The 72,089-nt window shown below is 35.7% G+C and overlaps 1 pseudogene; it reads left to right on the top strand.

The window, feature by feature from the left end:
- The first annotated feature begins 31,512 nt into the window (after nucleotides 1-31,512).
- Nucleotides 31,513-31,612, top strand: LOC114687656 (annotated as a pseudogene).
- Nucleotides 31,613-72,089: the final 40,477 nt, after the last annotated feature.

Here is a 72,089-nt window from a genome sequence, read left to right as displayed (position 1 = left end):
TGGTGAAAGTGGGGTGTTGAGATCTCCCACTATTAATGTGTGGGGTTTTATATGTGGTTTAAGCTTTAGTAATGTTTCTTTTACATATGTGGGTGCCCTTGTGTTTGGGGCATAAATGTTCAGAATTGAAACTTCATCTTGGTGGATCTTTCCTGTGATGAGTATGTAATGTCCTTCTTGATCTCTTTTGATTGATTTTAGTTTGAAGTCTATTTTGTTGGATATCAGGATGTCTACCCCGCTTGTTTCTTAAGACCATTTGATTGGAAAGTCTTTTCCCAGCCTTTTATTCTTAGGTAGTGTCTGTCTTTGAATTTGAGATGTGTTTCTTGTATGCAGCAGAAAGATGGGTTCTGCTTTCGTATCCATTCTGTAAGTCTATGTCTTTTTATAGGTGAATTAAGTCCGTTGATATTAAGGGATATTAACGACCAGTGATTGTTCATCCCTGTTATTTTTGGTGGCAGTGTGTGTGTACTTCCCTTCTTTGGGGTTTACTGTTGTGGCTTTATCTATTGCCTGTGTTTTCGAGTGTGTATCTGACTTCTTTTGGTTGGAATTTTCCTTCTAGTGCTTTCTGTAGGGCTGGGTTTGTGGATAGGTATTGTTTAAATCTGGCTTTGTCTTCGAATGTCTTGTTCCTTCCGTCTATGATGATTGAAAGTTTTGCTGGGTATATTAGTCTGGGCTGATATCCATGGTTTCTTAGTGTCTGCATTACATCTGTCCAGGTCCTTCTGGCTTTCAAAGTCTCCATTGAGAAATCGGGTGTTATTCTGATGGGTTTACCTTTATAGGTCACTTGGCCTTTTTCCTTGGCTGCTCTTAATATTCTCTCTTTATTCTGTACATTTAGTTGTTTAATTATTATGTGTCGAGGGGACTTTTTTTGGGGGTCTAGTCTGTTTGGTGTTCTATAGGCTTCTTGTATCTTCATAGGCATTTCCTTCTTTAAGTTGGGAAAGTTTTCTTCTATAATTTTGTTGAATATATTTTCTGTGCCTTTGAGTTGGTATTCTTCACCTTCTTCTATCCCTATAATTCGTAGGTTTGGTCTTTTCATGGTGTCCCAGATTTCTTGGACATTTTGGTTCATGACTTTGTTGGCTTTAGTGTTTCCTTCGACTGATGAAACTATTTCTTCTACTGTATCTTCAATGCCAGAAATCCTCTCTTCCACCTCTTGCATTCTGTTGGTTATACTTGCATCCGAAGTTCCTGATCTTTTACTCAGGTTTTCTATTTCCAGCATTCCCTCTGTTTGTGTCTTCTTTATTTTTTCAATTTCCCTTTTCAGTTCTTGGACTGTTTCCTTTGTTTATTTCATTGCTTTTTCATGATTTTCTTCCAGGACTTTATTGTTTTCTTCCAGGACTTTATTGTTTTCTTCCAGGACTTTATTGTTTTCTTGGAGGGCTTTATTGTTTTCTTCTAATTTGTTTGCCCTTTCCTCTAGTTGTTTACAGCGTTCTTCCAATTTTCTTGTCTTTTCCTCTACACAAGCCTCTACCTTCTTCATGAAGTTACTCATAAGGCTACTTTCTTCTGCTTCTTCCAATTTTTGGTGTTCAGGTCTAGATGTTGGAGGCGGGCTAGGTTCTGGTGATGCTGTATTGCTCTTCATTTTGCTGTATGTACTTCTGCCTTGACGTCTGCCCATCTCCTTGTGGTTCCTTCTTCGTCTTATCAGTGTGCTTGTTTCAGAAAGAGCTGACAGATTCAGGAAGACTCTCTCTCTTGTCCAAAAGGGAGTTCTCTTGTCCAACTCTCTGGTCCAGAAGGGAAGTCGGGGGCAGGCTCTGGTCCAGAATGGCAATCGGGGGCAGGCTGGGAGCTAGGGGCCGGTCTCTAAGTCTCAGGAAGTGGCTGGAGTCTCGGGCAGATGGGCGTGGGGGCAGGGTGCGGAGATTGCAGGGGCTGTCGGGGGGCTTGGAAAAGGGGATCCCTCCCGGTGGGGCTAGAAAGGGAGCTGTCCGGTGGCCAGAACCTGGTGCCAAGTTGGGCAGGTCTTCCCGGAGTGGCTGGTGCCCAGGGATGGGGTCCGGGTTGGACCCAGGTACTCACCTCTGGTCCAGAATGGAAGTCGGGGGCAGGCTGGCAGCTGGGGGCTGGTCTCTAAGTCTCAGGAAGTGGCTGGAGTCTCGGGCAGATGGGCGTGGGAGCAGGGCGCGGACATTGCAGGGGCTGCCGGGGGGCTTGGAAAAGGGTATCCCTCCCGGTGGGACTAGAAGGGGAGCTGTCCGGTGGCCAGAACCTGGTGCCAAGTTGGGCAGGTCTTCCCGGAGTGGCTGGTGCCCAGGGATGGGGTCCGGGTTGGACCCGGGTACTCACCTCTGGACCAGAAGGGAAGTCCTCAAGTGATCAAATCTTATCTGGATTCCTCTATGTGAGTCTGAAAAAAGTTTAAATTCCTTAGGATTTCATGGCTAATTGTGTAACAATAAACTTAAAACATTATAGGTAACTTTGAACAGAGAAGTGAAAACTACTCTTCTTGAATGATGACGCTTCTTGAATAGTGGACAGATGTGTGAGGAATACAAAGTGATAACTTTTAATATGGGAATATAACCCATCCATTGTTATTTTTATTGTAGGTTATTCAGATACACACAGACAGACATTGACAAAGAGCTGTAATATCTTAAGTTTTATTGTTTATCAGTAAATATCTTATTTTTTATTGTTCCATTGTTTAGTATTTTATTCTATTTTATCATGAATAGGAATATTTTAACTATTTTTCTCTTTATTCTTGAAGAAACTATACCTTAGAAAGAGCCCTCCAAGTGGATCTACAATGAAGATTTTGTTAATTATTAAATGTAAGGTAATCCCTGAATATGATTGACAAGCATAACACATACAAACCAGAAAAAAGATAAATGTCACTACATTCTAACAGTGACTATAATATCTATTATCATGTAATATAATTTTTGAACATTTCTGTTAAAATATTTTTATACAGTAGTTAATGATTTATCTAATAAATATTGAAAAGAAATAGCAATAATAAGTAGCTTTTAACAGATTGACCTGAGGTTTGTCAAATTCAGTGGCTTATTTATTTGAATAATATTTTAGGAAATTTAGATATAAATTCAGAAATAAATCAATGTTTATATTCTTATTAAAAACTGAAGATATGCCGAGCAGTGGTGGCATACGCCTTTAATCCCAGCACTCAGGAGGCAGAACCTGGTGGATCTCTGTGAGTTCGAGGCCAGCCTGGACTACCAAGTGAGTTTTAGGAAAAGGCGCAAAGCTACACAGGGAAACCCTGTCTCGAAAAACCAAAAAAAAAAAAAAAAAAAAAAAAAAAAAAAAAAAAAAAAAAAAAAAAAAAAAAAACTGAAGATATCTAAGATATCTATAACATGCTGTTCCTCAAAATCCTATTGTATGAGGCTGTGCACTAATATGGTGATATCCCTAATGTAACCATTCAAGAAGGATGCCTCCCTGTGGTATAGATTAGTAAATAATTATATCTTTTGTTCTTCATAGAAGTCAGCATCTAGATACATTTTAAAGGGGGTCTGTGGTTAACTAATTCATATATATATATGTATATATATGTATATAAAGATTTAATAATGTAGTTTCCTTCATTGCAGAAGTTTGTTTTTAATGTCATTCTTGTTGAAGATAGAAAATTATCCAAGTTAGCATTGTAAATTTTGGTTAGAATTTTTATTTATAAAAGGAGATTTTTATATGTGTCAAAAAAACTCATTAAATGTGTCAAACTCAATTTTAAGATCATATGAGAATAGGTGAAACAAAAATGTTGCTGGAGAAGAGAAAATTATCCATCTTTAATTTCTGTTCCCTCTATAAACATCTAATTTAGTCTTCAATCCTGTAGACAGTAGTTCTCTGTTTTTAAATCAGCATCACCCACTTATTATGAAGTCACATATCTTCACATTAGAATTCAAGACATAAAACAGAAACAGTCACAGTTTCAAATCCTGAAGAATATAATAGTAAAGAAGTAAATTATCTTTAACTTACCATAATAAAATATCTGAGTCTGAGTAATGTATAAATAAAAGAGGCTTAGCAAGAGATAACTTTATATTAATTAATTAATTAGTTAAATAATTAATTTAGTATTCTAGAAAATAAAGGTTATGGTGATACTATAAGCCCAGTTCTTGTGAGAAACTAAAAGCCAACACTGTTCTAGAAGGCAGCATATGTAACTAGACATCATGTTTGACTACAAGATTACAAACTTTTTAGGACATGAAAAAGTAAATTTTTTTCTGACTGGTTGCACTTCTTTACCAATATAATTCCCACAAGCCATGCATTTTAAGTATGACCAGCAAATATATTGAATCTCCACAGGCAAAAATTCAACAGCTAAATGAAAATCAAACTTCATGATAGGAATGGGTGCTTCCAAAATCATGTACTGAAACTTGGTTACAGTGAAATAGTATTAAGAAGTTTGAATATTATGAGATGATTAAGTTATAAGGGCAGAACACACATTAAGAACAATAACCCATAAAGGGGCTTGAAGGAATGTCTTCTCTCTCATCAGCTCTTCTAACTTATAGGTACAGTGTTGTCCCTTTTTGGAAGTTGTCCTGTTCTGCTGTGTTGATACAAAAGAACAGTCTCTCCAGAAGTCAAGTACCATTGCCTTGATATCATACTTAGCCTCTAAAACTAGGAAAGATAAGCTTCTATTGTCTATAACTTACCCAGACACATACATGGATTTACTAAAACAAATTAGAAGAATAACAGAGTGTTGCCATAGTAAATATGTGAAAATGTGCAGTATTCTTGACACTGGTTAATTGGTAGAAATTTGGAGAGTTTAAAACATGAAATAGTTCATTTCTGTCATGTCCAGGGTAAAAAGAGCAATGTAAGTCCAAGGCAGAAAGAACAATGTAAGTGGGGCCTCTACAGAATAGGAGAAACACAGAGAATCTTAGCTTTCTTAATAGTTATCTGAGTCCTCATAAGATGGTGTGGGACATTGGACAGCAAAAGCCTTTCCCAGAAGAGCAGATGAAACTGAAGAATCTTTGTTATAAACTTGGGTGAGGACCATTCCTGTTACAAAGTAGAAAAGAACTCAATTTGATTATGTTTATGTATGTGCTAGGCAATTTTCTTCTTTGAACAAAACACCAGTGAGAAGCTGTGAAAGGGCAGGTATTTATTTTCACTGCTATAATATGGGGATGTTAATCTGTCCTAGGGTTAAATATAGAGTGGAATGGCTCCAACCATGCTTGACAGAGTTTGAGTCTGCTTCTGCTGCTTTGTCTTAATTAAAAAAAATTATTTATTGAGTTTTTAATACATACATATAATACCTACATCATTTCTATTCCTTGATCTTGCCACTCAAACTTCTCCCTTGTTCTATAAACTTCTTCTCACTTTCACTACCTCTTCTTTAATTATTCATGTTAAATATAAATATACATTCATGTATATATATACATATATATACACACACATATGTGTATATATAAAACCTACTGATTTCATTTCATGTTGCTCGTGGCTATAATTAAATGTAAATATAATAAAAGGGCTGACAATTTGGGATTGAATAATCTATGAAGGTAATCACCCTTGGAGAAACCAGATTCTTCCTTTTTAAGCAGGTACTGATGGCCTGTAGCTCTCTATACAAGGCTAAAGTCTTCTGAACCACCACACTCTCCTCTATCCACTTTGGCCTGTCAACTGGTGTGGTCATTCTGCAGATCTTGTTTAGGCAGCCATGTTGCTGAGATTCCAAAAATGTAGCTTCACTGCCATAGCTATAAGACACTGTATTGTAGGAGGTACCCTGGTCACTCACTATTAAAATATCTCCATATCTTCTTTGGAATTTTCTCTGAGCCTTAGTGGTAGGGTTTTCATTACAGTTCTGATCTATCATGCGAGGCTGTTCATACCACAACAATATATTCTCTGCATTTTTAAAATTTTATAATATGAAGGTAAAAGATCAGAATTCATTTCATTCTGTGTATGAGTGTGTGTGTGTGTGTGTGTGTGTGTGTGTGTGTGTGTGTGTGTGTACGCGCGCATGTATGTGTGTGAAAAATTGTGAGTCTAAAGGGAAAGACCATTTGCTAAGGCAACATCAAAATTAGTGGTACACCTGAGTCTGTCATGGAAACCTCTTACTTGTATTTGAATATTTCAGAAAACCTCAAAAAGTATCTTTCTCTTATTCTCTCACAGGTGACTCCAGGTGATCTGTTTGTTTCCATAAATTAATCAATGATGTGGTTGCCAAGAAATCACATGATTTGCCGCAACTTATTTGGCAATTGATGATATGTCAGCATCAATATTTATGTCACTGTATCCTGGATATTGTCAAATTGAAACAATTGATTGAAAACAGACTGATTGACATGAAGCTTTAGTTTAAGAAACATCAGAGAATTCTAAAGTATCCCATTCTTGGATATGTAAGGCTTTTTAAAAAGCCTCTGTTATTAAGTATTTAGCTCTTTACCTTTATCTATGTCAATCTTTGGAAAGTAGAAGCAGGAAAATAAAAAAAATTATTTTTAAAAAATAAATGAAAATGCTGAGATACTCATCAATATTGGTAGTGTGGCCTCATGCTGATTATCAGTCCACAAAGATCTGTGTATTGTATACCAGAGCCTATTTCAACAATGGTGCATGGATATGGACTATTCATTTCTTTTCACTAGCTACTGTGCACAATAATACATATTAAGTCTTTGGGATAAAAACACACATTTCCTCTATTTATGAAGTCATTTCATGTCTGTGAAGAAGCTGTGATCCTACATTAATAAGCAAGCCATGTGCTCAGTGAAGTGTTTGCTGACAAAAAGAAAAAGAATACACAATTACTTCCAAGCCAATAATGATTCTCTTAGTTCAGGCTGTACAGTGTGAAAACTGAAAGTATTTGATACATTTTAAGAATGGTAGATGTGTTCTTTATCACTAAAATAGATAAATATCTTTTTTCCAATGATAGGGAAGGATTTGCTAAAGAGGAAATTCTTTTTGAAACCCCAGGAGTGTTATCAATTTTCCACCTGAAATACTTCTCCTATTTCTTTCATTGAAATTCCATAGATCTTGGAAAGTAGAAAAAAAAAAAGAAACAAAAAATAAAATAAAATAATGGCTTTAAACCATTGCTTCTCTGGGGTTTTATGAGAGCCCCTTCTATCTTTTTAGAAAATGAGTTTAACCTTCAGACATTCCAATATTTTATCTATATTTTATGACAAACTGCTTCAAGAAATGTTTAAGATGTATTCCTAGTACTGTGGTCAGTCACCATGGGATCACATGCTTACTGAGTACCAGTGATATAGGTAGAGCTCCTCTGGGCCTTGGCTTCATAGGACAATTTAAATTTTAAAGCCATACTTAAACTAGTTATTAAGACTCTACCTTAAATTACTTAGAAATAGCAATGCCATTATAGTTGCACATGACCATGCATTTAATGAGATTGATGATAATACTGATGTTTATAAAAAAATATTATTTTTGACACTTAAGGTTGATGGCATTCCTTCTAAATTTTACTAGTAATTCAGGTCTCAGGAACATCTTAGTGAGGTAAGTAGCTAGTTGCTTAGTGATAAATGTGTGCTAACCGTTTTTGAATCTTTTTTTTTTTTCGAATTTTTTTCGAAGTGGCATTTAACTTTCCAATAAAAAGTTCTATAAATTTAAAATTCAGCAAAAATACTTTATAAAAAGTTTATCTCTAATTTTACCCTTCAGAGGTTTAAACAGAATTTTCTCTTGAAGGAAACAGCCCATCCCCGGTGATGACCTTAAAAGTTCTATAAGAGAGCAGACAGAAGATTTATAAGCAAACCCTGATTCCTACATGCCTCCTTAGCAAGGAAGGAATGTGCATGCCATAAACACATTTGGGCCTCATCTGCAACACTACATTAAGCAGCGTATACAATTTGCACCTTTATGGACTGATATGCTTAGAATTTGTGAAGACTCATTTTTCTATTGCTTGAAAAGAAACAATACTAATAGTGTGTGCAATTAAGAGCTCTCAAGAATAATGGAAAAACTCTTGACCTGTAACCACTTTAGTACTATGAGCTGCCTTGAAAGCATAATGAATTCCTCTTTATTATCTTCGTAGAACATCGATGCAGCTAAATAACCTAAAACACTTCAGGGTAACCCAGGAAGTGATGAAAGGACAGTGACTGAAGTAGTCGCCAGTGATGCAGATCTGCTTCCTTGTGAATCTCCTGGTCCCATTGCTCATGCCTATGGAGAGTCCAATAAAGTCGAAAAACAATCATTACAAATTGTCCCCTTTTTTTTTTGGCTTATATAAATAAACTAAAATCCGTTGTCTCCAGGATTAAAAAACACAAAGGAGGAAAAGGACATGTGACTGGTAAATTTCATTACATTTAAGAAGTGTAGAGTTTGTTTGTTTGGTTTTGTTTTGTGGAGACAGGGTTTCTCTGTGTAACAACCCTGGCTGTCTTGGAACTTGCTTTATAGACCAGGCTGGGCTCAAACTTACAGAGATCCACCTGCCTCTGCCTCCTGAGTACTGGGATGTAAGGTGTGCACCACCATGCCTGGCTTAAGAAATAGAGAGTTAAGAAAGAAAATTAGTGGTAGAAATAATACAGAATTTCAAGAAATATGTGATCAAAGCACATTTAGAAAATGAGGAGTCAATAGAATGGGGTAAAATATTAGAGAAATCTATACATATCAATATAGAGTTCCCGAGTGATAAAAGAAATGAAAATGACTTAATAAAATGAACTTCAGGTTTTTGTATGACTTGGAAATAGTTATTGATCTCAGTTAGATATTGTTTCAAGAAAAACAGAATATAACCAGAGAAATATGGGGGGGAGGGGATTAAAAAACACAATAAAAATAAACACATGTCTCAACATAATAGGTATTATCCCTGAGTGCACAGTAGGTGTAGACCCTGAAAGTGAGTACTCAGGGTGAATTTTGCCAATTTTCATTTCAGAATAACTTCACCTGGCAATATTCTTCTTCATAGATTAAGGAAAATAATTATCCAAGAAAATATGTAGGGTTGATATCTCAGATATCACAAGAAAATAATGTATTTGTTTTATAATAATCTTCACGGTGAACCAAAGCTTATTTATGTATTGGAGAAACAATACTTGAAAAACTGTTATTCTTATTTGATTTCTGCTTTAAACTTCAGTTTACTTTAAATGATTCTTTACTTCATGAGAAATTTTAAATATTCAATATCATGTGTATATGTGGGCCAACTTCTCACTTCACATATATTATGCAATTTATTCAGCTAATTCACACTGTAACAAAAAATGCTACTATTGTGAATTTGTCTATACAAATTGCATATATGTATGCAAAAATACACAATTATATTGTAAAATAAATATGTGATGTTGAATGGCATTCTTGTGCTGGCTAACATACCAATCAAGTGGAGACATAAACATAACCTCATGCTGTATTCTGGCCTAGTTTTTGCTTATGTGCCATTTTATGAATCATCATGCTGGAGTATTTGAGCTTTATCTTAAATCTACCTTAAAAGATAGTTGAATTTTTGGGGGAAGTCAGGTTTCTTATTCAAATCTTACTAAATAAAATTTTGGATAAATTAGAAAATAATATGTTCTATATAGTCTCAAGGCATTTTTAAGGATAACTCAAACATCAGGCATAAATAAAATGTAAATGAATTAAGGAAGTATATAGTATGTATCTAGTAGCCTACTCATAGAATGAGAGAAGAAAATGAATCTGCATTAGCTATTCAAAGATATTATTGTTTTTTATTCTAGTATGTAGAATGATTTTCATGGCTCATAATATGCAAAACACAGATGCATGTTATATTTATTATATAGTCTACATATTTCTTACTATACATAGAATTTCTACAGACCAATTCATATGAGTTAACTTACAGATATTCTTGGACTTAATAATTATTTGAAAATATGTTTTTTTTAACTATTTCAACATTAAAGCTGGGAATTCACTGGAAATAATCATGACAATTCCATCTACCAAATTAATCTCCTTTAAATAAACAGAAAAAAAATCAAGATCAATTTGTGAATATGCCAGATTCCATGAGACTCTTGTTGACTTTCAAAAGGCTACACTCTTAGAAAAAACTGACTTTCCCTCTCTTATAACCTGAAAATTGTCATAGCTCTATAGATATGGGCAGAATTGTATGTTCAGTTCCCATTTCTGTACTGGGATTTGTCTGATATGAGCTTAAACAGGTCATGTGCATGGTTTTGCAACCAATATGTGCTGCTCCCCAACTGCATCCCAATACACTATTTCCTTGTAGTTATGTTGTACCTCTGGCTCTTAATCTATAGTAGAAAAATTATATGCCCTAGGGAAGAATCTCCAACTATTATTCTTATAAATGAATATAGTATCAATCTTACTCCTAATGGCTTTCTTTTATACTCATTGATCAGTACATCTTTCCTCCTCACCTGAAAAATAGACCATGATTAACAAAAGGACCCAAATTGGCCAAAATGCAGAAAATAAGATATTATAGAATGTTCAACCCTAAGTATAACATAATATTAATTTCTGTGAAATAACAGGACTAGCATGGTTCCTAAAATATGAGACCACATATTTACTTTCAGAAACTTTAACACCAATGAGTTTGTTGCCAAGTAGGTGTAATCTAACCTTCAGAGTCCCTGATTCCACTGAAGTCAGGTCAGGGTCTGTCAGCATGTTCTCTGTCCAGCTGAGAAAAGAAGAATTGAAACATCCCTAATACACTGGAAATAAAGGCAATGTCCTGATTTTACCTGCTGGCAGCCAAAGACATTCAGTAGATTGGTGTTTGTCTTCTCTTGGGAAATCACAAGAAGACTGCTGCCTTCATCAGTGCTCTTTTCCTACACCTCTCTCTTCCTGCCATGGCTCAGTGACAGGCCTCCTGAAGGATGGTAATGCAACAGGACTGCTGTGGAATTAAAGTCCAGGCTACTTCAGCAAAGCAATGTATTCAGTTAGATGTCCTGCCTGCTTCAGTAAGTGAACTGAGAAAGAAAGCCTTGATGCTACAGGAAGCCATCTCAAAATTGACAGGTCAAGAGCTTACTTTCTGTTCACATGATAATTCCTTTAAAGAATAAGCATGAAAGTATCTCAATATGCCTTTATAATATAATGTAAATGGAATATTATTAATTTTGCAAAAATATTAATTTTTCTTTAAAAAACCCAATTTACCTTGCAAACATCGTAATAGAAATAATGCAATGTGTACTTTGGGGATTTTGTTTTCTGAAACAGGGTTTCTCTGTGTAACAATCCTAGCTGTCCAGGAACTCATTTTGTAGACCAGGCTGGCCTTGAACTCACAGAGATATACCTCCATCTGTATCCCGAGTGCTGGGATTAAAGACTTGTGCCACTCTGCCCAGATTGCCTTAGTGATTTCAACACAGAATATTATTTTGATGTGTGGCCATCATTTACTATGTGTACTTGTCATAGGAGAGTAGAAGAGCAACATAAAAACATTCTTTCTTTAAGAGAATTTCCTTACCTGAAGGTACAGTTCTGTAAATCAGGATCCAAAATACTGGGTCTACTCTGAATTTTACATTTATTCAAACTTACACTCTTTAGACTCTTAAGAGAAAAATATGTAAAGCATACACACAGCTTCGAAAATATAATCTGCTTGGTTTTGCTTGTTTCAAATCTTTGCAGAAATCATATGCACTGGTCGCCAGCCATTTCTGCTGCATGTATGCCCTTTCTACATTAATATGGTTAATATTTAATAGAAGGAATATGTAAAAGTAAAACAGAGAGTTGGGTAACCCAACAGCTTCAAATACTTCTCTCAAACTTTACATTCATATTGAACATTTGCAGCAAAATGTTAAATTTTATGCAAGTATCACCTCTTTTTACTGGACTTTCGTCAGTTCTTAGAGAATTACAAATAGCATCCTCTCAATACTTACAAATGAAAAATATTGGAAGTATGTACATCTTCTAAAAGAAGAGACATAAAATTCCTTATCAATAATCAAGCAAAATCAGTCCCAATGAAACTATTCCTCAAGCTATGAGAATGGACTCTTCTTTTTAACATGTTAAGAGAGACAGTAGTAGTAATGAGAGAGTTTATGTGGATTAATTAGACATGAAATTTGAAGAAGGAAAATAAGTAAAATGAAAATAATTTGTTTTCCCAAGTCTTGTGATATAGAGAAGGAGTTGAGCAAGTGGAGAGCAAAGGCTAGAGGCACCAGGGAATATGGGATATGTTTTATTAGTGAGGAGTTATGGGTGAATGGATTGCCATTCTGAGCAGTTCCAGTCTGTTTCCTTAGAGAAATACATTGTGACATAGTTTTTAAACTTTGACCATTTCTTTTTACTTGTTCAGATAATATCCCCATCTTAATATAGATAATACTAGATTTGGGGCAATATTTTGACACTGACAGAAATCCATATTTACCTCCATATCCTCAAATATTTTCATTCATAAATCAAAGCAAAACTATAGGCTGAGATAATCAATTGAGATATAACAGAAAGACTTCATAGTTTTTGTTTTCTGTTAGTGCCACTATTTATAACTTTACTCAATTTAAATAATTAATTTTCAAATTTGGGTCAAAATCATGTAATATAATGATGGCATGGAAAATGGTAAAATAAAATAAATTCTTAAAATTTTATTGCAATGGAGAAAGTCAAAGGGAAATATGTGTGAATGTATATACATATATATCATGTAAGATTTTGCTAAAGTATTAACTATCCATTTATTCATAATATTTATGTGCTGAAAAAGCAGTTCAGTTGATAGATATTCAGGATTCTGTCTCTGTAAGCAAGTTAGGTTTAGTGTCTCATACCTTTAATAGTAAAACTAGATAGATAGTTGGAAGCAGGAAGGTAAAAGCTACAGGTTATTCTTGCCTATACCTCAAGTTTGAAACAATTTGGGCTCTGTGAGACCCTTTCTGCAAATAGATAAATAGATAGACAAATAGGTACATGAATAACTAAATGTTAATATTTTATTTTATAAGTTTGATAAATTATATAAAATAACAGATACTAGCACCAATATATTTTATCATTTTTTCAAAATCTTCCAATTTACAGAGATATGCTAAAATTATAGCCTAAATTTTAACTATGTACTAAGATAACTTTCAAGTTATTTATTTTAATGAAAAACTAATTGTACCTTAAAGAGTATGTTCTTGGTCTGTGGTATTATAAAAAATGATATGCTCCTGTTTTTTATTTCATTACATAGGATATGGAAAATATATGTCTTTAAATTAAACACACATACCAACAACAATAACAATAAAAACAATGCAGATGATGTCATGGATCTAACTGTTAAATGTGTCAGTATTAAGAAGCACCTGTTCTTGGTACTCAGAGGAATCCCAGGAGACAGACACTATGAGATTGTATTATACAAAAGTTCACTGGATTGTGTGTAGTCCAGAAAGTTTGTGTAGTGCTTTATCAAATTCAGGATTCTTCATGAAATAAAAGAATTTACTATCAATTATTCAATAACAAAACCAAAATATTGTCAGCATAACTGATGTTTACACACTGATACCACACTGCCCATTCATGAGAAAATGTGAAGGACTACTGGAAATGTGTGGCTTTGTGTCCTATTTTAGCAGTTTAGAAGAGTAGAGAAAGGACTGGGGGAGTTGAAACTACATATACTTATTTGTTTAAGGTCCATTAAATCTGCAGATATGGAGTATACAGATACAAATAAAGGAAGCTGATTGCTGATTTATCAAGATATTAGACACAGATGAAAGGCCTAAGGAGAACACAATAAAAGGACAAAAAGGGAATGGATAAGGCAGGTGAGATCTCTAAATATAGGTGAATGATACAAGAGGAGTAAAATCTCTAGTGAAGTGTCCATCATAACTACAAGTAGAATTCCACATGGAAAATATGCCTGAGCCAGTAAAAATGGTCATCATGTTAAGTCACTTGCCAGGAAGCCTACTAAACTGAATTTGATCTCATGGTCTACAGGCTGAAGGAGAAAACGAATCCCCTAACCAAGTGGCCCTTTGACCTCCACACAAGTGACTTAGCATGTGTCCTTCCAAAATAAAAATACAGTAAAAAATGTTTTAAAGTGTTCAATAATAGTACTGCACTTATATTAGCTAAAACACATAGAATACAAATATGTCTCCTTACTAGAATAAACTGTCACTTGATATTAGCCATTCTGACAGGTGTAAGATTAAATCTCAAAGTAGTTTGGAATTGTATTTCCATGGTGACTAGTGATGTTGGACATTTCTTATTATTATTTCTGATTAGGTGTTTCTCAGTTTCTTGAGTTTCCTCTTTTAGAAATTCTCTTTTCAGGTCTTCTTACTGGATTATTTCCTTGTTATGTTTTTTGAGTTCTTTATAAATTTTGAAAATTCACCCTCCCTCAGATGTGTAGTTGGTTTAAACCTCTTCCCACTCTGTAGGTTTCTGCTTTGTCTGATGACAAGGTCTTTTGGCATTCAGAAGCCTCTCAGTTTCATGAGGTTCCATTTACTAATGGATGGTCTTAGTGCCTGTGCTAAACACATTCTGTTCAGAAAGTCTTCTCCTGTGCAAAGGAGTACAATAATTTTTCAAACTTTCTCTTCTAGTAAGTTCATTGTCTCTAGTTTTCCTAGATGTGAAATAAGGGGAATACTTATCCATTACTGGTGGGTGTACAAACTTATAGTGCCTCTATGGAAATCAGTTTGGCAGTTCCTTAGAAAAATGAATCAATATACCTCAAGATCCAACTATTCCACTATTGGAATTTACGTAAAGATATTTCATCCTAATACAGAGATATGTGTTGCTCTGTGTATAATATCCAGAATCTGATAACAGCCTAGATAACCCTCAACTAAAGAATGGATAAAGAAAATATGGTACATTTATACAATGAAGTATTATATTATTCAGCTTTTTAAAAGTGGAATTGTGAAATTGTAAGTACATGGATGGATTCAGAAAAAAATCATCCTGAGTGAGATAACTCAAATACAGAAAGACAAATACGGTATATATTCGTGTGTGTGTGTGTGTGTGTGTGTGTGTGTGTGTGTGTGTGTGTGTACACGCACGTGTGTGCACGCTTACACATGCATGCACATGTGTGTGTATGTGTGTGTGATAACCAAGCTATAATCCATAGAAACACAAAGGTAAGATATAGAGTAATCGATTAGGGGAAGGTAGTAATATCTCTCTAGACAAGGGAGATACAGTAGGTATTTTTGGATGAATAAGGGGCTTTTAATGGGAGGATAATTTGAGGAGGCAAGGGAGACAAGAAAGAAAGAAAGGAGGGACTATGAGGACACACAGTTTAAATTAAGGACAATTTGAGTGGTAGTGTGGAAACCTAATGTAGAAGATGCTTCCTAAACAAATCCCCAGTTGATCTAGTCACCAAATGAAGCTGCTAGTACTGAAACTAGGTTACATCTTGTTCAGTTATTGGTCAACAACAGCAAAAAATTATAACCTATTGTAACATTTTTGTTTATGGCATCAGGAATCAGATAGAGAATCTTGTCAGTGCTAGACAAGTACAGAACCACTTGTGGAGATTACACTTACATAACTAAGAAGTCATCATTGTGTAATGACTTTCAGTGGTTTTTATGCATTTGAATGGCCATGTCCACTTGACTTCAGCTATTGTCTCAGAAATTCAGAAAGAATATAGTCATGTTTATGGCTTAAAATTGCTTAAATTTTCAAAAATGTATTCTTCTTTGGAAGGTGTTGGCAGTAAGAGGCTTTATTGCAGAACATATCTTACTGAGTTTATTGTCGTTGACGTTTTTTAATTGCTCTTGAAACTGTGTGAAAATTCTTTTGATTTTCAACATAAGTCAAGATTATTTTTAGAGATTTTGTTCTTCATGTGTTGTCCAAATGTTCAGTACTCCTGTGGAAGTATACCAATCAAGACCTTTTCATTGACATAATTTAAACATCATCTGAAAAGCTAATGGAGTTCTTTGTTTTTCTTAAAATACATGTATCACTTCCATAAGTAATTAATCATTAAAAATTCTAAATTTTAATAAGTAAAAATTATACATTTTAATATTTTTACAAAGAATGATGACCTTTATTAAATAACCAAAACTCTGGACAATTGGCACAGCCATATCTGGATGGAATGGCAAAAATCATAAAGCCAGCACAGCTGCTTGACAAATATTCAGCAAAGCTGACCTGCATGATGGCTGCCATTCCAATTTGGTTTTCATCTCCACCTGTTGCATACTTGGGGTACTTTTAGTATTTGTACAATTTGAGGATATTGGACTGATAGAAAATTTCTTATGAATCATTTATGCCTTCTCCCAGGAATGCTGCTTCTAAGCTTCCCCAGGACAGTACTGAACACCACATGCCCCTGCTTTTAGGGAGATATTCTTATCTACTTGAAGGTCTTCCTTACACCTTGGAGGTTGTGACACATAAAGATATGGTGATATTGTGTCCCCAAATATATTGTACACCCTAATAAACTTATCTGGGATCAGAGAACAGAACAGCCACTAGATAGACATAAAGGCAAGAAAATGGTGGCACACACACTTTTAATCCTAACATTCTAGAGGCAGACAGAGATCCATCTGGATCTCAGTGAGTTCAAAGCCACACTGGAAACAGGCAGGCATGGTGACACATGCCTTTAATCCCAGGAAGTGATGGCAGGACTGTGAAAGGTAAATAAGGCATGAGGAACAGAAACTAGTGTCCTTTAAAGCTTTTAGCAGCAGTACAGCTGAGATCCATTCGGATGAAGACTCAGAAGCTTTCAGTTTGAGGAAACAAGATCAGATGAGAAGTTGGCCAGGTGATGTTGGGTGTGGCTTGTTCTATTTCTTTGATCTTTCAGTGTTCACCCCAATACCTGGCTCTGGGTTTGTTTGTTTGTTTTAATAAGAACTTTTAAGATTCCTATTACATAAAGAAGCCAGAGGTCTCTTCATGAGGCTATGAGACATTCTTGAAACATCTGTCTCCATACTTACATGGGAATAAGATATTCAAAACAAAGTAAACTTTAAAAGGTCAACAAGATTTGGTGGGCTAGAGGAGTTTGTCACAGTTCAGATTGCATGCCTTTGCCCACTGTATACTCAGACAATTAAGTGGCATATACCTCTGCCCTGCAAAGAGACACATTGTTGAGCAAAGTATGGAGTGGAAAGATGACAAAATAATGAGATGTCAGAACCTCTCTCTCTCTTAGAAAAGTTAGCTAATGCAGCTACTATAATGTCACAGGATGAAGGAACAACTAAATGGCAGGGTTAGACATATAGACAAATTCTATACAGATATAAATGTAAACATTGATTGTATTATGCCGGAATTTGAATAATAAACTACAGTAGCTTTAGCCTGAGAATTTTTTCTGGGCACTCTGACCACAAACAGTTAATAATACACTGCTTGGGACATGACAAAATGCCCAGGGTGGCTTGAAGATTTTGTTTTGGTCTAGTGTCCTGGAAGCAATCAAAGCTACCAGCCTGAGAACAGGCTGTCACATGCCTCTAGATTCTCAAAAATTGGATTATGGGGTTAATGAGTGAGAATGATAACTCTGTTTATTAATGTTGTCAAAACTTGAGGAAAAACAATTGGAAATGACAACATACAAAATGTGTCAATGTAATACACCATATAAACTAACTGAAAGAAAAAAAGAACATATGCTTTTCTCATTAGATGCTGGAAAAGCCTTTGACAAAATTCCAAAACTCTTCATGAAAAAGGTCCTAGAGATATCAGGAATACACGGAACATGGCTAAACATAATAAAGGCAATTTACAGTTAGCCAACAGCCAACATCAAATTAAATGGAGAGAAACTCTAAACGATTCCACTAAAATCAGGAACAAGACAAGGCTGTCCACTCTCCACCTACTTATTCAATATACTACTTGAAGTTCTAGATAGAGCAATAAGACAACAATAAGAGATCAAAGGGATAAAAATTAGAAAAGAAGTCAAACTTTCAGTATTTGCAGATGATATATATGTTAGTGTACATAAGTGACCCCAAAAATTTTACCAGGGAACTCCTACAGCTGATAAACTTTTCCAGCAATGTGGTGGGATAGAAGATTAACTCAAAAAATCAGTAGCCCTCCTATATACAAATGATAAAAGGCCTGACAAAGAAATCAGAGAAACATCACACTTTACAATAGCCCACAAATATTATAAAAATACCTTGGGGTAACTCTAACTAAGCAAGTGAAGGACCTGTATAATAAGAACTTTAAGTCTTTGAAGAAAGAAATTGAAAGTTATCAGAAAATGGAAAGATCTCCCATGCTCATGGATAGGTAGGATTAACATAGTAAAAGTGGCAATCTTACCAAAAGCAATGTACAGATTCAATGCAATTCCCATCAAAATTCCAACACAATTCTTCACAGACTTGGAAAGAACAATATTCAACCTGATATGAAAAAACAAAAACCTAAGATAGCTAAAAGAATCCTATGCAATAAAGTAACCTCTGGAGGCATCACAATCCATGACTTCTAGCTCTACTATAGAGTTTTAGTAATAAAAACAGCTTGGTACTGGCATAAAAACCAACATATGGACCAATGGAATCAAATTGAAGACCCTGACATTAATCAGCACACATATGAACACTTGATTTTTGACAAAGAAGCCAAAACTGTACAATGGAAAAAAAGAAAGCATCTTCAACAAATGGTGCTGGCATAACTGGATGTCAACGTGTAGAAGACTGAAAATGAGGTTGAGGCAGGGGAAAGGGCTTGGACTTGCCTCTACTGGATGTGCCTCCCCATTGGAAGCCCTTGACTTCTTGTGTGGGACAGTGGGGGTGGGGTGGGAGGGGGAAGCTGGGGGCTGGGGAGAGGGAAGAGGGGGATCTTTGGTGTGTAAAATGAATGAAAAAATTCTTAATAAAAAATAATAATTCAGGGAAAATTGTGGTGGTATTGTGTATTCTAATAAATTTATCTGGGGTCAGAGAACAGACAGCCACTAGATACAAAGGCTAGAAAATGGTGGCACTCACACCTTTAATCCTAGCATTCCAGAGATAGAAATCCCTCTGGATCTCTGTGAGTTCAAGGCCACATTGGAAATAGCCAAGCATGGTGACACGCTTTAATCCAGAAAGCCAGCTTTAATCCAAGGGAGTGGTGGTAGAAAGCAGGAAGATATATAAGGCGTGAGAACCAGAAACTAGAAGCTTTTGGCTGTTTAAGCATTTGGGCTGGTTAAGCATGTGGCTGGTTAAGCATTCAGGCTTTTGAGCAGCAATTCAGCTGAGACCCATTCGGATGAAGACTCAGAGGCCTCAGTCTGAGGAGACAAGACCAGCTGATGAACTGGCGAGGTGAGATAGCTGTGGCTTGTTCTGTCTCTCTGATCTACCAGCATCGACCCCAATAACTGGCCTCAGGTTTGATTTTATTAATAAGAACTTTTAAGATTCCTGCAACATCTGGCGCCCAACGTTCGTGGTACGAATTCATCAAAAAGCTGTTTGCCTGTGGCCTTGTGAGCCCCAGCTCAGGCCCAAGCTACACTCAGCCGGTTGTGGTGGCACACGCCGGTTGGATTTGCTGAAGGAGACAGAGGCAGGAGGATCCCGAGTTTGAGCCAGCCTAGGAGGCTTGGGAGAAGCTTTGGCCCGGACTGAGCCACAAACAGTGGTGGGACCATGAAAGCAGTGGCTACTGCTCCACATTGCCAGCTCCTTCTCATCATGTTGGTGACTGCGGTGATGCTGCTACCTGGAACAAAGGGTTTACTGCTGCTGGTTCAGAGAAAAATTGCCAGGACCATCGTGTTACAAGAAAGCATCGGCAAAGGTCAGTTTAGAAAAGTTTGGCAAGACAAATGGTGGGGAGAAATTGTTGTGAAGATTTTCTGTTCTAGGGAAGAATGTTCATGGTTCCGAGAGACAGACATTTATCAGACTATGATTGCTCCAAACCACAGAGGAGGCCAAAAAAAAAAAAAAAAAAAAAAAAAAAAAAAAGTCCGCAGGAAACCATGACCACGCCTAACAGTGACTTTGAAATCTTCAAAAAGATGACAGGATCCTACAATGATGATTCCACATGGACTATGATAAAGCCATTAAGCCGATTAACACCATGGAAAATCGACTTTGGACTACAAACTGGTCAGAACAATTTTGAGAGGACTAGTTGAGATGATCCAGCCTGACAGACTACTCGAACAAGGACTTGAAACAAGCCCTGAACTTTCCTATTATGCAGAGATTGGACAAATGATACAGGACTTGACGATTAACCCAAAAATTTTCTTTTCAAGATTCCCTAAAGATATCTTCACCCCTAGAAAGCAAAAGGAAAGAGAATATAGATATGAGATAGATCATTGAATCTACTCTGAGAAAAAAGATAAAAAGAGAATATAGATATGAGATAGATCATCGAATCTACTCTGAGAAAAAGATAAAGAAATAATAGGATAAATAGGTAGATCATTGAATCTACACTGAAGAAAAAGGGGAAGATATAAAAATAACAAAAGATAGACTACTGAATCTATTATGAAAAGAAAAAAGAGAGAATATGGATATGATAAGATAAAAAGGGAGATTATGGAATTTACTTTTAAAAAGGAACTACTTGTTTTAAATAAGATAAGTAATGAAAATTTTTTGGTCTGAGTTTATCAGATGTTACTGGACTGGACATTGTTAATATATATAATGGAGTTTTTTGTCTGGATCTGTCCAATGTTAATGGACTAGACATTGTTAATGTAATCTTGACTGTATATTGCATATACTTATTGAAGATAGTTTTTCTTGTATTAGTTATAAGCTTTCTTTAATTTAGACAAAAAGAGAGAAATGTGGTGGTATTGTGTATTCTAATAAATTTATCTGGGGTCAGAGAACAGACAGCCACTAGATACAAAGGCTAGAAAATGGTGGCACTCACACCTTTAATCCTAGCATTCCAGAGATAGAAATCCCTCTGGATCTCTGTGAGTTCAAGGCCACATTGGAAATAGCCAAGCATGGTGACACGCCTTTAATCCAGAAAGCCAGCCTTTAATCCCAGGGAGTGGTGGTAGAAAGCAGGAAGATATATAAGGCGTGAGGGCAAGAAACTAGAGGCTTTTGGCTGTTTAAGCATTTGGCTGGTTAAGCATGTGGCTGGTTAAGCATTCAGGCTTTGGAGCAACACAGTTCAGCTAGGACCCATTTGTATGAGGACTCAGAGGCCTCCAGTCTGAGGAGACAAGACCAGCTGAGGATCCGGCAAGGTGAGATAGCTGTGGCTTGTTTTGTCTCTCTGATCTACCAGCATGGACCCCAATAACTCGCCTCGGGTTTGATTTTATTAATAAGAACTTTTAAGATTCCTGCTACAGAAAATGGCTTTGTTTTGCTTTGCATTCTATTTGAAATATTTTTATAAATTTGAGATTATTTCCTTTCCAAAGTTTAAAATATATAATCCAATTCCATATGTTGCATATACAAAGTCTTACTACTGACAAGTGTTTTTATCATTTTCTTTATTCAAGTTGAATTAAATTAAAAAAGAAGATTGCAAATAGATCCATATATGTCACCATGCACAAAACTCAAGTCCAAGTGGATCAAAGACCTCAACCTAAATCCAGGTATACTGAATCTGATAGAAGAGAAAGTAGGAAGTAGTCTTGAATGCACTGGCACAGGAGATTATTTCCTAGGTATAACACCAGTATCACAGACACTGAGAGCAACAATTAATAAATGGGACCTCTTAAAACTGAGAAGCTTTTTAGGGCAAAGGACAAAGTCAATAAGACAAAACAGCAGCCTATAGAATGGGAAAAGATCTTTACCAACCCCACATCTGACAGAGGGCTGATCTCCAAAATATATAAAGAACTCAAGAAACTAGATATCAAAATACCCAACAATCCAATTAAAAAATGGGCTACAGAGTTAAACAGAGAATTCTCAACAGAAGCTCAAATGACTGAAAGACATTTAAGAAATTGCTCAGCATCTTTAGTCATCAGGGAAATGCAAATCAAAATGACTCTGAGATACCATCTTATACCTATCAGAATGGCTAAATTCAAAAACACTGAAGACAGCTTATGTTGGAGAGGATGTGGAGCAAGGGGAACATTCCTCCACTGCTGGTGGGAATGCAAACTTGTATAGCCACTTTGGAAATCAATGTGGCGCTTTCTTAGAAAATTGGGAATTAACCTCCCTCAAGACCCAGCTATACCACTCTTGGGCATATACCCAAGGAATGCTCAATCATACCACAAGGGCACTTGCTTAGCTATGTTCATATCAGCATTGCTTGTAATAGCCAGAACCTGGAAACAACCTAGATGTCCTTCAACTGAAGAATGGATAAAGAAAATATGGTGTATATATACACAATGGAGTATTACTCAGCAGAGAAAAATAATAACATCATGAAATTTGCAGGCAAATGGACGGAACTAGAAAATACCATCCTGAGTGAGGTAACCCAGTCTCAGAATAACAAACATTGTATATACCCACTCATAAGTGGATACTATATATAAAGCAAAGGATAACCAGACTGAAACCCACAGCTTCAGAGAGGCTAACTAGCAGGGAGGACCCTAGGAAGGATGTATGAATCACCCAGCAAAGGAGAAATAGATGAGATCTACATGAGCAAACTGGGGGTGATGTGGGGTAATGGAAGGCAGGGATGGGGCATAAGAACATAGGGAAACAGGAGGTTGGAGCTGGAACAGGGATAGAGTGGGAGAGCAATGAAAGAGATACCATGATAAATGAAGTTATCATGGGGATAGGGACAAACAGAGTACTATGAAAGTTCCCAGGAATCCAAAAGGATGATATTAGACTACTGCTAATAGTTGGGAGGGTGCCTGAACTGGCCTGCTCTGGTGATCAGATGGCTGAATACCCTATGTGTCATTATAGAGCCCTCCTTCAATGACTTATGGAAGCAGATGCAGAGATCCACAGCTGGTGCCAGGCAGAACTCAAGGAGTCCCGTTGATGAGAGAGGAGGGATTCTATGAACAAGAGACATCAAGATCATGATGGGAAAAATTACAGAGAAAGCCAGCCAAAGTAGTGGAAACACATGAACTGTGGACCAATAGATGAGAAGCCCCCATGGCAGCAGACTTGGCCCTCTGGATAGGTGAGACAGTTGTTTAGCTTGAACTGTTTAGGGGGCCCCCAGGCAGTGGGTTTGGGACCCATCCCTGGTGCATGAGCAGGCTTTTTGGAGCCTAGTGCCTATAGTGGGACACTTTAAGCAGTCTTGGTGCAGGGAGAAGAGGACTGGATCTGCCTCAACAGAGTATACCAGGCTCTGCTGAATCCCGATGGGAGACCTTGCCTTGGAGGAGATGGGAATGGGAGGGGAGGCTGGCTGGGGGGTTGGAGGAGGAAGGGCAAGGGAATCTGTAGTTGTTATATAAAATGAATAGGAAATCTTTTAATAATAAAAAATGCAAAAAAAGAGAGAGAGAGAAAAAAAGAGCAAAAGGAAGTAAAACACATGTCCAAAACCAAAAATGATATGATCTTGATCTGTATTTTGGAACATCATATACATATCCCTGCTTGCTAAATTCTGTGTACATAAAGAAGCACTCTGGCTACTAGTCAGTCAGGCTGCAAGATTCTCCCAATCACCATGGCCAGCCTCACTTCCTTCCCATGCCGACCCTTTATATCCTATGCTAGGACCTGTCCTACTGACAATGACTCCCTTAGGCTTCCTCATTGTCCATCTTTCCTAAAATGAAACTAAGTATCTATCCCACGTTGGATTCTTCCCTTGCCACTCTTGTATCCATGCATCTTCAGACTCTGCCCTTATCTGGAGCTGAACTCTGGCAGACAATGCCAGTGAGATTTATGAAAAAGAATACAAATTAGGATCTCCTACAAAATTGAACAGCAAAGAATCATATAAAAACTGTGAAATTAATGCATTATTATTATTCAAAGTATTGTTTTTATTTATTTATTGGAAGATCAAGAATAGGATTTATATAAAGCACTGTGATGATCCACATTAATTTTATTTGCTAGCCTGATTCACCCTTACCAGTAATTTTTTTTTTTTGGAACTGTGTGTCTGATTTTTGCCATTATTTCAAAATTTGTATACATCATTTAAGAAATTATTTAATCTCAACTCGCAGGATTTAGGTAGCATTTGGCAGGAAAATTCAGCTGGCTGTCTAAAGAATGTGTTTCTGAACCTGAGTTACCACATTATAAAGTTTAATGGGGTCAGTCTTGAGACAATGTCTGTTAAACGACATTGAGGGAAGTCAAAAATAGCAGAGGAAATAATGACTTTCTCAAGTATGTAAACCAGTATGTGTCTCTGCTCATCATACTTTCTAAGAAGGAGGCTCACTCCTATTACTAATAGCTTCAATTTCAGGAAACTTAAAATGTTTTACCAATAGAAAACAGTTCTGGAAGGCTGGTGTCTGTATTCCTGTTATTTAATATATGTTCTTGCCTTAGTCTTGTGAGGCCATTTTCCCATTTCCTGGTACTGCCATTGAGGAATGAAAGTCATGAATTCACCTTAAATTCATGAGCTTTGTAAATTAGCCTTTGAACATTGCTCTCAATACCCACTTAATGAGAGCAATTTTCACTTGAGTTTACCAGTGACCATTTTATTAATTAAACAAAGGAGTATTATATTTGGTCACTTTGGGCTTTCTGGTTGGTGGTGTTATCCTTTCAACTCACAGCTGAGGAACACAACTGAGAACTTTCACAACTAGAAGTGGAAACATAGACAATGTCCTAATAACAATGGGCACTCTGAAGCATACTAATGTAAATTTAAAATAATATAATATTACAATTAAATAAAAATTATTCATAGCAATTAAAAATAAAAAGTATATGGTATCTTCTTTTGATTCTCATTCTTATATAAATTTAAGTACTTTAATCATAGGTTCCATAACAACAATAATTTATTTTATTTTTGATTTTGGTATACTGACATCCCAAAATAAGTAAAAATAATAAAATTTCTTTTTTCTCTTTTATTGAAAATAGATTTTTTTCTCATATGGTATATCATGATCATGGTATTACCTCTCTCTACTCTATTCCTATCAGTTCCTTACACCTCCCCTCACATCAGGATCCACCATTTTCTGAGTTTCTATCTCTTATTAAAAAATAAACAAGATTCTAGGGAACAACAATAAAAGAAAATAAAACAATATACAATAAGACAAAATAAAAGCTAATACATTGGAATATGAAAAACAAACCAAAATAAAGAAAAGACCCCAAGAAATAGATAAAGATGCAGAGACCAACTTATTTGCACCAGCAGGAAACCAATAAAACAAAAACTGGTAGCTATAATATATATGGAAAGGATTTATAGGGTTAAAATTCAGGAGAAGAAAAAATTTTAAAAAATGTATAGATAAATTTAAAAATATTTGATAAAAAAAATTTTAAAGAGGTGTGGACCATTGACACAACATTATGACACAAGAAACCTCCAAAGACTCCTTTAAATTCATTTTCTGTTGTCCATCTCCTGCTGGGCATGTAGCCTACACTTAAGAGTAGTTTTTGTTTTTGTGTCCCCCCTGCCCCGTGAGACTCCCTTGGAGGAAACCACATTTTAATTTGCAAGTGCTTATCAAATAAGATTGCTTCTGGATTAGGGGTATTATCACGTGTCCACATCTCCTTTCAGCTCCAGGATGGCCTCTGGTGCAAATCCATGCAAACCCTGTTCATGCTGGCTCAGTCACTGTGCGTTCGTATAGTCATCCACCATCCTGTTGCTATAGAGATGTTGCTATAGAGAAACTTATTTCCATGGTGTTCCTCGTCTCCTCTGGCTTTTACAATCTTTAGGCCTTATCTGCATGCTTTCCTGAGCTCTGAGAGCAGAGATGTAATGGAAACATTCCATTTAGGGCTAAGTGTTCGATGGTCTCTCATTTTGTCAGCTGTGGGTCTTGGGATTTATTCCCATCTGCAGAAAGAAGTTTCTTTGATGATGGCTGAGTAAGGCACTTAACTATGAGGAACTATGAGTATCAATGGTTGTCCCTAGGAGTCATTTTGTTTGTTGTAAAAATTGTTGCCCTAGGGTAACCTAGGGCACTGAGCAGTGTAGTCTGAGTTTCTTGGTCACCCAAGCTCTTTTTGGATTGGGTATGGGCATGGGTACCTTCTTGTGGATTGGGCCTCATGTTAAATCAGATATTGGTTGGTTACTCCCATAAGTTTTGTACAATCATTGCCCTAGCATATCTTCCAGGCAACATATCGTTGTCATCAAAGGTTTTGTGGTTGCCTTTGTGTTGCCATTTTCCATTTGGTAGGCTACAGAGAACTTCTTGTATCAAAGACCCTAAAACATAGGTTAAAGGCTATATTTTGCCACCAGCTTGACTTCTCCAGATTCAATGATTTGTGTAGGTGTTGTCTTCCGGAATGGGGCCTTGCTGTCTGTTTGTGGGGAGCAACTAATAATCTTGGCAACAACCTGGGTTTTAGGGTTCCAATGGGATTCCTAATGCCCAACAGCTTCATTAGATATAACCCAACCCTGGTACTGGAATCTTCATTTGGTGAAATGAGATGTCCAGCTTGGGCTCCCCCCCACAACCCATTTTTGTCAATTTTATTTAGATTGACTTCATTCGGTTATATCAGGAGTTTATTGATTTATTTGATGTGGTTGCATTAGAAGTTTATTGATTTCAAAAAGGGCTTAGTGCAGCTAATGCTGCTGTAGTCATCTTAGACCCATTTGAAAAGGTCATTCCATTGTTATCATTCTCTACTCCTTTACTAGGAAGTATAGCAGCTATAAGCAGGAGTAATGCTATAATTATTCCAGCTACTTACAAGCTTTTGGTGGAAAGTTGATTCACAGCTGTGTAGAATTAAGCTCTGTACCCTCACTTGAGCCCTTTATAATATAAAGGATGGGGAACTGTGGTGGCCCACAGATGGTACCTAGTGAGACTTTACTCAGTCAGGGTCAGAGAATCTGAGTTTGCTTTACCCAGCAGACCTGCAAAAAGAGATGATTTGGCATATGCATGTTTTCCAGGTGTTTGGAAGGTACAGTGTGTTTTGATCTTGCAAGGGGGAGGTCTTTTGCTTCTCCCCTTGGCATATTATAAAAAGCTCTTTTGAATAAAGCTCTGGGTGCAACTGGATATTGATCCAAGGCCCTCCCAAAGCTGTCCAGTGTCTCTGTCTTTTTTGTTGTCTCTTTCTATCTTTCTGTCTAATATTATGTCATTCCTCTCTCCTCTACCCAAGAACCCTTTAGTAGGTGGGAGCAGATCAGAGCTATACTCCCATAGACTCCCACATGGATCAAATTTTCTTTATACATTATTTTGAGAGAAAAATAGGTTGTTTCCAGTCTCAGACTATTATGAATAGAGCAGCAATGTATATGGTTGAGCAAATGTCTCTGTGGTAGGGTGAAGAATCCTTTGGGTATATATTTAATAGCTGAATTTTGAGGTAGATTGATTCTGATCATCACAAAGAACTGCCACACTGATATGCATAATGGCTGTATGAGTTTGTGCTCCTACCAGCAACTGATGAGTGTTCTCCTTATTTTAAAGTTTTACAAGCATGAGCTATCAATTGTTTTCTTGAACTTAGCCATTCTGATGGGTATAAAATGATCTCAATGTATTTTTGATTTACATTTCCCTGGTGACTACAGATATTGGAAATATTTTTGAATTTTTTTTTATTTGAGTTTCCTCTATTGAGAATTCTCTGTTTGAATCTATATCCTCCTGTGGAACAATCTTTTTGTACACTATGAATATGTATTATTCTCATTTGCTTATACAAAGCTGACAGGTCAGTAGCTGAGCAGGAAGTTAGGCAGGAAAGCCAAACTGAGAATGATGGGAAGGAGGGTGGAGTCAGGAGTCACCAGCTTGACACAGAGGAAGCAAGATGAAAGAATGTTGTACTGAAAAGAAAAGGTATCAAGCCATGTGTCTAAACCAAGATAAGAATTATGGGTTAATTTAAGTGTAAGAACTAGTTAGTAATAAGCCTGGACTACCAGATGAGCATTGACAAGTAATATTATGCCTCTGAGTCAATTATTTGAGAAGCAACTACTGGGTATCTTGGGAGTTGTTGATGGAACCGAAACTTCCAATTACAATATCTGATTTTAAATTAGTTTATATATTTTCTTGATAACTAGTTTTTTTAGTTGCACATATATATGCGCGCACACACACACTCATATATAGGATTTATTCTAACAGTTCTGTTTTCTTATGTTACTTGGTCTTCTACTCTTACTGTTTTTAATATTCTTTGTTCTGTAAATTTAGGGTTCTGATTATTTTGCACAGAGGGGAATGTCTTTTATTTTTCAATGTGTTTGGTGTTTTATATGCTTCTTGGAACTTGATAGGCCTTATCTTCTTTGGGTTAGCAATAGTTTCTTCTACTACTTTGTTGAAAATATTTTCTATGCCTTTGACATGGGTTTCTTACTGTATTCCTATTATTCCTCAATTTCTTTAATTTCATAGAATCCCAAATTTCCTGGATGTTTTGTGCCATGATCTTGGAAGATGCCACAGAAGACATACTACTGTCAATGAAAAAAATGTTATTCCAGCCTGGAAATGTTTTTTGTTAGTTCTGGTTAACTTAAGCTTATATGACATTTTAGAGTTTTTTTTCTATTTGCTCCAAATACTAATTTAATTTAAAACATTTCTAATCAAAGTCTGAATTTTTTCATAACTTTTCATTACTTTATCTTGTGGTAATTACAAAATGTCTAACATAAGTCAGTTTCTAAGAATATTTTATTTCTAAGTTCAATTTTTTTTTAATTTGTCACTAATTGCTCTGTAAAGTTTACTACTTTACTTAAGATTTAAATTCCCACCTGTGTTATGAAAATGAAAACATTGTCTGCAATGTTCTAAATATGTTTCAGACACCTATATACACTTTTCATCCCAGAAAATATTAATAAATATGAACCACATTTTCAGTTACTGTTTTAACAATGGTTCTGCTAATTGTGTGCATAGCATTATTGTTATATTTTAATTTGTTTATGTGGGGAATTTTGATCAAAGTTTATTGGTCTGCATCATTGATTCATTATTTTGCCACACTGAAACTTTGATATGTCCATTGTACATTTGTGAGTAAGCACTGTCTGTGACTTTCACTATTCACTAAATTAGTTAAGATTCGACTAATTCCCATTTTCCCCTGAACAATGTCTAAATGATATTATCAATAAGTTTTGCTGGTTTTCTCATAGATAGAGATTATTTATATGTAGAAGGAAAATAAGTTATTTTGTATTTTTGATTAGTGTATGCTGCCTCCAATACAATTACAATATTACCAGAATAGATCCCTGACTTAATTTTTTTTCTCTATAGTTCACCAGGACAACTTTCAATATGTTCGAAAGCTAACATTAAACTACAGTGAGAAAAGAAACAAGAATATGCTGGCATGAGAAGATTCTGAATTGTCTGCATCAATGTGGCCTAAATTGTCTGTAAGAGTTAAGATACAATATGTTTAACCCATACTGTTGAATTAGAATTGAGTGGATAAATATCTAGTATTTTTAATTTTAACTAGTTATTTTCACAAGCAAAAACAATGAATAAATTCTAAAAACAGATTGTGTATTATTCAAGTCCATTGGGAGTTGGTTGTACAAATTCAGGGTAAATTCCAGGATGACTGAGCTACACTACTATCAATCACTGTGTATAGAAAATTCAAGACCACTTTTAACCCTGTATGCTGTAAACTGATGCTTATCTCTGGATGCAATGGGAATAGCAGATTTATTTTACCATTTATACTGTATCAAATATAATAACTGTACAGCTATAATGGAAAGAACAAGATTCTGAGGACTATAAAGAAGAATAAAATAAAGGTCAAAAATATTAAATCCTAATTTTTTTTCATTTTTTAATATTATTTTATTTAAAAGGTTTTTTTTTCATTTTACATACCAACCACAGTTCCCCTTCTCTCCCCTCCTCCCACTTCCCCCCACTCCACACCTTCCCCCATCCCCCACCCCCACTCCCACCGACTCCTCAGAGAAGGTAAGGCCTCCCATGGGACACTTGGCTCAGTCTGGGAGGAAGGGACTGAATCTCCCTGGACTGAGTCTATCAGGTTGATCTCAGTCCTCGGGGGAGGACTTGTCCTGGAGGAGGTGGGAATGAAGGGTAGGCTGGGGAGGGGGTGGGAGCGGGGAGAATAGGGGAACCCATGGCTGATACGTAGAACTGAATGGTATTGTAAAACAAAATATATATATCCATAAGTACATGTACTATATATTTTAAATATACTTTATTCAAAGAAGGGAAAAAGAAAATAAATAAATAAATCCTAATTTTTAAAAAGGAAAACAAACCATGTGAATTAATGAGGTAGGTAGTTTAAAATGAGATTGCCTTAATGTGTTGAGAGGAATATAACAAAATACTTTAATATACCAAATGCCTTCATATCGCTACATGTCATAGGATATTAGTCTGACTAATACACTCTACAATGTTTGTACAATAATGAGATCCCCTAGTGACACATATCTCAGGATATATCCTTATCATTAATACATTTGAGTACTACAATGGTTGCCTTAGTCCAAAATTGGGTGGCATTATAGTGAAGTTACAAAGGGAGCCCTTTTGTGGTTTATAGCTCTTCTTGCTATATTTTAATATGGGAGAGTTGTTTAAATTCATTGGCATGAATACCTGTGTAACATTTCCTATGATAAATATTCAGTTTGTTCCTTTCTTTAGGCAAAACTAAAGGGAAGGATATAATATAGATGTTCTGAGGAGAATATAGAAATAAAATATCCATGAATGTGAATTCAAGAACTACTCAGTCATCAGATCATTCCTTTTCTCAAATGGTGTTATATTGGCTAGGTTTTTCAGATGACAACTTATATTTTTTTTCACTGTAATGCTAGCATCCCAAAATGCCTGAAGGAGAGTAGTTAGTGTATATATCGTAGGAATATTCCTGCATGAGTAAAACCATCACATATTACAGTTAGAAGAGAAGAATTTTGTAGATCTTAGGTTTAGAACTTTAAAGTATTAACAAGTTCTTTATCTGAACATCAAAACCGTTTTTGAAGAACTGTGGGTATCACACAACTGAGACAGTGCTGTAGAGAGCAGAGCTGTCAGGGACCAGTCATCATTTCACCTGTTCACCCAGGCGTAAGAATATCATACTTGTTATAAATATCAGCTATAACTCACATTTTATATAGTACATAGATTTAAAATTTAAAGCAATCGCCCCTCGGCCTTTTGGCTAAGATCAAGTGTAGTATCTGTTCTTATCAGTTTAAAATTTAAAGCAAACCTTTTTGAAACAGCTGAACATGACATCATTAGACATAGCAATTAATTGGCACATCCCAGTCCCCTGGGACAAGCAATTCACAATTGTTCTCTAATTCAAAATGCAAAAAACATATTCCAAGGAAAGTATACACATTTGAATAGAACTCAAGATCAATAATATTTTATTATTGTTGAAGTGATAGTTTGAATATGGATAGTAGAAAAATAAACATTAAAAACAACAGAATTTCATATGTAACAGAGAACAAATGTATGACATAACATTTTCCTTCAATGACTTAAAATGGTAAATTACTAAAGCATTCAGTGTCTTAAATTAAATCGTGTATTATTTCATGTTAAAGAATTACAGAGGTAGCTAGTCCTGGGACTACTCAGTTGGTTCTACAAATACAGTTTAAGGATTTAGAGTACTTCTACTGACCATTTGCTTCTGTCTTCATCTTTGGAGATGCAACATGCTCATTTCACTCTTATCTCAGGTAGAGCTGAAGGATGCATTGTGTGCCATCAGGGTAAGTAAAGTAAAAGAAAGCTTTCGATAAGTTTCTCCATTTGAGAAACTTAGAATATGTTGCTTCTGTAGTCACTTGTTTTGGACAATTTCCATCATTCAAATGAAATCTAGATATAAGATATAAAACACACACAAAAGTTGTACAAGCAGTGTGCTCTCCCAGAAGTGAGGAAAGAGTTTATATTTTCACTTTATCTCCACAATTGCTTCATATTTTGTCGTTGAGCCAGTTGGCAGGAATGTCAAAAAATGTCTTTCTGTAAGTACTGGGGGGAAAAGGCCCAATATTTAGAAGTTCACCACAGCAAAATCAGAACTATTTCCAGCTGTGATATGTCTCACACCGGGTTTACAGTTTATGTTATATATTCAATGGAAAATGTCTTTGTTCTTGACAGTTTATCAATTTTTTTATTTCACTTGATACAGTACAAAGTAAATACATCTAAAAAATGAAACTTCATTTAAAATGTTCACAGTGTGTAGCTGTTGATTTATAGCGAGAAAATATCTATGTAGTTCTATATTTCACTGAAAATTATTAGGAATAATATCATATTAGGTAGATAAACCAAGAGCATTTCATTCAGCCAGAGTATTTTTCAATATAAACAAAAATTTCTTGTTTCTGTCTACTTAGATGAACAAGATTGCAGTGCAGAAGTCACCTTGCATGCAGACTGGTTATATAAGCATTATAAAAAGTAGGTACTCTGTTTCAGAGTGTCTGTTTATAATTTCATCTATTTAAGTGTTCATGATTAAAACTATCCAAATGGAATAACAGCAATTATCAGCCTTATTGATGACTAATATTAACCCAGATATAAACTCATACATATTAAGTAATTGAGTTTTTCAAAATAACAATATTTTTAATAATATCTACTCCTATAAATGATCTATGAGGAAAACACTCTAAGAATAGATCTGTATACAGTGTCTGCTACAGACTATTTATCCTATATTACTCCTGAGATGTACAATCCTAGCACAGTGGAAACTCCCTGCAATCTATAGGAGTAACCTTGTGAAGACTCCTCTTAATGGGGATACAGAGCCTGAACCTGCCATCTGCTGTAATCAAACAAAGCACCCAGTGGTGGGACTGGGACATCAACCCTGCCACAAAACCTTCCACCTAGGGATTGTCTTGTCTACATAATCTGATGGGGTAATGGTGTTGTAGTATTTATGGGACTGGCTAACATATGGCTGGTCCAACTTGAGGCCCATGTCATGTTACTGAGCCCCAAATTTTAATTTATCATTTTCATAGACTTGTTTACTTTTTTTAAAAAATCAAGTTACCACTACCTAAGGCAGGAAGCTAAAAATTTCCCTGTCTACACTTCTGGCTAAACATTTATATAAACAATTTCCCTTCTTAATCCATTTTTTTTTCCTTGAAGTGACATATCCATGGCTAATATATCAACTGTTCTCCACTAAATCCATCATTTAGCTCTTTAAAATCCTTACTCTTGTCTGATAAGTCATCAGTATTTCAACAACATTATAAACATATTGATGAAGAAGAATGAACAATGGGCATAGAGGCTGTCTTTTTGGGAGATTCCTATAAACTACACACAACATTCAAGTTGTGGTGGTTAAAATAAAACTTGAACTATATTAGAGAGAGGGGAGAGAGAAGGAGGGAGAGAGAGAGAGAATAATTGGACTTTGTGTAGGCTATGTGGGCTTTTGAAACCTCAAACCCCACCTGCAGTGATACACTTCCTCCCTGAAGGCCACAATTCCTTATCTTTCCTAAACAGTTCATCAAGTGAGAATAAGCATTCAAGCTTATAAGCCTTTGGGTGTAATTCTCATTCATACACTATCTACATCTATCTATCTGTCTATCTATCTATCTATCTATCTATCTATCTATCTATCATCTTATACTAATATATTAATATATATTATTTACTGATAAATATCTTATACTAATATACTGATATATATATATATATGTATATCAGTAAATATAATTGAAAAACAATGCTTAATAATAGAAATAATAAAAGGAAAAGGTCATCAATTTTTAGAGGAAATGGTTAAAGGGAAGAAAAGAAAATGCAGAATGGATATAATTATATTTTAATTAAAAATTCAAAAATAATTTTAGAGGGCTAGTCTTTACATGTACCCAGTTCACTCTTCCCCCAAAAATCTTTCAACTAACCTTAAAATGTGTATGAAGTTTAGGTCAAACTTAGTTAAACATGATATATTCTATCAGTTGGAAATTAGAAAACTGGGCAATGGTGGTGAATGCCTTTAATCTCAGCATTGTGAGGCAGAGGCAGGTGGATTTCTGAGTTTGAGGCCAGCCTGGTCAACAGAGCAAGTTCCAGAGCAGCCAGAACTGCAAAGAGAAACCTTGTCTCACAAAACTAAAATTAAAAAAAAGTTAGAAGCACATCTCTGCATTTATTCTTATACATAATGTAAATATAATGATGTGAAATATAGTTTTTCCTTGCTGCCTTTTAAAGACTTGAAACTTCAGGAACTGTTGGAGGATTGGTAAATTGTTATGTTTACAATATGAAATCACTATACCAGTAATTATAATTGAACTGGAGAAAACTGATACATATATAAATAAGCCAAAACATCAGAACACAGATTAGTACAAATAAGTAATAATACTGGAAGAAGATAAAGTTACAAATCAAGAACAAAAAGTTTCATTAAAATTTTATTAAAGAAAATATCACAGAAATATTTATAGTCATCTCCTACCCTATATCTCCATATTCCAAGTGGAATGCTAGAAATAAAATCTGTATGACTTTGGAACAATGAATATCAAACTCCTGAGAGAGTTATCACCATGCAGCCAGATTCTTATGAGTATGTTGACATTACACTTTTCGAAGCAATAAAGAGAAGCATTCAATTTCAGGATATATATGAACAAATGGAATTCTAAGAAATGTTGGTCCTGTGCATGGTACAGCAGCTAGTCTTCCACTCCTAGTTAGATCAGAACAAAAGGAAATTTTCACAAAGCAATGTGATACTTATCATTACCACTACATTCATTCAATATGCAGCTTCGGTATTCTTGGGAATGATTAGAGTATAAATGATTTAAAAATTCTTCCAAAACAAAACAACCTAACAACAAAAACACTCTTCCATAGTTTGCCCTGAAAATTCAAATAGTGTTATCTTTGTTTTGGAATAGCGGATTACAGAAAGCAGGTAAAATGAGAGCAACATTGGAACTCTGAGTCTCTCTCTTCATAGATATAAAGATAGCATATACTTTTGAAATTCAGAAGTTAAAAAAAAATGCCAGAAGTAAAATACTTCTGATGATGAGTAGAGGCACAGTACAAAAGGCAACTCACCTATCACAGGAGACAAAAGGAAAAAAATGCTTACATTTTCAGGAGAGGCATCTTAGTACATGGTCTGATTAGATAATTAGATAATTAGAAAACCAAATTATCAAAGTCTCTTAAATAAAAGGGAATACCATTCATATATATCTTGGACAACCACTTTACTATTCGATTTTTGATTAATTACTATTTTTATTTGAATATACTTAAAGGATCAGAGATCAAACACACACATGACTATCTAGGCCAACAGTATATCACCGAACTACATCATTTGCCTCTTCCATAAAAACTGAATACATGCTAGATTAAATACAGTGAATAATAAAAATGAAAATATTTTACAGATTATTATGATGCAGTGTATAGGCAATGACAATATACATATATTCACATACTCAGTATAGTTCATTGTTTTATGTTACAGATTTCATTCCACAGTTGAGTGAGACCATAAAGGTGGAAAGAAGGATAAAGAGGGCCAATGAATATAATAAAAATAAGCTTCAGTAATGTTAAGCAAGTTATATTTTTTCAGATATAAAAGTATAAAGTTTACTTCTTGGAATACTTCCAAAATACTTTCTGTAGTAAACATTATTCCATTATTAATTTGTTTGGGCATTTTATTATCTGGCTTCTATGTATCTCAATATAGTCAACCCAGTACAGGATAAGCATCATTCTTCAGTCTTATGGATGCATTCCCAATATAGCACAAAACTTACGGCCTCTGAGCCTTTCTACATGCTATTCTGTCTATGTGCTTCATTCTCTAGAGCCATTATCCACATTATTTTCAGATTAAGGTGACTGTGTGTGATTAAAGTATGCTTAAACAAAAAGAAGATAAACAAGCCCTGTTTTCCACAATGTCCTCTTTTTTTTTTTTCAAGACAGAGTGTGTAGTATTCCATTGTGTATATTGCCACAATTTATTTATCCATTCTTCAGTTGAAGGCATCTAGGTTGTTTCCAGGTTTGGCTATTGCAAACAATGCTGATATGAACATAGCTGAGCAAGTGCTCTTGTGGTATGATTGAGCATTTCTTGGGTATATGCCCAGGAGTGGTTTAGCTGGATCTTGGGGGAGATTGATTCCCAATTTTCTAAGAAAGCGCCATATTGATTTCCAAAGTGGTTGTACAAGCTTGCATTCCCACCAGCAGTGGAGGAGAGTTCCCCTAGTTCCACATCCTCTCCAGCATAAAGTGTCTTCAGTGTTTTTGATCTTAGCCATTCTGACAGGCGTAAGGTGGTATCTCAGAGTTGTTTTCATTTGCATTTCCCTGATGATTAGGGATGTGTGTGGTATTGTATTCCCCCAAATATTGTGCATTCTAATAAACTTATCTGGGGTCAGAGCCAGAGCAGCCACAATATTAAACATAAAGTATAGGCAGTGGTAGCACATGCCTTTAATCCTAACATTCCAGAGGCAGAAATCCATGTGTTCATGGATACAGACAGGCATGGTGATTTATCATGCCTTTAATCCCAGAAAGCAAGCCTTTAATCAGGGAGTGGTGGTAGAAAGCAGAAAAGTATATAAGGCGGGAGGACCAGAAACTAGAAGCATTTGCCTGGTTAAGCATTTGGCTGGTTAAGCATTCAGGCTTTTGAGCAGCAATTCAGCTGAGACCCATTCTGGATGAGGACTCAGAGACCTCGAGTCTGAGGAAACAAGACCAGCTGAGGATCCGGGGAGGTGAGATAGCTATGGCTTGTTCTGTCTCTCTGATCTACCAGCATTGACCCCAATAACTGGCCTTGGGTTTTATTTTATTAATAAGAACTTTTAAGATTCATGCTACAACAGAGTTTCTCTGTGTAGTTTTGGTGCCTGTCCTGGATCTCACTCTATAGCCCAGGCTGACCTGGAACTCACAGAGATCTGCCTAACTCTGCCTCCCAAGTGCTGGGATTAAAGGTGTGCACCACCACCGCCGAACTTCCACAATATCCTCTTTAAAGCTATAAGTAGATGCCCTTGATCCTACACTGGAAAGCAGTGTGTAAATGAGCTATCATTATCTCCCAACAGCTCTTCTTAATTCAGTATGACTTCAATATTTCCTTTCACCTCAGCCCTGTTTGTCTTTCCTAGTTTAGAATGTTGTTGTTCCCTACAAAAAATCACTTTAAACACTTCTCTATGCTTGAGCACTGAGGCCTTCCATATACTACCAGTGTAATCTGTTATGAGATTATTTTGACTTTTTCATTTTGTATCATTATTGCGAATCGACATCAATGGATTATAATTTGCCAGAAAACAAGCAACTCTAACCAGATGACCCACAATGAGTTCTCAATAAATATTTATTATGTAAAATAGAAAATGTATGCAAAATATAATTTGAAAAAATAATATTAAATAAGAAAATAATGTTACTTAGAATGTAGCTTATAAAGTAAATACAATTTTACAAGTATTAATGGGATGAGAACATTAATGTGTGTAAAATGGATCTCATTAGATAAAATATTTCACCCAATGTTAAATAAAAGTTTACAGAGGTTATCTTATTTGTACCACATAGTCCTCTAGATGCCTGGGCATTTTGCAGACAATGTTCATGATACCCTCTTTTCAAATGCACCACATGATTACCATCTTCTGATAAAACTTAGTGGGCCTGAGAGATTGTTTAGTGGTACACAACCCTGGCTGTTCTTTCACTGGCCTCAGGTTCACATGATGGCTCATAACTGTCTGTAAATTTAGTCGCTTGGCATTTTACGCCCTCATCTGGTCTCTGTGAGTACTGCTCACATGCGTTTCACAAGCACACATTCAGATAATCACATTAAATAAAATAACATTTTAAAAAATCTCAAAAAAAACCCAAAATGTTTGAACATAAAATTAAAATGGCAAAATGTGATTATATTTTAGATTCATGCATTTATTTCTGTTTCTCTGAGACATTTAATGTTTAATTTGAATCTGACGTTCCTCTAAGGAATCTGTTATTTAACAAACAGCTGCTGAACAGTTGATAACTGCACAGAGAGAATATTTAGATCCTGATATCTTCTTAATAAACTTAGGAGGAACTCAGATGGCAAATTGCAAAGCAGTTGAAGGCCCTTACAATGTGCTTAAAATGGCCTCTATGGTATTTGTCACAGCTATAGGGTGTTATCTGTCATATGACTTCTGTTTTAGGAATAATAAAATCCATTCTACAGATCGGTTCGTGTAGCATCATTAGAACAGAAGTGCTATTAAAAGTTGTTTTCCACAGGGAACAAAGTATGGCCAGAATTACAAAGATTGTGATGTTGTTGTTTGTGATCTAGCATGGGTCAATCATACTTTCCTAAAGCTGAAGAGCATGATGAGAAGAAAACAGAAATAGACTATATTCATAAGCAGAAATTTGAAGAGACATGTGAAGTTCCTAAGGAACTTTAGAGCCATGCTCTTAATGAGTCCACCTCTTAATGGTGGAGGAGTTAACTCTATGGGAAGGTGTTTGCAAACAAATCAAGCAATTAGAGAGCACAGGGCCTAGATGGGGGGATATTGCTACTAAAAACACCCCAGAAATTTAGCAATTGATATTAAAAAACAAAGAGAAAATCTGGTGATTCATTCCAAGTATAGAGGCCCAGAAAGTTCAAGCAGTGTCTTAGTAAAAGGGTTATGATAGTCTAAGTTTACGTCTATAATTGTGTTTCCATTTATAAAATGAACATAACCCTATGGACATTACAATGATATAGAGGAGTGAAATGTGACTCAGACAAAGAGTAAGCAACAATTATCTCAAATCAACTAATTAATGAAAATTAAATCTAATGTATGGATTAAATATTTTCTTCCCAATTTGGAAGTACACCTTACGAATACTATAAAATGTACTATAACTAAGTACATCTGATAAAAATAATGATAATATACTGTGTAACAAGTGTATATTTTTATTTATTATATACTATTATTTATATATACTTTGGGGGCATATTACCTACATGATATAAGCACAATATGCTATCAGGGGTCAGACCTTGAAAAAGGCAAATATTAATGAGGTGCTGAGTTTAAATCTCATGAATATTTGATAAGGATCTTTACACCTTTTGTGGCATAAGCAGTGTAATTCTTAGGAATACAGAATTCCAGTACTTTTTCAATATTTATTCTGTATATTTTCATAAAATCTCTATGAGACTGATACATACAGTCAAGTTCATTTTATTGGGGATAAGCATAAGTAAGAACAGATACATTCACTTCTCTCTCTCTCTCTCTCTTTCTCTCTCTTTTACTCTTATTGTATCAAACTGCTTCAAGTTCCTGCCTTGGCTTTCCCAATATGGTAAACTTTATTCTGAATCATAAGCCAAAGAAACCCTTTTTCTCTTCAAGTTTTTTTTTTTGTTATTGTTGGTGTTGGTAAGATGTGCCGTCACATTAACAGAAATGAAAGTAGAACACTAAGCCACTAAGCCTAGGATTTATTCTAATATATAATGCATTGTATAAATTATACTTTCTTGATATTAAGATAAACTATAAATATATCTCTTTGCAGGCATTCATCACAGTTGTCACATGCTTGACTCAGAGTCATCACAATTTGAATTCTACTTAACCCTTTAAAACAGATTGAAACATTAAAAGACAATTTGCTTTGCAAATGCAGATTTGGAACAGTAATATGAATTAAGTTTTTAACCAATTCCCAACTTGAAAGCTTTCTGTTTATAAATTTGAGAAAATCCACTATTTATGCTTTATCATGGAAGACTATTGTAATTTAAGATTTCTAGAATATGTTACATTTGACCACTCATACTTCTACCCCATTAAATAGATGTCTTTTATATCTAGGTGTTAAGAAAGTCAAAGTTCAAGTGTTTGATTCCTTGTTAACCAGTCTCTGTCATAAATAATTATATAATAAATGCAGAGTGAGTGGGTATAAAGGTGTTGAATGCATACACTTAAATAATGAAGCTACCACTGTATGTGCCTGGGTTTTTCTCCAAATGCACAAAATAATAGCACAGGGTACATTATAAGTTTTCTTGTACATCATGATTTGTTTTAATATAATAAACTATTATATGACAGACAGTAGTATGTGATCAAGATTATTTTTTACAAGGATTTGAAACATGAACCATAGAGTATCAGGTAGAGTCAGAGGAACCATAGACAGAGAAAACAGAACTAGGTATGTGCGTGCAGAATCTGACTGAAATCAAAAATGGGAAGAGGGTTGAAACAGTTTTCAACAGCAAGCCTCTGTATAGAAACATGGAGAGAAAAATGGAAATGAAGCAATGTTTTAAAGAAGAGATCAGCAAGACTTGGTGTCTGAATGTTGGTAAAGTAGACTGCTTTAGTGTCTTTGCCTCTGATGTATAGCTGAGTTTAAGTAATTCTATTATTTTTTTGGAGATTGTTTTCCTGTCCTGAAGTTGCTCTCAAATAATTACTCAGAGGCTTGATATAAATTACAAAAATCAGCCAATAGCTCAGGCTTATTACTAACTAGTTCTTACATTTTAAATTAACTCATTTTTCTTATTTACACTCTGCTGTGTGGTGGTACCTTCATTATCATGGCATGTTCACCTCCTGCTTACTCTGCATCTGGCTGGTGACTCCTGACTCCTCCCTTTTCCTTCCCAGCATTCTCAATTTGGCTTTCCTGCCTACATTTATCCTGTTCAGCTAATGGCCAGTCAGCTTGTTTATTAAACCAAACACAGCTACAAATCTTCACAGTATACAAAAGGATGATTCTGCAGCCTTTTTCCTTTTTTGTCAAATCAAAAAGGGAGGTCTTAACTTTAACATAATAAGATTATTTACAACAAAAACTGTTATTAAGTAAGAATTACAGTTATGATATCCAACTCTAGAAAGTTGTTGGATCCATGCCAACACCAAGTAACATGCAAATTGGTGCTCAGAAACCCAATTTAAGTGTTTGGAAGCAGGGCCTCTTAAAAGAACTGCGTGGTTTTTGCCACTAGTGCTGAGTCAGGAAGCTGTCTCCTAAGAAGCTATGCCACAGTTTGCTGTTATCAAATAGAGCCTACTCAAGAAAAAACAGTTAACAAGAAGCCATGCTTGATTCTATTCTTTTGTGTGTTTAGAATCCTTTCTTCAAGCTTTCTCAGGTTTTATGTGGAAATTCTTGACATATGTTTGGGTGCCATATGTATCCAGAGATTTTCTGTCCTATAGTCACTCTCAAATAGTCACTCAGAGGCTTAACATTAATTACAAGTGCTCAGCCAATAGCTCAGGCTTATTGATAACTAGCTCTTACATTTTAAATTAACCCATATCGCTTATTTATGTTCTCTGACATGGCAGTGCCTTTATTAGCATGGCACATTCATCTCCTGCTCCTTCTGTGTCTGGCTGGCAAATCCTGACTCCACCCTTCACCTTCTAAGCATTCTCAATTCTCCTTTTCCTCCTAAATTTATCCTGTTCAACCATTGGCATGTCAGTTTGTTTATTAAACCATTCATAGCTAAAAAACTTCACAATATACAAAAGGATTATTCCACAGCAAAGACTTACAATTTAGAGTCCCTTTGTGTATAATGACTGGCTGTGGATGTCTGCACCTGTTCCCACCTGCTGCTGGAGGAAGCCTTTGTCATGACAACTCAACTAGGCATCAACCTAAAGTATAGCAGAATATCATTAGGAATCATCTCATTTCGTGTTTGTTGCTGTTGTTTGTTTATATGTTTTACCAACAGTGTTTGGTTCTACCCTAGGTCTCTTGGCTATCCTATCTCCAATTCCTGGCCATCCTATCAGTGTAAATCATGGGCTCCCTCCCATTTTGTAGGCCTGAAGTTAAACCTACTATTAGTTCACCACTGCTACATGTTCTGTGCAAGAATTGTGCTGGCATATCTTGCAGGAAGAACAGATTGTAGGTGAAGGAATTTGTGCCTGAGTTGGTGTCTGTAGCTTGCAGAGTACTTCTCACACTAAAGAGACTAGAACATAGGGACGAAGGCTCCAAGCGCTCGTCAGCCCAACTTCTCTACATTCAATGGCAGGTTGGATGTTGTCCTTGGCAATGAGACCAGCTGTTAGTTTTTAGAGAACAGCATTTGTGGTGGTATTGTGTTCCCCAAAATATTGTGTACTCTAATAAATTTATCTGGGGTCAGAGAAAGACAGCCACTAAATACAAAGGCTAGAAAATGGTGGCACTCACACCTTTAATCTAGCATTCCAGAGATAGAAATCCTCTGGATCTCTGTGAGTTCAAGGCACATTGGAAATAGCAAGGATGTGACACACGCCTTTAATCCAGAAAGCCAGCCTTTAATCCACGGAGTGGTGTAGAAACAGAAAGATATATAAGGCGTGAGGACCAGAAACTAGAAGCATTTTTGACTGGTTAAGCATTCAGGCTTTTGAGCAGTAATTCAGCTGAGACCCATTCCGGATGAGGACTCAGAGGCCTCCAGTCTGAGAGACAAGACCAGTGATGATCGGCGAGGTGAGATAGTGTGGCTTGTTCTGTCTCTCTGATCTACCAGCATGGACCCCAATAACTCGCCTCAGGTTTGATTTTATTAATAAGAACTTTTAAGATTCCATCTACAAGCATTCTGTCCTAGCATCAGGATTGTTTAGGGACCTCCATGTGACCTCCTTGGCCAAAACCTTAATCAAGTGTAACCCAGTCTGACCACTAAAAGCCTTGATGGCTATATCCTCCCTTACTAAGAGTCCTCATTAGGGTCACCATGATAGATTCCAGGAAATTTTCACAGTAATAGGTTTCCACACAGCCCTCCAAATACTATTATTTGTGGATATATTTGTGTTAGCTTGCAACATTTTCAATTTCAATAGTGAGGTCTTATTACAAAAACAAGACAAAAGAGGGACAGTCTACAAAATATATTTTGGAGAAAGTTTTGTGTAAATGAAGAACAAATCTTTTTAGTGCATAGCTTTACAGTATGTATTATAGCATTATTAACAATTGTAATAAATTCCAAACTCTATGCACTGAGCTCTATATTTGAAAGCACCATAATTTGTAAATGGGATAAATGTCTACTTGCTGAATTTGTTATTAATTTGTCTCATTGTTTAGAGGGATAGAGGCCTGGATTTAGAGGAAGAACATGAGGTGGAAATGATCAACAGCAACATAGAACTACAATAAGTAAACTATTTATAGAACATAACTGTAATTTCAATAGATACCTTATAAACTAAGTTAATTCAAAATGGAATAAAGTGAAATGTTGCTATTAAATGTCTTAGATAGAATTTAAGTGACTTGCATATATTTCTTAAGAAAAATAACACTATAGGCATGACTGATAATTTCCAATGAAAATAAATAAATCCAATAATTTCTACATATCACAGATTTCAAAAGTTGAGAAAAAATAATTGAATCCAAAAAGATTGACTTCACAAGATCCATTTGAATATCAAAATTTCAGATCAAATATCTTTAGTTTATATATGTATATATAAGATCAAAGTATTTTGAAAAGTAAAATGTATACATAAAAGATAAAGACTAAAATATAAAATACATCTCCTTAGGTTGGGCATTCCTACAATTGGAGCTTGGAGAACTCCCTTATTCAGATAGCCTTGAAAGTGGATTCTACATGAGAACTAGTTTCCTCTAATCTGATCTGCTAGCATGAAATTTTAAATGTAAAAAGGAGTATATAAGACTCTGTAGCTTGTTTATACTGTGAAAAGCACACTCAATTTTCTTTAGCAATGTTCTAGCTATTTGCTTTGTGACATATTGAGATGTTCCCACTGGTACAATTATGGCCAACTGTGTTTTGATTGGATTTGAGACTTGCTTGCTTCACAAGATGAAATCTATGACTGGTACTGTGAATATTGCATTACAGGCTGGAGAGGTCAGAGCTCTATGGGGAACCTACTGTATTGGTTTGCTGAATAAATTTGCTTTGCTCTTAACCTTGGGTAAAGAAGCTCTATATTGCAAAAGGCACTAGTTAAGACAGAGAGTCATAACTGGTCAAAGTGCAGAGAATAAGTAACTGTAAATATCCAGTTTTAGGAGAGCATCTACATCAATCCTTTCCACCTTAAGGCTCAGGGAACACCTCTCTTAAGCAGAGGCAGAAATAGTATAACTGATAGAGATGAGGAAGTGTGCTGTGAAATGCTGTCTTCTGGGCATGACATGGCTGTTGAGTACACAAATTTAAGCAGCTGAGGTTACATGCACATGAGCTATGCAAGACAGAGCCAGACCCAATTGAAGCTTCATAAACCAGCTCTGGATGTCTCTTGTGACTGAGGTACCTGTGTCTCTTCATGGCCTCTTGGAGAGAAAAAGTTATTTTTCCACTGGCATGCTTGCCATGCCTAAGCCATTAACCAACCCTCCATGAGTGTGCAGGCAAACGTAATTAGACTTCAATGCGTAATATTAAAAAATAGAGTAATAAAAGTTACGATTTTGGAAGGGAGGTGTATGAGGTGGCAACTAAAGCATGTAGGAGGGTGGTATTTCTAATTAGGATACATTGTATCCATGTACAGAATTGCTGCAAAACAAATAAAAATATTAGTTTCATTCTCTTAGTGTTTCCAAGAACTGAGTTATTTAATAGCCACATGCTTGCTATGTGTATCCTTCAAAGTATCTTCAGTGTTACATGCTCTTTTCATCACAGAATATGTCTTATCTAGCTTTGGGAGTTTCATGTCACATAACATATGGTTGGATCTGTTGACTTTCTGATTAGAATTAATTCTTTTCTGTTAAGTTTAATTTAGTCTTGATTGTTTAATCCTCCAGTAATTATTATAAAAAGATAAACAACTATTCCTTTGATCTCAGTTTAAAAGACATTTTTCAGGACAGATAATAAACAAATAAATAAATAGATGATAGATAGATAGATAGATAGATAGATAGATAGTCAGATAGATAGTCAGATAGATAGAAAAAAACTAATAACAGACAGCAGCTTCTACTTCCAATAGAGTCCTGGGCCCAACATTATCAATTCCTCTTTTCTACTCATATAGTCTTCAAACAAAATCAGCAGTCACATTTAATCACATCACTATTTCAATGCATCATCTCTTTTACTAGAATATAAACTTTTATAAAAAGTAAAACTTTGGAGGCCCCTCAGCCTTTGGTTCATAGTTCATGTGCTTCCATTCATTTGGCTGTTTGTCCCTGTGTTTTATCCAACCTTGATCTCAACAATTCTCGCTCATACAAACCCTCCTCTTTCTCACTAATTAGACTCCAGGTGCTTCACCCGAAGCCCTCTAAATAAGTGAGACAGTTGATTGGCTTGATCTTTTTGGGAGGCATCTAGGCAGTGGTACCAGGTCCTGGGCTCATTGCATGAGTTAGCTGTTTGAAACCTGGGACTTATGCAGGGATGCTTGTCTCAATCTGGGAGGAGGGGACTGGACCTGCCTGGACTGAGTCTACCAGGTCGATCTCAGTCCTCAGGGAGGCTTTGCCCTGGAGAAGGTGGGAATGGAGGGTGGGCTGGGGGGAAGGGAAGGGGGCAGGAAGGGGGAGAACAAGGGAATCTGTGGCTGTTATGTAGAACTGAATGGTATTGTAAAATAAAATAAAATGAAAAAATTGACAAAAAAAGTAAAACTTTGTCCCTCACAATAATTGATACAGTGAAGCTTGACAAAAAGCAATGTTTAGTGTTATTACAGACAGATGGATGGGGAGACTTCATTGGTAGCATTTGACACATGGAGATCATTCTAGTTCACAGACCTCCTCTCCACTGTCATATTGACTAGGTCCAGAAACTTAAATGACAATTAATCAATGTCAAGAATGTAGATTTTGGAGAAAATGTTTAAATTATTTTATGTTGAGAAGTCAGATCTCCATGTAAAGTAGGTGATGTTGAGGAGATGCTCTAGTTTAGAAAATGTCCGATGGAGTCTATCTAAAGCTTTGTTTCTTAGTTTAAATTGTTCTGAGAGAACAATGCTCAAGTTATGCAAGGGCAAATGATCTTCAAATTTTAACACCTACTCCTTGCAAAAGGCTCCTTCAGCTGCTTCTAAGGAGACCTTCTGATTTCTCTACAAGAACTTCTGAGAGAATTTATAACAGTATTGTAAGTGTGATTTCTCAGGAAAAGAAAAATTCATGCAAATTTGGGCATGCATATCTGAACAAAGACTGTTGATTTAATTTGTGTTATCATTGAAGCAGCAAATCGAACCCCTCCTCACCCCCAGGAAGTGCTGTTTCACAGAATGTGTAAATCATAGCTGCAGGTCAACCCAGAAATCAGACACTGCTCAAAATATTATTTAATATACACAAACAATATGGGAAGGAACTTATGCAGGAAGCACAGTTTCTGGTTCGATAGAATAGCTACTGTTTCCTTAATCTTGTTAAAATCACATCATAATACATAAGCTACATGTTTTACAGTCATTTCTTCCACGTTAGGACAAAGGATTAACATGAAGTCCAGATCTGGTGCCACACCTATAATCCTAGAAAGCAGAAGACAGAGGTACATGACTTTGAGCCATCCTGTACTACTTTGATAGTTTCAAGTAAATTGTGGCTACATAATGAGACTCTGTCTTTTAAAAAAACATCTCAACAGCCTGGCAAAACTGTGAGTATACCAAATCACACTCCTTCTCCAGAAAAAGCAAAATTAGAAATAACTCTGAATTTGAATCCTTAGATTATGACAAAGCTTAGAGGATGTTTAACACTCATCACACGATAGTTACAGCTTGGGTATATATGGAGATGTTGAGCCATATGTTTTATTTAGTTATTGGGCTGTGAGTTCTGCTCTGCGAAGCTTTACTTAATCTCTACAAAGAAAACAACATATTCTGATTAACAAATCTGACAATTGTTATTAACCATTAAGTTTGAACATATCTCTTAGACTCTGTGAAATAAGATAACATGTCTTTAGCTTTCTTGTTGTTGTTTTAAGGAACAGTTTATGAAATTATTTTTTTCTAATACAGGAACATTCATCTTAAAAATATGACAATGAGACCCATGAATTTCATTTTTGGAATTAAAGTTTTATTTGTGCAAGTTATTGAAAAAAACATACATAAGTGGCAGTTTAAGTTCTATTAACTAAAATGCAAATAGGCTAACTATTGCAAGAAATAGCTAGGAGAAAATCAGATTTATTGTTTATACAATCTATACACTGCTATGGATGGTCTGTATGTCAAATTGCTCTGACTGGTCAATAAATAAAACACTGATTGGCCCATGGCTAGGCAGGACTAACAGAGTGGAGAAAAGAAAGAACAGGAAGGCGGAAGCCGGGCGGTGGTGGTGCACGCCTTTAGGGAGTCAGAGACAGGTGGATTTCTGTGAGTTCAAGGCCAGCCTGGGCTACCAAGTGAGTTCCAGGAAAGGCACAAAGCTACACAGAGAAACCCTGTCTTGAAAAACCAAAAAAAAAAAAAAAAAAAGAAAAGAAAAAAAAAAAAAGAAAAGAAAAGAACAGGAAGGCGGAAGGAGTCACAGCCAGCCGCCGCCATGACAATCAGCACTTGAAGATGCCAGTAAGCCACGAACCTTGTGGCAAGGTATAGATTTATGGAAATGGGTTAATTTAAGCTATAAGAACAGCTAGCAAGAAGCCTGCCGTGGCCATACAGTTTGTAAGCAATATAAGTCTCTGTGTTTGCATGGTTGGGTCTGAGCAGCTGTGGGACTCAAGGGTGAGAGAGGTTTGTCTGACTGTGGGCAAGGCAGGAAAACTCTAGTTACAATACATAAATGTTAGAATCATATAGAATTATGTAAGTATGTATATGTGAGCAAAAATGATAACATTTACTTTAAATGAAGTGAAGATTTTTGACTCAAATGTTGAACAAACATTTCAGTATTATTATAAATGGATTTTTGCAGGCAAATTCAACCACTATGAATTCATGGTAGGTGTAATGAACCTACCTTTTTCAGAAGAACTTTTTTGGAAGACATTCACCCTAACATCAGACTTTTTATAATCTTTCCAGAAACCATTTCAAAATTGTTAATGAGATATGTGGAGATGAGGTTTGTTTCAGATGTCTCATTTAGAGTTGGGAGATCAGCAGTTACTTATCTTCTGTACGTTGTCCAGCTGTGGTTCTCAGTATTAATTGTTATTTTTTGCATCACAGAGCTTCTTTGATGACGGTTGATAAATGTAACTAGTCTATTGACACAGAGACAAGGAATGATAAGGTAGTTTTGCACCATGTCAGTTTACATCATCATCATCATCATCATCATCATCATTGGTTCTCCTTGGTGTCTATGGTCTCCCCAGTCCCAAGTTCTTTGCTAGATTTAGAGCACAAGACCTACACATTATTAAACCAGTCAAAATATATGCATAGATGAGAGAGAGGATCACAAAGAACCACCCTTAGAAGACAAGCTTTGGCAGTTTAAGGCTGCTGAGTAGGGGGAACTAGTTTGCTTCAGATAAATGGTCCTGTTAGGATGCCCATTCTCCATTGGATGACTCTATATTCATGAACGTAAGGATATCACTTAATATGTGGACCAGTTTGCCCTTAAAATTACAGAGATCCACATGTCTCTGTCTCTAGATTACTGGGATTAAAAGCATGTGTCATCACAATTCTCAAACTCACATTTCATGTGCTAGTGTAAGGTGCCTCAATGGTAAGAAAAAGAAAAGTGACTCAGGTATTGCTTCCAACTGTTAGTCTACTTTTGACTGCTTTATTATAATTTAAAAATATGGGATCATCTACCTTCGGTATCTTGGGTAATTAAAAATAGAATAACAAGCTTGAGAGTAACAAATGAGAAAAAGAAAATCTCAGTTGAAGGGACCTTCTGTACTTACTTCTCTATTAAAAATATAGTCAGTAATTTACTAAAGTTTATTTCCAATTTTGAAATTATATAAAAATGAACCTATTCTAATAATTATACACATAAATATTTACATGGTTTGAATACATATTTTTATATTGTCTACCCTCTGGTAGTGAGTTGTTACTACATGAATGTAGAATTACCTACTTTTAGTAATAATAGTTATAAAAAAAATTTCAAGGAGAGAGAATAAAATAACATAATATAAATATGTAGGTAGATAAAAATAAGAATTTGCTATAAAAATAGACTGATGTAAGAGTGTTTCCTCATTAGCTGTTCTTCACCTATAAATAAATTTTGTATTTAGCATGAAAAATAAAATCAAACACTTGATATAGTCAGTATTGGATAGGTTACCCAAAGTTCTAGTACAATCTATTTATAAAGTCTCCATGGCATAACACTTGAATAAAAAAAAGATTTTCATAAGAAGATTCAGTGTATCTTCACGTTATTTGATCAGAGTTTAAACTGAATTACTTAAAATATTCCTTATTAACAAAATATAACCTTTAGATAATAAAATAGTAATTATAAGGGATAATGAAAAATATATAGTTGAATATCAAATATTGAGAAGCATCTATAATGGAGAAATGTCTCCTGCATTTATTGAGCTATAAACAAATAGAATGCTTACTCAGGCTAGTGCAATTCCATTAAAGCTTCACTGAATACTCTGGGAATAGCTATCCTATTGCCTCAATGCTGGTCTTTTTTAAACTAATACTTAGATGAATGTGGAACTTGCTTGTTAGTTGTCAAATATCTAGGAGAAATGATATAACTTCCAACCCAAACTCTATGGAGGAAAACTAGCTAGTAATTATGTTTATGCAATTGTCCATATCACAATTATTAGAATTTATTTTCCAAGCTGGACTCCAACAACTGTTTTCTTCAATTATTAAAACAGCAACAAGGTTTATTATAGCATTACAGTCATCTTAATATGGGCATTTCAAGAGAAAGGTTTGGAAAGCTGTAAGTAGAAGGAGTACACAACAATTAACTCACCAGAATTGCCTTCTTCAGAACTCTAAGTAGATTTAATTATTCAATAATTCAAATTCATAGCACAGCTTTAACTAATTTAAATGATAAGAATGATTATGTCTTACCCTGACATTTAGATCTTAATGAAAATACATCAAACATATACTTTTTCTTATTATATATGATAAATATTAAAATAATTTAAAAGGAAAATTTCTATAACTTTTGTTTAATACTTTGGACAATGGATCATGCATGTGTCTAATTCAATGATGCTTTTGTTGTAAATTTTGAGATTATTATTTAATTACTACCTTTCTCCCTTTCTTTTTTCTTCTTCTAACCCCTCCTATATACCCAGACTTCCCTGATCTTCAAATTAATGGCCTCTTTTTTCACTAATTGTTATTGAATGTGTATAGATACTTGTAGAATACACAAAGGTGAAATACTAAAAGCATATCTGCTATGTTCACTAGGTATAAGAGAAATGACTGAAAAAAACTGTACACAAAAGTTTCAGGATCTTAAGATGGGAAACAGTCATTTACCAATAGAAAGGAATCGAACTTTGAGCTAGGTTGTGCAGGTCTTAGGATAGCTATTTAGTTTACTTCTCTGTGTAGCTCTTTGTTTACTTTTGGAGTAGTCTTTATTTCCAGATAAATATCAAGATAGTATTAGAGAAGATGTACAGCTTATACCACAGAAGCATTCTTGTCTTTTTACCTTATCCTGGACTAGGGATATGCTGATGTTTTAAAAATCTTGGAGATAAATTTGGACAGATATTTGTTGTGGAACATTCTATCCAAACATCGTCTTACTTTAAGGTTTTCTAATTAGGAGCAAGTATTAAAATCACACCCATAATTAATTTCCAAACATGTTTCTCAGCCAGATACCTTGTCAATACTGTGATTTTATTAGCCCCTCTTGTGATTCTTATTTTCTCTTTAGCTATTTGTCATGCTCCCCATTTTTGATGGACTACTAGCTATTACCTTTAGAAATTCAGAGATGTTATTCACATGAATAAGTCAATCCAAAGCCATCTCACACTCTTTTATTTTTGATGATCTTAATTTATCATTAAACATTTAGTTAAATATGCCTAAGGTTTTCTTCTCTCTCCCTGTTTCTAGGTTGTGTTCCAGGAACCTCTGGGGTCATTCCTGTTTTTATTGTTTCTCATCAGACAGGGCCAAATATTTAACCATGCTTTTTATTTCAATTCTCTACCATAAATTTCTAAGAAATTCCAGTATTATCATCTGAAAACTTTTGTTGGTCCATTTTTTTTTTAATTTTACATAGATAAGTGTTGGATTCTTTAAACCTATTATATGGAAGACCAGTATTAATTTTAGGACCAGCATACTAGACTATCAAGTCCCATACTAGAGAACCAGAAAAAAATGAGGAAAAGTGTGAATAGAGCTGTAAGCAAAAATAGACATACATTTACCACAAATTAACTATCTTGAAATAAATGCATGATTTTTTAAAAAGGCCATTATGATTTTCCAAAAATCCTTCACTCCAAAATTTCTTAAAAATTCATTTATTTATTTTACATTCACACCTCAGCTTTCCCTCCCTGCTCTCCTCCCTAGACCCTTTACCCCCTTGTGTTTATTTACCCATGGCTTTGTTGTCTGTTCCAATATTATATAGATTTTAATTAACTTCATGTTCAATAATTTCAAATGATGTTAGTTAATTAAGCTATTGAAATAAAACAATTGAATTTGAATAAATAAAACTAATGGATTTGGGGTGTGGAATGGTGTATATTTAACTTATTCCTGATTCCATTCTATGATGCATACAGTTATGTCTTCCAGGTGTATCTACCTTTTGACATCACAGTAAGATATGTCATCTACAGAAGGCAGGCTTTATAAATGCACAATTGAATTCCCCAAAGAAAATCTCACATTCATATAATTTTATCATCACATATTGGGCTACATTGAAAATTAACCCTAGTCATTCAAAGTCAAGGGGCACAGTTTGAATATTACTGGAAGATATCATAGCTAATGTTTGAATTATCTGTCCTTTTCAAAATGTATTTGGAGAAAAATTATCTTTACTGCCAAATAATTTAGATTTATTCAATGGAATAATTCTCATATAACATTCAGTTAATGAGTGTTAATATACAGAATTTTTAGATTACTAAAATATGATCATCTTAACGTTAAAGCTTCTGCACTGTTTAAAACACACTTTCTGGAGTATAGCGTTAAATATCTGTAGACTAATAACAGTATAAATAGTCAACTTATACTGTGAATTAATACTAAAATTCAATTATTAGGATGTTGAATAGTGACCTGAAGAATGTTCAGGGATGTAACACAAATATTAAAAGGTCTTATTAATAAAAACTCAGGAGCAAGATATTGGGGTACATTTTGAAAGAGCAGAGAAACAGAACAAGCCACAGCTAACCTCAACTTACCATGATGTATTTATTGCTTGCATATATTGTATATAGTTATTATACTTATTGTATATACTTTTTCTTATATTTGTTGTAACTTTTGTATTTTAAACCAAAAAATGGGGAAATGTGGTTGACATATTGTGTACCTTAATAAACTTATCTGGTGATCAGAGAACAGAACAGCCAGTATATTAAACATAGATTTAGGCAGTGATAGCACATGCCTTTAATCCTAGCATTCCGTAGGCAGAGCTCTGTCTGGATCTCTGTGAGTTCAAAGCCACACTGGAAACAGTCAGACATGGTGACACATGACTTCAATCCCAGGAAGTGATGGCAGGCAGCAGAAAGGCATATAAAGTGTGAGGACCAGGAACTAGAGCCTTGTTAAGCTTTTAGGCTTTTAGCAGCAGTTCAGCTAAGATCCATTTGGATGAGGAGACAGAGGCTTCCAATTTGAGGAAACAAGATCATGTGAAGTATTGGCAAGGTGAGGTTAGCTGTGGCTTGTTATGTCTCTCTGATCTTCAGCGTTCACCCCAATATCTGGCTCCCGGGTTTGTTTTTATTTAATAAGACCTTTTTAAGATTGGTGCTACATCGGGACATACTTATGACCAAGTTAGATGCAAACTGACACATGGGGGAAATTTCCTCCCCTCTAGCTACTTTGAAAGGGGAATGTTTTGTGGTTGAAGTTCTTGACAATAATTCAAACATGTGGAATTCAAAATATACTGAAAGCTGCATGAGAGGCTGTGAAAATAACATAATGATTTATATGTATGTGTAACATTGTGCCATGATTTTGCTTTAGTAAGCAGCAAGGGTTCAACATTGACTACAGAAAAAACAATTGAAGAAACCATTCCAAAATTCATACTGGAGAACACTCAAAGACTTTTTCCCCCTAATCACAAGGCATTTTTCCTGTGAAATGATAATTGATTAAGTCTTATAAACAATCATTCTAACTTGTGTTCTCCAGAGAAATTTCAGCACTGAGGCCAAAGTTACCACCAGAATTTTGTTTTCTAATAAGAATATTCATGAATATTTTAGTTATTGAAAAATGTTCAATGTAATAAATGATTTCCTATTGAATAATATGATAATAAAGCATTCACTAGAAGTATCCCAGGTGAAATAAGCTATAAACTTTGAGAAATATACTTTATAGATGTTATAATGAATGAAAATGGATTAAGCCATGATAATTATTAGTTATGGATTTGTTTTATGGTGAAAGAGACTTCTCGATACAAAGAAAATGATATAGTTTTTCCACTTGACATAAATCTGACTCTTGTCATTCATTTTGCACTCAGTTGCAATTTCATCAGGATAATTTCCAACTTCTTTATTTAATTATTCAGTAAAGTAAATTCAAAATGTATTTGAAAGGATAATCAATAGGTTCCTATTTGCTATTTATTGACATGTAAACATTCATTTACAGCATTCTCAATCAAATGGTATATCGAAAAGGCAAAACATAAAAATAAAAACACAGTTTTCATTATGTGAAGAAATCACATAAGACGTAAAAACACATACAGCATTTTATATTGTTTTAAATTTTATATAGAATTTAAAATACATTAAACATAAATAGGAAATTGTATAGTAAATCAAATATACAATTATGTTTTCTATGGTTGTAATTGTTACTTTTGTCTGGTCTGTGACCAAATACTTGACCAAACCACTTAAGGAATAAAATAATTATTTTGGTTCATGATTTGTATCTGTCAGTCGATCACAGACAGGAAAGAATAGTGGAACAGACCAGGTAGCAGCATAGTGGACAACAAACGGAGAAACCATCAACAGTACAGAATTAGGGATGATATACCTGACCAAGTATAAGCCTCCAGTGACCAGCATTCCTTCAATTGCTTATACCTCACATTTTAACCAACTCCCAACAGTGCCCTCATATTATGATTTTTTTTTCAGAGCTGAGGACCAAACCCAGGGCCTTGCACTTGCTAGGCAAGAGCTCTACCACTGAGCTAAATCTGCAGCCCCATATTATAAATCTTTTAAAGGGTGTAACTGTTTATTGTATTCAGGTTTCTCGTCTCACCAGACCCCACAGTCCCATGACCCACTTATAAAAAAATCACTCAGAAGCTTATATTAATTATAACTGCTTGGCCATTGGCTCAGGCTTATTACTGACTAGCTCTTATGCTTGAATTAACCCATAATTTTTATCTGTCTAGTCACACATATGTATTGGTACCTTTTCTCAGTTCTGCCTTGACATCTTGCTTTCTCTGTGTCTGGCTGATGATTCCTAACTCAGCCCTTCCTCTTCCCAGAATTCTCCTAGTCTGCTCACCTCACCTATGCTTCCTGCCTGGATACTGGCCAATCAGCATTTTGTTTATCAACTGATCAAAGCAACACATATTCACAGTGTACAGAATGACATCCCATAGCACTTCACCTTTTCTGTCTAATCAAAAAGGAAGGTTTGAACTTTAACAGAGTAAAATTGCATATGACAAAACAGTTATCAAACAAGAATTACAGTTATAATATCTAGTCTATTTGTATCTGGTAAAATTAAAGGAAATATTCTATCTATACTGCATTCGTGAGTCTAAGGTTCATAACTAATTTATCTTATATCATAACCAAGGACAATTATAACTATCTAGTCTTCAACTACAACAAAGACCTCAGATGGATATAATATTATCTAAGTAAGTCGGAAATGCATTGTAAGCAACTTCCAAAATTGTGGAAATGACAGTGACAGGTGCCTGGCAGGACAGTCATCCAAAGTTCCTCTGTAAAGTTCGGGGCATCCATCTTCAGCCTATAGGTCTAGAGTTTCGGTTGCTTCTCTCTGTGTCCTGTAGAATGTCTGACAGTCTCCTCTGTGAAGCAGGAACCTAAAGGACCATCTTGCCTTGTTTTGGCAAAATTCAGTGCTCATTTTTCTATGGGTCTTACATATCCAGTTCATGCAACATTTTGTCAAGCAGTCCAGGCAAGAACAGTTTCTTGCCCAAATGGCTAACTGTTGCCATAAGGAAAACAAATTCCATATGGAGCTTCTATAATGTCCATCAACTTCTCTAAAGTAGATTGGTGCTGCCAAGAGCAGACATGTCTCAATGCCCAGAAAAGTTTAAGTTTTTAAAACATTTTAAATGCCATATTCTGCAAGTATTTGAAGATTACCTACCTAATTGAAATCTATGTATACCTATAAAACTTAACTAACATGACTGTAAGTTTGACTATGACAGAAGACTAATTATTAATCAGTATTTCTTAATTATCTGTTACAATTTAAATGAGTTATATAAATGTAATATCTTAAATGTGAGTATATAACAAAATTAACTTTAAATTTGTATCAATAAACTAAAACCCATAGCAATGTAAAACATTTTAAACAAATTGTTGCTCTTTAAAAGTAGGTTCAAGCCGGGCGGTGGTGGTGCATGCCTTTAATCCCAGCACTCGGGAGGCAGAGGCAGGCGGATCTCTGTGAGTTCGAGGCCAGTCTGGGCTACCACGTGAGTTCCAGGAAAGGCGCAAAGCTACACAAAGAAACCCTGTCTCGAAAAACAAAAAAAAAAAAAAAAAAAAAAAAAAAGTAGGTTCAATAATTTACCCTTTTATCCTATCAAATCTATATCAATTTATTAGGTCTGAACCTATGGAATATAAACACTTTGTAAGAACCCAACCGTTGGTAACCAGGCCCCCACACATGAAGTTCAGTAGTACTTTCCATGTCAAATCAGTAACAGCTGTGCACTGTCACTGAAAAGAAGTCCATTTCCCAGTGTGAGTAAAACCTCTATTGATAGACTTTTAACTAATAATGTGAACAAACATGACACAGAAAGTTCAGGGGCTAATGTTTTTTGTCCTGACTAAGATCTATGGAGTACAGAGTGATGAAGCAAAAATAACATAAAAACCACAGAAGGCCATAGTTTAAATGGCATTTAATCTTGTGACATAAGCTCAAAAATATAAGAAATGAAACATGGCAAGTGACAAGATTACCTCTTTTACCCCTGTGTGTCTCTGAATAGTATTCTATTTCACATGTGCACATATTTTCTTCATGTGCTCTTAGTACTGATGCCAGATGTTAGGTGCTGTGACTAGTGCAGTGATAAACATGAGTATTGTTGTGTGTTCCATATGTTAATTTCATTTGTACTGATACATACATAGTCGCAGTGTGGGTAGATTATATGGTAACTACATTTTTAATTATTTAATAATTGTTTGTTTATTTTTCATCCTGGCCACAGGTTCCTATCCCTTCTTTCTTGCTAGTCCCTCTTTGTTCCCACACTCCAATCCACTTCTCAGTGCAGGTCTCCCATGGATATCAACAAAACATGGCCTATCAATTGCAGTAAGATTAAACATCTGTCCATGTATAAAGACTGGACAATGTGACCCAGTATGAGGAGTATGGCCCCAAAAGCTGATAAAAGAGTCAGAGACAGCCCCTGCTACCACTGCTAGGAATCCCACGAGAGGATACCAAGCTACACAACTGTAACAGATATGTCAAGTACCTAGTCAGTCCTATGCTGGCTCACCAGTTGTCAGTTCAGGCTCTGTGAACCCCTATGCACCCAGATAAGTTGATTCTGTGGACTTTTTTGTGGTGTACTTTACCCCTCTTATGCCTGCAATCCTTTCTCCCTCTCTTCTACATGACTCCACAGCTCTGCCTCATCCTAATGTTTGGCTATATGTCTACATCTGTTTCCATCTGTTGGTAGATGAGACCTCTCTGATGACAATTGGGCTAGGCATCAATCTTATTAGTATAGCAAAATATATTAGGCAACATTACATTGACATTTTTTTCCCCCTGTAGTCATGTTTGGTTCTACCCTAGATCTCTGGCTCATCCAGCCTGTGGATTATGATGCTCCAGACAGTGTCAGGACTGGGCTTACTCTCCTGGCATTGGTTTTAGGTTAGACCAGTCATTGGTTGGCAACTCCCTCAATCTCTAGGCTACCCTTACCCCAGCATATACCATAGGAAGGACAGACTGTAGATCAAAGGTTATGTTTGGGTTGATGTCCTACTCTCTCCCCTTGAAGTTTTGCCTGGTCACAGGGGATGGCTGGTTCAAACTATGTATCTGTTATTGCTAGGTGTCTTAGCTGGAGTAATCATTGTACATTCCTAGGAAATTTCCTTATGCCAGGTTTTTACCAGAACCCAATATGTTCCCACTTTCCAGTAGTCTCTTTCAGTACTCTCCCACTTCCCCCACAACCTGGTTGCTCATGTTACCATCCCCATCTGCCCTTAGTCCACTCATAAAATTTCTTCTATTTCTCCTTCCCAGGGAGATTGTAGCTGGAGTTTTTCTCCAGGTCCTGCCAAGCCCAGGCAGTCCATTAGTCCATTTATAAAATAAACACACAGACGCATATATTATTTAAACTGCTTGGCCATTAGCTTAGGCTTATCATTGTCTAGCTCTTACTCTTATATTTAAACCATTTCTATTAATCTATGCTTTGCCACGTGGCTTGTGGCTTATTGGTACCTTACATCTTCCTTATCCCAGCCACGGCTCCAGGTAGTGTCTCCCTTCCCTTCCTGTTCCCTCAATTCTCCTCTCTGTTAGTCCCGCCTATACTTCCTGTCTGGCTATTGGCCAATCTGTTTTATTTATTAACATATTTGCCGTACAGAACATCCCACAGCAGGAGATCCTGGTGTCCACCCTCAAATCCTTCTTGTTACATTATATTTCTTAGTCTGTGGCTTGTAGCCTGATTATCCTTTATTTTACAACTGATATCCACTTATGAGTGAGTACATACCATGTTTGTCTTTTTGGGTCTAGGTTACCTCACTCAAGATGATTTTTTTTTCTAGTTCCATCCATTTGCCTGAAAATTTCATGATGTCATTGTTTTAACAGCTGAGTAATGCTCCATTGTGTAAATTTACCACATTGTCTTTATCTATTCTTTGAGGGCATTTGGTTGTTTTCAGGTTCTGGCTATTATAAATAAAGCTGCTAGGAATATATTGAGCAAGTGTCCCTGTGGTATGATAGATCACCCTTTGTATACATTTTTAGTTTTGATGAATCTTCCCATTGTTGTCCTTAATAATTTCCTTAATAATAATAGTTTTAATAACAGCTCAGAAAGACTCCCTGTTCTTCATAATATTAACAACATCTCTCCTGTCTTTTTTCTTTAAGAATTTTTTTTTATTCATTTTATGTGTCAACCACAGACTCCCCTCTCTTCCCTCTTCCAGCTCTCCCCCAGCCTTCTGCCCCCATGACCTACCCCCATCCCCTCCCCCAATAGGGTAAGGCCTCCCATGGGGAGTCAGCAAAGACTGGTATATTCATTTGAGGCCAAACCAAGTCCCTTCCCCCTTCTTCAAGACTGAGCAAGGCATCCCACCATAGGTAATGGGCTCTAGAAATACAGCTCTTGCACCAAAGTTAGATCCTGATCCCACGGTCAGGGGCCTCTCAAATAGATCAAGCTACACAACTGTCTCCCATATGCAGAGGGCCTAGTCTGGCCCCATGCAAGCTCCACAGCTGTGGGTCTGAAGTTCATGAGTTCCTTTTAGCTTGATTCAGTTGTCTCTGTAGATTTCCCCATCGCGATCTTGACACCCCACCCCCACCTTGCTCATACAATCCCTCTTCCCTCTCTTCCACTGGACTCCTGGAGCTCAGCCTAGTGAATGAGAAATAGATGAGAAATCATGAGTAAACTGGGAGTAAGGGGGAACATTATAGGGGAAGGGATGGGAGATGAGAACATCAGGGAATGGGATGGTCCAGCTGGGGGAGAGAGAGAGTGGGAGAGCAATGAAAGAGATATCTTGATAGAGAGAGAGAGAGAGAGACTGTGGGGTTAGGGAGAAACCTGGTACTAGGGAAATTCCAAGGAATCCACAAGGATGACCCCTACTTAGACTACTAGCAATAGTGGAGAGCGTGCCTGTACTAGCCTCCCCTATAATTAGATTGATGAATATCCTGTCATCATACAGCCTTCATCCAGTAACTGATTGAAGTAGATGCAGAGATCCACAGTCAAGAATCTCCTGTCTTTTTTTAAAAAAGCAACTCTATTAGGAGTGAGGTGATATTTTATTTTACCATGATTTTTATCTGCATTTTCCTAATGCTGAGTGAATTTTCATAAGCTCTTGGTCAGTTGAATGTACTTTCGTCATAATCATCCACTTGTTTTTGTTTCTCCTCCTTTATCCCCTATTAGAATATTTGGTTTTTTAGCCTTTGAGCTTCTAATGTCCATATACATTTTGGTAATTAATCTATTACCAGATGCTTAGTTAGTAAATAGTTTTACCCATTTTTGCTGGTATCTTCACTATTTTGATTTCTTCCTTAGATGTGATAAAGCCTTTTTGTTTGTAGTAATACAATTAATCTTTATTTTTAAAATGTATGTGCTTTTGTCATCATTTCAAAAGACCACTGCCCAGACTAATATGTGGTGTTTTCTTTCGGTCCTCTTCTATAAGATTTTTAGTTTCTGGTCTTAATATTTAAAGTTTGATAATATTATAATTGATTGGCATATCATCAGAGATGAAATCTAGGTTGATTTAACAACAGGTAAGCATCCAATTTTCCCAATCAAAATTATTGTAGAGAACTTACACCTCCATTATGGTTTTGTAACCTTTGTCAAAAGTCAGATATTATCTCTAAATGCATGGATATTTTTCCTATACTCTCCATCTTCTTCCATTGTTTTAGGCATCTGTTTTTCATGCTATCCATGCTGTTCTGATTACTTTATCTTTGTGGCATAGATTTAGGATAGCAGTGTGATGCTTCTGGCTTTATTATTTTTATTCAAAATTGCTGTGTATGCTTTGGTCTTTTATGATTTGGAAAAAATGTTCATATTACTATAATTTACATTTCTGTAAATAACTTCATTGATGTTCAGTGACATAGTTTTGACTCTAGATGTCACTTAAGATATGATCGGTATTTTAACAATATTCTTCATTTCAGTCTAGAAGTCTGGAATATTGTTGCAATTTTTGTATCATTTTCAATTTCTTTCTTATACACTATAAAAATACTGTGTGTTTTTGTATGCCTACTTTATATTCTATATAAACATATTACTTTCAGCAGTTTTTGTGGAGTCTTTATAATTTTCTTTATGTTATATCCTATTAAATAGGTTTGTTTCAATTTCTTCTTTCCTAACCTTCATGCTTATTTGTTCTTTTCTTGTTTAACTGCTCTGACTGGAACTTAAAATAATATGTTCAGTAGGAATGATGATGGTAGAGCTGTCTTTCTCTTTTCCCTAGGCAAATCTTCAAGGAACATCTTTGAATTTTTTTCCATTTGCTATGTTGCCTGTTGTGGGATTTTCTCACATAGTTTTTATAATAGTGAATTGATTTCCTTATCAGTATAATTAGGTGAGAAATTTTGTTTTAAATATTTATTTTTTTATGTCTTTTAAGTGTGTGTGTGTGTGTGTGTGTGTGTGTGTGTGTGTGTGTACATACATTAGTGCAAATGCAAGCAGAAGCCAGAGGTATTAGATCCCATTGGAACTAGAGTTACAGGTGGGTGTGAGTCAGCTGATACAATGATGAGAATCAAATAGGAGTATGTGTGTTTAACCACTAAGGCATCTCTCGAGCAATGGTAGAGAACACTTCTTGTGATGAATGATAAATTTTTCCAAGTTGTTTTCCTAAACCTAGTGAACTTGTATGAGTAGTCAACCAAAATCTGATTTGACCTGAGGTTCACTTCATGAGAAGGAACCCATACTAGATACTGCTAGGATGACCAAGAACCAGAGACAATATAGCCCAGAGACCTCGGGTGAAACCAAACACTACTGTCATAAAAAAAAAAAAAATGTATACTATCAATAAAATAACTCCTAATGATATACTATGATACTCACAGATCAGTGCCTTATCTAGTCACCATCAGAGAAGCTTCCACTGGCAGCAGATGAGAAGTGATGTCCCATCAAAGACCCACAGCCAGACATTACATAGAGCGAGAGAGTCTAAATGGAAGTTCTCCATCAAATCCCTTTCCTAAGAGCTCACAGAATCAAGTAGAGATTGTCAGAGCCAGAGGGTACATAGGACATGTGAAGACTGTAACTAGAGTTTTCCTGCCTTGCCCACAATCAGGACAAATCTTTGTCACCCGCCAGTCCCACAGCCGCTCAGACCCAACCAAGTAAACACAGAGACTTATAATTGCTTACAAACTGTATGGCCGTGGCAGGCTTCTTGCTAACTGTTTCTTATAGCTTAAATTAATCCATTTCCATAAATCTATACCTTGCCACGTGGCTTGTGGCTTACTGGCATCTTCACATGCTGCTTGTCATGGCGGCAGCTAGCAGTGACTCCTGCCTTCCTGTTCTTTCTTTTCTCCTCTCTGTTAGTCCTGCCTATACTTCCTGTCTAGCCACTGGCCAATCAGTGTTTTATTTATTGACCAATCAGAGTATTTTGACATACAGACCATCCCACATCAGAAGACCAAGGCACTCTGAACTGAATAAGAAAGGGAAATGTGAGTTCAATCACTGAAGCAGCAAGTACAGGGTTTTCATGGGTCTGCATCAGGACCACTGTGTATATATTACAGCTTTTTCTTAGTATTTTTATGGGACTCCTGACTATGAGAACAAGTGGGTGTCTGAGTCTTGTTCCTGTTTTGAGGACTCTTTTCCTCCTGTTGGGTTGCCATGATAGTTTTTGCTTCATCTTCCAATATTTCATTTTATGTTGTCATGTTTGGTTGTTATATTTTAGAAACCATTCTTTTCTAAGGAGAGACAGGAAGAGATTAGATCTGGACTAGAGGACAGGTGGGAAAGGTTTGAGAAGTAGAGGGAGGGGAAGCTATAATCAGAATATATTGTATAAGAAAGGAATATATTTTCACTGAAAGGAAAAAAATAGAAAACACCAGTAATAATAAAACATAATTGACAATACCTGTACAGATTAAAATTTCTTCTTCTATTAACACCTGAAAGCATATCAGAAACTTCCTTTTCTTCAATTCATAGCAATATGATAAAGAAAATTATACAGTTATAATACATTTTGAGTCACATAAATATATTCATATGCATATTTTTTGATACTGAATTTAACAAGGGAGGGCTGGTGAGATGACTCAGTTGGTTAAGGCACTTGCCACTAAACCTAACAGTCAGAGTTCAGTCTTTGGGACCCACATGGTGGAAAGAAAGAACTAGCTCGTCTTCTCACCTCCACATGTAGGTTGCCATCCAGATCTAAGCTTCATCCATGTTACCTCCACATGTAGGCTACCCTCCATCCCTATTACAAATAAGTAAATATGTAAAACAAAATTCACAATGATAGCAGTAGTCAGCTACTGAATAGTCAAACTTACTCTTTTCAGATGCTTAAGTAATTTTCAGTTTAATATCATTACGGTTTGACAATTATTAGCTTATGTATATTGGTCATCCCCTTAGACTATTTTACAGACTGAACTCTAACCCTCCACATTATTGTCTTTGTAGACTTGATCCAGAAAGAAACAACAAAATAGTTCAGTGAGGTTATAAAAGTAAAAGAAAAATCAAATTAAATAATGTGGAATAATTGTTTGTAGTTAATTATATAAAACACCAATGTAAAGAAAATCAGAGCTTAGTCAGTACACAAGCCTCCTGTTTATTCAATAAATACACACAATGAACACTAACTATGTAGCAAGCTCACAGAGAAGAATAAGCAAGCAGAGTTGGTTTCAAATTTATAGAAATTGCACTCATTCTTGTCTTCTTGTGCTTTCGCTTTAAAAGCTGAAAGGAAAAGACACGTTAAAAACAACCATGATGAAGGTCTCCTGAGGATGGGCCAGCTACAGCAATGTCTTTGTACACAAAGGACTTTTACCTCCAGAGCATGCTGAGTCTTTTCTGCCACTATTATTTTGAGAATGTCCTCAGAGAATTGGAAGAAGACAAGCCATCCAAGGATGATACAGATCTAAATTTAATGCAGTTCTATTATAAAAATGCTCTTTTGGAGAGGTGCTAAATATGAAACTGCATATGCTTGAGTTCTGGGCTCTATTATATAATTTGTAGCACTGCCCTTATTTTTCCTCACTTTCTCCTGAAAATGCTTCAACTAACCTTACCTAGAAGTGACTTATCATGGGCTGATGGAAGACTGTGATTTTTGAATAACCCAAACTGGTTTCCAAATGAGCAGGATCTCAGTAGTCTTAAATGTTGACTCCAATGGAGGTACATAGAAAGAGAGTGAAAGGGGAATGATTTACTCATCTGGCCAGAATGGAGAGATTAAGAAATCCCTGACAAAGCATTGTTTTAAGAAACTCTGGTTCTTAGTATAGAAAATACCCAAGCTCTGTTAACTTTATTTTCCACATTAAAAAGTTATCAATCTATACAACAAATATTATTAAATGTGTAAATTTTTGACATAGCAAAAATTTCAAGAGTGTCCCTCTACAGTAGCCACGTTTTTCCATAGGACATATTATTTTAAAATGCTTCTAATTATTACTCTGTCTACTTTGCTGACAAAGGAGAGTACATATAACCATTTAGATTTATTTGCACTGAAAACATGAGAGAAACATTCAAAATTTAAATTCTAATTTGTAATGACTACAATTATAGTTATTTAAGATTCTTATTTTTCCTTTTCTCCTATTTTTTCCTAGCCTCTCAGGCTAAAACAGCTGAACCATGGACATGGGAAGAGGGATCTTTCTGTGCCTCCTGAGTTCCTATCATTACCAAGTTTCTTCTCTCATATCATCATATCACCTCCATCATTTCACTTTAGGGAATGTTGAAAGATTAAAAAAAATTAAGGTATATCTCTACTGCACTTAATAATTAAAACATCTATATATACCAAGTGTGTCTGTGTTCCATGACATCAGCTACAGATAAAAATAAGCAGAAAAAGGACTTCGGATAATATTTTACTTAAAACATTATAAGAAGTATAGAAAGATTTTTCTATTAGTTCTACTGACAAGCTGTAGTTATGGACTGTAGCTTCACAGTAGCTAAGGATTAAGAAAAACTAAAAAACCAAAAGAAAGCGAAAACAGAGTTGAATGTATAACATTAAGGAAATTCACAATTTTCCGGGCCAAAATAAACCAACAAGAATCATATTGAAGATTTGAAAACTAGTATTAAATCATTTTAAATTTATCTCTTACAGTAAATGGAATAAATGTCTTATTTCCTTTTCATAAATTATACCTAAGTTTGACAACCACAGCATTAAATTTAGATGATGAAAATGTCAAGCTGGGCAAGGTGTTGAGCTAAGTGGTTGTTGCAAAAATTAGAAGCTACAGAAAAAAATCAGCCTTAGCCAGAGGGGAGGGCTATTGGGGATACTCCAAAGGAAATATTTGTCTTTCAGGGCAGTGCTGTATTAAGTTCAGTAGTCTATTCTTGGATGGGAAATTGGAAAAACTTTTTTCTGTAATCAGGATGGAGACAACTGGTTTGTGGAAATCTTTTGAGCTCTCCCCTTTATAATAAATGTGTAACCATGAATTATTGGAGGTTGTTGCAAAAGTAACTGACCTAGAGTGGTGCGTGACATAATTTGCTTGCGAATGTCATGGGATATTTTTTTGTGAGGCTGATGGATGAGGTGATTCTTAAAAATTGGCAAGCTGTTATCTAGATAAAGTGAGAAACTGAAAGTTTGAAATGGGAATGGGAAATGCTGGGGATCACCATGAGAAATGTGTCTCAGAGGAGCATTAGTATGCTTGAGTAATAAAGGCGGGCCAGATACATCTGTGTGTCTATCATTACCATTCAGGAAAGCCAGGGTGAACACTGGGATAGCTGGCTCAGATCTTGTTGAATAGTATTAAAATTATAAATCACAAAGTTTACAATCCCCTAGAGCTTTATTTTGTCAGAAATCACCTTTAAGGTATGACAAAACACCACTGTCTGAAATGTTCCTTAAATTTCTAGTCCCACTGATCACTCTCTCTCAAAATGAATCCTTCTTTCCTGATCTTAAGGGTTAAGGAAATGATTGCCCTTATGATGTGCACTCAATAGTGAATAGCCCAAGAGCCACTACCATGTCTAGCATCTTCCTTATAATATAATCGAGACAAAAGAGGTAGGGAATGGAGAGAATCATTCTACCTGGTGACCCAAGAGCCCTTAGGAAAATGATGATGTACATTTGGAATATAATAAAAAAAATATTAATCATGATGACAACCATGACCTTGGACTTATCAAACACACCAAGAACAATATTGAGGTGCTTGGAGAGAGAAAAAACAATAAGTGAGATACACATGACAATTAAGGCATTTGATTATTGTAACTTTTAAGTTTGAAAGAGTACAGAGCAGATTGGTAAAAATAAGGGTGTGATGTGTACTTGAGTAAAGGGAAAATGATGCAATGATAACTTGAGTGTAGTATCACAAAAGAGATTAGACATCTGCATTAACAAAAGGGCTTTGGGAACTGGAGTATGTAAGACCTTTATACGGGAAGAGATTGGAAAGAGGATGGAGGTGATTATATGAAAGGATGGATAAATAGAAGACAGAATGATAACCTCTAACCTTCTTCTTGCTCAGATGGCCCAAGATGTACTTTGAATTAAATGCTTTTTAAAAATCATTATCTTGAAACCATTAATCAATTAAGTTTTGAATACTTGATTTGAAGTGAGTTCCAACATAACAGAGCATTGTCAAGACGATAATGTTTTACTTCACATGAACTCTTCCCTCCTACTATCTTCATGATTTCTTATGAAATTCTCATAACTACCTGCTCTGTCATCAACTTTCAACTAGGACCTTCCCATATATGTGGTCCCCTGCCTCCTCCTGTGGGTTTCAGCAGCTCAGGCTAGAATCTCCATAGCTTTGTTCATGGATCCATTGCTGTTGCCTCCACACCTAGTAATATACTGAACAAAACTGTAGGGGAGGCCGAAGTGGGCACAACTGTTCCATGGAATGTTTGGATGAAGTACAATTATGGTCATTCCTTCTATGGGCTGGCAACACCATATCATGCTTACTACTTGGAGACAAGCCTTTTGCTCACCTGAATCATATGTCCCTTGTGATATACTTTGAATTCCTCTGTAAAGACCTCATCCATTCAGTGACAGGGCAACTAATTCATGAAGAAATGACTTCAACATCCAGAAATATGTGAGCTAACATATAAAGCAGCAAGATGATGAACCAGGCCACATGGACATGCAGACAATTCCAAATTGGCTCTCTCTTTTTCTGCCTCCTACTTGTAAATCAGGATTAAGCTCTCAGCTACTACTCCAATGCCATGGTTGCCTTCCTGCTTCTATGCTCTCCCTTCATAATGTTCATGCACGCCCTGAAACAGAAGCTTCAATAAATAATTTCTTCTACAAGTTTCATTGGTTCTGATATCTTCACCTCAGTAGAAAAGTAAATAAGACTTGTATCCTTTATCAACAGCTGTATTGTGATTTTGAAAAATCAGTTAACGGTGACTGTAGGTAGATAAACATATTCTTACAATATTGTCTATTTTAGACGAATTTCTAAATGGTCTTATTAAGTAACAAACATGGAGCCAAATATAGGTATGAAAGCCTTAAGGATCAGGGAAAGAGGAAAAGCCACCAGCCAACCTTACCTCACCAACTCTGCAGCTTCCAAATGCTAGCTACTTCCTGTCTACCCACGCCTTTATATGCCTTGCTCTTCTGCCCTCTCATGGCTCTTAGCCCAGCTACCTCACTTCCTTGTCACTGTCTGTCTATATAGACCTCCAGGTCTCTATGGTTGGTACTGGGACTAAAGACGTGTGTCACAACTCTTGGCTCTGTTCCCTAGTATGGCCTTGAACACACAGAGACCCTGCCTGCTAAGTGATCTGATTAAGGGCGTGTGCTGCCTGACTTAGTTTACTTAAAATGGCTGGCTTTCTCCCCTGATCTCCAGGCAAGCTTTATTTATCAAAGCACAAATAAAATATCACCACAGTTTATATATTTTAATAAATGAAAATATGTGTTCTACAGTGTTGTCCATACAAAAAAAAATTAGTCAACAGAGATTTACTACAAAAGAGCACAAGGGAATGAACATTCTAGGTGAGTTTAGTGGATACATTCTATGTCTGATGGTGACTCTATGCTTTACTAATTATCATATCATTACACCCTCAACACTAGAAGTTCTGTCATATGAAAATTAGAGAATAATTGAGTGAATTGAGAAATAAGCTCAGATTTTGTAATGTAATAAATTGAAAAATGTCAGTATGGACTAATTGTTCCTGCATTAGTGTGCCCATAGTTGTTTCTCTAACTCTCTTAGTTTCTCTCTCAAACCTCCCTCTTCTTTGTCTTTCTGTCACACTATCTGCTGACATTTTTATACTCTGTTCTTGCTGGTCTCTGCAGCTGCCTTAGCTACTTGCTGTCCATATGTCTGATGCTGTTTGGCCTATCTACTGTGGTTATTGCTTAAAGAATCACATTTGTCATCCCAATAATTATTGGTGTTGCTTCAAATCAACCATAAGAAATGGGATAAAATTTCAAAATCCCCTTTCTCCTCCTCCCACTCATTTTCACACAAATGCTCCTTTCAGGACACCAACCTGAACTAGTTGTGGTGGTGATATTTTGTGCTCTAACAAATAAAGCTTTCCTGGAGATTACAGTGCAGAGCTAAGCCACTAGTTAGTCATAGAGGCCAGGCAGTGGTGGCACACATATTTAATCCCAGCACCTCGGAGAAGGAAGCACAAGATCAGGAATTCAAGGCTACCCTGGGCTACATGAGATTGATCCAGTCTAAGAGAGAAACAGAGCCAGGCAGTGGTGGCACACACCTATATTCTTAACACTTAATATTATGGTGGAGACAGTGTAATATAAGGTGAAAGGAGACAGGAACTCAGCAGCTTTCAGGCTGAGGAGGTGGCAAGGTAAGAAGTAATTGTGGCTTACTCCTTTGTCTCTCTGATCTTTCAGCATTTACCCTTATATCTGACTCCAGGATTTTATTATTGAGACCAGTTAGAATTTGCACTACATCTTATGGAGAGAAGTAGCAGTTAGAGACTCCTTTAAGAAGAGAGATTAAGTGAGAAAAGTAAATATATCTTTAAAACCTAAGTGTTCAACCAAAGTGTGTATGTTATACTGGGGCTTTTCTAAGAAATGTAGAGAAATTATATCCTGATTAGGGTTCCAAACATAAACAAAAGTCAAAGCAGAAGCTGTAGGTGGATGTCCTCTCTTGAATCCCTGCAAACCAAATTCCCCCCTCTTTCCTCTCTCTCTTTCTTGCTCTCTCTCTGTCTCTCTGTCTCTCTGTCTCTGTCTCTTTCTGTCTGTCTGTCTCTGTCTGTCTCTGTCTGTCTGTCTGTCTGTCTCTCTCATTCTTAATGTTGGTTTTCTTACCCTCATTTCAGGTGTTTAAACTATTACTCATCTGATTTACTCTGTTATTCTTTCTTCTTCCAGTTCACCTCCCATCAAAGAGCTTGACTGGCAAACATTAACTCTGGAACATTCTGTGTCCTAGAATAGAAGGTACAGGACTCAAAGGCTTGAAGCACCATAGTTGACTCCAAGATCTCCTGCTGTAGGAAGAAAATGCAATTTGTCTACGTAATTCTGACTTTAAGATCTATAGTCTAGGAACATAGTGTTGTACACTCAGATCAGCCCTCAATAAACTCTCCTAAGAAATGTTTTCTGCTAAATACAGTTAGGTGTTCTCTGGAGACACTCATGTTAGAAAGAACAGACTGTTAGAGAAAAATAATCATGACACCACCCAGTCTGATTTTTCTCAGGTATCTCATGTAGCACAGTACAGACAGATATTAATAAATTTAGTGGAGAACTGAGAACAGGACTTAGATATAATTAATGTAATAAATAATCTATAGACTGCTTTTTTTTCTTTCAAAGAGTATCACCATTATTCTTTTACTGCTTCCTCAACCTCATGTAATTTGCTTGACAGTACCTTAAATATGTGACTTGGTGACCAAAGATGAAAAATTTATCAAGAATTTATGGAATTATAGTATGAATTTTCCTTGTATACATAAAAGACTTCATATCACAACCTCATCATAAATTTTTCAATAGTTACATAGTAGAGAATTATAATGTATATGAACTATGATTGTGTTTTTAAATTGTGTATTAAAATAAGGGAAAGCTGGGAGGTGGGAGGAAGGAGGACAGGGGGATCTGTGGTTGGTATGGAAAATGAATAGAAAATATCTTAATAAAAATTATTTTTAAAAATGTGATTTTTAATAGAAAATGGAAAGGATAAAATAATGCCAAATGAAAACATACAAAAAAATGTATGTTTCTAAGCTGGGTGGTGGTAGTGCATGCCTTTAATCCCAGAACTTGAGAAGGAGAGGCAGGTAGATCTCTGTGTGTTCGAGGACATCCTGGTCTATAGAGTGAGTTCCAGGACAGCTAGGGCAACACAGAGAAACCATGTCTCAAAGAACAACAACAACAACAAAAAAAAAAAAAAAAAAAAAAAAAGTAAGGTCATTTGACATAGTGACCTTGAGTATCCCAGGAAGCAATGAAAAAAATTAAATTACTTAATTATAACAGTGTGTTTTTCACTCTTTCCAATTTTCAATTAAAATAATAAGCATTTCTGGGTGGTGGTGGTGGTGCACATGTTTAATCACAGCAGTGGGGAGACAAAGGAAGGAGGAGCTCTATTAGTTTGAGACTAGCCTGGTCTACAAAGTGAGTTCCAGGACAGCCAGAGCTGTTACACAGAGAAATCCTGTTTCAAAAAAAAAAACCACAAAATAAATGAATTATAATAATAAGCATTATATTCTTGTTAATCTAGAATTATTTTTTAAAGTCACATGTTGATCAGGTGTAGTGATGCATGATTTTACCCAGCTCTCTGGAGACAGAGGCTGGCATAGCTCCATGAATTCATGGCTAGCCTGGTCTGAATAATGAGTTTCAGTCCACCCAGAAGTACATAGTAAGACTCTTTATTTTCTTTTAAAAAATGTTATATACTGTTATATGTATAAATGTTTTTTTTTTCCTATATTAATTACAGTATAAAAGGGAAAGAATTTTGTGGAAAAAAATATTCTACACTCCACTTAATACTCAGTTTCTTCTCTGGAAGTATATAATATATATTTGAAATTTCAGTTAATACTGATCAATGTCTATCTTTTGAGAAAAATATCATTTTCAATAGACAAAGGCTGGACATTAAATCCTGCCTAACTATATTTGTTACATTTTATGCTAAAATTATGTTTTGGGGTCACTCAAGTATAGATTTATTTTATATTTCATAAACCTCATATAGTCAGTAAGGGGGGTATGAATGACAAATTACCAATTTCCCATGAAACCAGAGATTACCCAAGATAACAAAATCACTATTAGAGCTTTGACTAATTTACATTTTAACATATTACTGCAATGCAGGTATCCATTAGTTGCCAAATTGGTCATGAATGGATTATAGCATATGTTATATGATTTAACATTTAGAATCTGTGCACAATAGGCACAATTGTGAATAGAAGAAATAAAAGCAACAACAACCAAAATAAAAAACAGTAGAACACAACACATACATCTATATGATTATTTTACTTATGGAGACAGTTTCTGGTCTGTTTTCCCAACCTTATTCAACAGTTAAACTTTAGAGCTCAATATTCCAGATACAAATTCCTTTGGATTTTATGGGAAATAAATATAGAATATTGTATTGGCAATCACATAACATGTTTGTTCAGTTTGGTGTATGGTCACAATTCTTAATATTAATAAAATAAAAGTTTTATTACAGATCAGTTCCTAAGAGATCTGAAAACTATGCCACAGAGCCACAAAATCTTATTAAATTCAACAAGTATACTGAATCACTCAGTCTCTTAGTTACAAATTCTGCTTGTCTTTTTTAACAGCCAAGCTCTTAGCTTCTGGAATATGTCCCCTATTAGATCATAGAACTGAAACAGAAGAAGCATATCTGAAAACTTAGCTGTAATTAAATTTCCTGTATATGTTTAGCTGATAAACTGCAGGATATAGCTTCAATTTATATAAAACACATTCGTATGCTTGTACTTTGTCATCAAATTAAATTCTATGGTTATTTAACCA

Source organism: Peromyscus leucopus, chromosome 6, assembly GCF_004664715.2.
Source record: "Peromyscus leucopus breed LL Stock chromosome 6, UCI_PerLeu_2.1, whole genome shotgun sequence".
Lineage (NCBI taxonomy): Eukaryota > Metazoa > Chordata > Mammalia > Rodentia > Cricetidae > Peromyscus > Peromyscus leucopus.
The sequence above is the reverse complement of the archived record's forward strand: the minus strand, read 5'-3'. Positions and strand labels throughout refer to the sequence as shown.